Source organism: Prionailurus viverrinus, chromosome A1 (assembly GCF_022837055.1).
Source record: "Prionailurus viverrinus isolate Anna chromosome A1, UM_Priviv_1.0, whole genome shotgun sequence".
NCBI lineage: Eukaryota > Metazoa > Chordata > Mammalia > Carnivora > Felidae > Prionailurus > Prionailurus viverrinus.
Window position 1 is genome coordinate 225,490,754 of NC_062561.1, and position 72,089 is coordinate 225,562,842.

At 35.7% G+C, this 72,089-nt stretch overlaps 1 long non-coding RNA gene across 1 annotated transcript; it reads left to right on the forward strand.

The window, feature by feature from the left end:
* The first annotated feature begins 29,851 nt into the window (after positions 1-29,851).
* Positions 29,852-49,253, forward strand: LOC125148974 (uncharacterized). The gene is made up of 3 exons (XR_007145819.1): positions 29,852-29,925; positions 38,453-38,798; positions 49,027-49,253. It is a non-coding gene; the product is annotated as an uncharacterized LOC125148974 (long non-coding RNA).
* Positions 49,254-72,089: the final 22,836 nt, after the last annotated feature.

Below are 72,089 nucleotides of genomic sequence, written 5' to 3' on the forward strand. Positions count from 1 at the left end.
AATCGTTATTTGCAGCAAATGAGGAGATCATGGGGAAATGTTTTCCAAAGCCATGGCTCCTGAGCAGGGAGGAGCAGGTCCTTTTGATTAGAGTTTAGGATGAGTATTTGGAAAGGGGAACTTTGTCATCACATATAAAGGTGGGCATAAGGCTATGTAGAACTTATTTAGAAAACATGCATATAGGAGCTTCCTATGTTTTGTTAATAACATAAAATAAAGCTTCTGTTCCTCCTAGAGGGAGACTTTCACATCATAATGAAGCAGAGGTGACTGTCAGAGACTTCTTCACTCAAATGTGCAGGCTTGGTGCCAGGGCTCAAGCTGGTTTAGGCTGGTTTCGGCTGGTTTCAGCTGGTTTAGGCTGGCAAGCTCTTGGTCTGCCAGTAGGTAGTCTAGGGCTACTCTGTGGTCTAAGGCCCTTTGGATCAAACAATGTAGGACCTTGCTTGTTCATAGGCTAGAGCCATATCAGTTGACCTTCGCTCCAGACTGGGGTACACACAGCTTGTGTATCTGTTACTGGAACCTGAAAAGAAACAAGAGCTGATTAGGGAGAAGCAGTTGTCGAAGAACGACCTTCACGTTTTTTGTAGTTTTACCTTCATTAACTGCATCAAGCATGGTTTCAGTACCTCAACTCTAACAGTATCTTTGTTTGTGTTTTATTGTTACTAATAAAATAGAAATTTGCTGGTACAAAGGAGCCATAGTGATATAGTCAATAGATTATTTTTCCAATGGCTAAAGAGCTTGTAAAGTGAGCTCCGTAAAAATATTAGGTAAAAGGTAAATTCCTGTATTGGCTGCTGTCTTATACTGTGAAGTTAAATGCTGATTTAAAATATGGAGACGTAGAATGGTGTTTTCCCTCCTCTGTGTCTCTGACAGCTATTAAGGTAAAATTAATATAAAATGCAGGTAGAATAACATAGATATTTCAATTAACTGATGTGCAATATGGAAGGAGGATGATATGATTTAATATTTTTCTATCCCAATCTGCATGGAACATACTATATATATATTTAAGACAAGAAAAGGGAAGGGGATAATCACCAAGAAGAAAATGTAACAAAAATCTTCAGTTTTGAGAAACTAAAAATGTTAAGGCAAATAGTTCTTTATCATTTTTCCAAGTTGTAGAATCCTTCAAAAACGTGCAAAAGTTTATTTAATGTCCTGTCTGTTGCATTCTTCTGAATTATCTCTGCTTTTGACTGTCTTTATGCTTTTTTAGAAATATGAATAGAAAACTGAGTAATAAAAATGATTCTAGTCCGAAATGCAAATCATGGCTAATGGTATACAATGGACAATTGTCCTGTGAATACTGACACATTTTGTATTAATTTGTAAATTTATTTTAATGCCAGTAATGACGTGTGTGTGTGTGTGTGTGTGTGTGTGTGTGTGTTGAAATTGCCTTTGAACCAGTTGTAATATCTTCCTGGTTCCTTCATTAATTAGTAAGTTAAATAAAATATTTGACATTTATCCAACTTGTATAAAAATTATTTTACTTTACCTTTAACAAATATCATAGACCACATAGACATTGCAAAATAATCTTTATTATGAGAAAACCACAGAAGGATATGATGAATGAGTTAGAAGAGTATAGAGAATAAATTAAATAATATCAAAAAGCAATAGTGACATAAACTGCATTAGAAGTACACAGAATTGAATCAATAACACTGAAGTCATAGTGACATGGAGGATACCTTAAGAAAATAATGATGCAGAACAGGAGAAAAACCTTAAATACAGTGAGTAAATGAGATATCTGGAGTGGAGAAATTTCTATAAAATAGAGATATTGTTGAACTTTAGAACAGGATTAAATAAATAGGCCAACAATGTTTAAAGAATATTAATAATAAAAAGAAAGTTTTCTGGCCTTCAGAAACAGAAATCACATCTCTTGTATGGGGAAAAAAAATCAGAGACCTGAGTTTTCACTGAAAAAAACAAAAAACAAAAACTTCAAAAGACAGTAGAAGAAAAGTTGAGAGATATAAAATATGAAGAAATTTACAAATTTCAGGAGAAAAGTATAACAGTTTCCCCAATGAAACTAGCGATTTGAGGATACCACATGGATGATAGAGGTGTCAACCCAAAAGAAAGGAAGAAGATAACTAAACACACTAACTCACTGACAGACGACTGAATATACCAGCCAACACCTGAGTGGTATCAGTATCTGTGAAGAAGACAGCAGACCCATGCCAACGGGCCACATATACACGTGTGACTGGGAAACAGGCTGCATATGCACCCCAGGAAAGCTAAGGGGTACCCACAGGCAAGTGGGGGCGATCAATTTAAGAGGAGCAGCTGATAGGGTGAGGGTGTTTGCATACTCCAGTCCCTGGATGTGGGCAAAGGAAAGTGGGGGACTGTAGCAAATCTGTCAGCTCAGTGCACTTTTCAGTGCTGAAAAGACAGAAAATAAAGTTCAACATGAGCAGGACAGGGGCCAGAAAGGTAAAAAACAACAACAACAACAACAACAAACAACAACAACAAAAAAAACCTCTCAGATAAAGGAGAGAAAAAAAAGAGGGGCTTTCATGGTGCATGGAGCTGTACTTTTGAGCATTGCTGAACCCAACAGAAGCAGCTCTGGGATGGTGGAATTGAAAGTCTATCCACTTTCTCCCATCACACACTTACTTTAAAATTTAGGAACATGGGGGTGCTGAGTAGTTCAGTGGGTTAAGCCTCCCACTTCAGCTCAAGTCATGATCTCTGGATCCGTGGGGCTCAGGCTCTGTGCTGACAGCTCAGAGCCTGGAGCTCACTTCAGATTCTGCCTCTCCCTCTCTCTCTGCCCCCCCCCCCCGCTTGCATTCTGTCTCTCTCTCAAAAATAAATAAACATTTTTTTTTAATTTAGGAACGTGAATTCCCTGTAAAATAAACAACAGAAAAGGATGGCAGTTAAACCCCTTCAAGATTTTCTTTTGCTAGAAAAATATAATTAAAACAAAATCTCTGCCCAATCCTGAACCCTCATCAAAGGTAGAAGAAAATGAAAATAATCCCGTTATTGAATAAGCGTTAAGCAGGGATGTGAAGCGCATCTGGGCAATCGGCTAAGAGAAGGACGAGGCAGAAGGAAACCTCACCCTTTCGTATAACCAAACAGCTGCAACCCATTGCATACATGTCCTCAAGTGGGGCAGTAACTAACTCTACAGGAGGAGAACTTGAAAGCGCATGTTGCCACGCATAAGTCCCCTTACATTTAAGGTAATCTGTGTTGACCATCAGCATTAGCTAATTGGTTTTATGCAAGAAAAAATATATAAAGCTTAAGATTCTAAGAATTTTTACATCGCAGCATGTGTATCTGTGTGGGTAGGTGGGTATGTGTGCAGAAATACGACTTCAACACTTTGACCTAAAAACACAGCAATTTGTACACCTCTCTAGAGGAAGATGCCATCACTACAAAGAAAATAATGAAAGCAAGTGTCCTGAAATTTTCAGAATAGGACACATAATTGCTCTTGCAATCCACACTAGAAAAATTATTCCTAAATATAACTTGTTTACTTTGGAAACTGAACAGTGGTTGGGGAATGTAATGTAGGGAAAAATAGTTCGGAAACAGACAAGAGGCGTTAAAAATTAAAATGTTGACAAGTGAGGTTCTCAGTATCTTAACGACGTAGTGATTAACACTTCCAAAATTCATCACTGCAAAGTGACATTTCTCATTACTTGTTGGCTTCTGTGTGTGTGTATGTATTTCACGGAATATACTATAATGGTTATCCTATAGGCTACTCTCAAAATCTATTTAGTTTTATATCTGTATTTAGCCAACATTTAATAAAATGTTTTAATTTACACAGCTTATATGAAAATATCACTCCCCTCCAAATAAGAAAAAAGCTATATAAAAAATATGGAAACTATGTTTAATCTTATTATCCAGATACAATCATTGTCAATACTCTGCTGTTTTCCCTTTTGGTCAAGTTTATATGCGGTGCGGGTTGAGAAATGGACTTATGCCAATTTGCATTAGTAAATTTGTGATTATAAAATATCAATCACATCTCTAGGCAAAACATTCAAAATAATGTGAATTCCCCAGAGATTAAATTTTTGTTAAAATGTAATTAATCTTGAGGTCGTCAGGCTCAACCAGTTGCAAAAATTTTTAGATGTTTCCACATGACACCCCCACCTAAATTGAAATAGAGAAACACCTGACTTTATTAGGATAAACCCTGCATTATGAAAGGTTCAAATTGAGACAAGTATTCAGTCTTACATCTCTCACAAACATGCCACGTTCCTGAGTGTATTTCCTTCTCTTTGTTTACATGTATAGACTAGGAGGTTCCCAGTGGAGCCTCAGTCAAATTTTTTTGAAGATCTCCCTCCTGAGACTTACCACATGTTGATTGATTGATTGATGATTGATTGATTGATTATAATGCATAAGAACGTTTTTTTTTTTAAGAAAAATTGTGGCTATTATCCAAATTACAGTAGGAATGATTACACATATTTTAACAAGGGTAGTAGATATCATGAAGTGTTTAATTCGGTATCTGCAGAAAGTTGCTTTTTTCTAGAAATTCTACTTCCTTGTTATTTACTATTTCTATTGGAGAATACAGAGTGATGTGTCCATTGAACTTGCTTCATGTGATATAATCGAGTTATGATTTTGTATGGCTCTGTGGTTTACTGCTTACATCTCACCGGAGGTAATAAATGGTCTCAAAACACGTTTACCAAAGCCACCTGTTAGTGAGCAAATAGTGTGGCTATTGGTCCCTAGTAAATCTGTTAGGGGAAAAAAAGAAAAATAAAGCAAAAAAATAAAAATAAAAATAAAAAAAGCAGTGCTTTGTTGCACTGAATTCCTGACAGGTGAACAAATCCCATCATTAACTGACGCCTCAAAAAAGTATCATGTCAACATGTCACTTGACATTTTCACAGCAAAGGGGAAAAAAAGATAATATACACACACACCCTTCAGCTGGGCTTGCTTTCTGATATCTGACATCATGATCATGTTATTATGCTTTAAATTAAATTATATACACACATTTATTATGCTTTAAAGGAGTATATTCAAAGTGTATTCCAGCTAAAGGAAGTAAGTCTCATTGAAATTTGACAAGGTTCCAATCTGTTCTATCATCTCCTTTTTTCACTTTACGTTATGTGTTGAACGTTTTCTTGTGTCATCAGGTTGTCTGTGACAACCTGATGTTTTATAACGTCGCTACTGCTACTCCCATTACTACCTCTACCACCTGTGACAGTGAGTACTCACTCTTCTGCGTCATTTCAGGACAAAGAGACTGAGGTTTAGGGGGATATACAATGTGTCAAGTTAACATATTTAATAAGTAATGAAGCCCAGATTTCAGTTCTTGGGAGAACTCTCAGTCATAATCACTAACCATGTCTCACCATTAACTCCTAAAATTCTACCAGAAAGGTAGACCATAATTTATTTGAATGAATGTCTAGATAGATTTTCAAATTAAGCTTTTGTAAATAACAATAGAATATATAATTACATAATTATATATTATACTATAATTATATAGTATACATCATATACATAGTGCATAGTCTTTCTTTTCCTTTTTTTTTTAAAAGGAAACAAGTTAATGTAGATTTATATTCCAGGATGGTCAGCTCTATCTCTACTATAATTTTTAGATATTTTCCCTCGAATGTGGTTTCCTTTAAATCAATAAATGCTTATCTCATGCTGAATGCTATTTTTGATGAAATATGCGCAAATGGCTTATTTTATATAATTGTGAAAATAACATTGATTTCAGACGAAGCACTTTCAATGAGATAAGCATGTTACTGTAAAAACAGGAAATGTGGAATCAAAATACTTCACAAAGTAAATGCAAGAAAAGAGCTGCAAATTAAACAAGTAGAAAACTCATACCCTTTTCACACATGTTGGATTTTTGAGCCCACACTAGTTGTATTTTTATATCGTAACAAAACACACCTTTGACGTTGTTTCTTGATGTGTTAAAAATGAATTTATTATTAGGAATACGTTTTCAGCAATGGCTTTATTGTGTCTGAACCCTCATTATTCAAAAGGCGAAATGGTATAAAAATGTGCAAAGGTACAGATGGCTTAATTAGAAATAAATATGTATGACTGTAAGTTTATAGATTTTAGTAATAACTTGTTTATCTGCACACACACACACACACACACACTGCCAGAAATCATTTGTAATCTCTAGACTTACCTCTTGAATATTTTTCATTCACATATTCATTCATTTTGCACATATTTCTATTTCTTGCCTCCATCTTATTGTTTTTCTGCTCCAATTCTTATCTCTTCATTTTATGCACATATTTTTTTTTGTTTAATTTGTATATGAATTTTTGAAGTTTCTTTGAATTCTTTCAGTACAGATGGGGTATATAAGTCAATGTTTAACCCTGATGGGGGTATCGTCAATCACCGTCTCTGTTCTGAATGTCTCCAGAATAATTCTGTTGCATCAATTACAGGTGCAGATGGAGGTATGATTACCCATCACCATTCTATTAGGTTTTCAGGATACAACTCCCTCTTACTTGATAACAAAGGGACCCTGGGGTATTGTGTGAGGAAACATGTATTCCAATGGTGAGGAAAATGGTAGGACAGGAGGCATCATTAACACTATGTATTCAGATAATGAGCTGCTGACGCTTAGAAAGAAAACAATAATGGTAGGCGCAGCTAGCCAAGTCCTTGAATTTTGTCAATGTCCTTTTCTTCTGGGAGTAAGATTTGGGAGATTTATGGGTGCTGACTCAACCATCACTTTACTCCTGGGCTATCAAATACCAGACCCTATGTGATCATTTACCATCCTTTCTTCTTGTGACAATATCTTGCTTCTCCCAATATTTAAACCCTAGAAGTTAGCAAGAAGAAATATGTATACTTAAATTTCTACAGAAGTAAATAATGGGGGGGGGGGGATATATAAGTCACTATAGCAATGCAGTTTGAATGTACTGTATTTTCACAAACCTGTCATTTGTCACCATAAAACAATCATCTTCTAATCCCATCTCACATTAATTTCTCATTGAAACCTCAATATTGGGGGTTGTAAGGGATATATGGATATTTTGTTTGGAGACTTGGAAATTGAGGCATTATTTTATGAATTAAAATGATTTTTTTTTCTTTTTCATGTAGTCTATGAGCTCTGTAAACCTTAGAAAGTTGCCATCTGCCTATGCCTTGCCCAAACACAGTCCTATTTACTTTTTGATAAACAAAACAAATCATAATATTCCACAAATCCTTTAATCATTATTTCCTCTGGGACCTATATAAAGGGTGGATAAATACTTGTGTCTTAAGAGATGTAAACACTAAACAGATAGCATTTTATAAGCTCAGTGGCATTGACTTGAGGATCACAGCAAACCAGAACCTGAAAGAACCTGAAATTTATAATTAAAAAAAAACACCTTTGAAAAAAAAAATACCTTTGCACACTGTATTATTTGTTCACATGGTATGTCATTGGTCACATTATCACCACTTTACCTATCAAATAGGAAGGCAAAGTCACCGGCTCAAAGCCTACCAACAAAAATTTGCATATGAAAACTTTCCAGGATTTGCTATGTGCAAACAACAGATTTCAGCGGACTTCCCACTGAACTGCCTGGTGGAGACCTTGGGTCAGATGTCAGCCCCAAACAGAAAGCGTGCTGTAATAACATGATGACACAGACCTTTAGTTAATGTTGGATGCCAGTCTCCTCCTGTCCCCAGGTTCCCATATAGATCTCTGTGGAGGCAAACTCTCAGTTATATTGATTTAATGAGAAATCGGAGATGACACAGACACTGGATTGATTGTGCCTTTACTTCTCTCTATCACAACTGCAAAAGCAAACTCTATCATTAAACAGAGAAGTTATGAGCTAGCAATGAAAGTAATGAAAAAATAATCAGCTTATAGTTTTACCTAAGACATTATAAAATATATTAAACAGGTATCACCCCTGTTTTTCAAGATTATTAAATTTAAAATGTAAAACCACAACGGAGTTTTAGTTCTTGATATGAAAAATATTAAAATCTCTCTGCCCCAACCCATTTATGGGACATTACACTTGGCAATTTTTTTTTGCCAGAATGTTACATCAGGACAATACTCTAGCTCCCTATAATAACAATTACACAGAACCTGGTTTTGGCATTATGGTCTTTGTTTAACGTAAAGAATCTTGTGACGATTTTCTCTATGCACATCGTGACACGGTATTGTGAAGCCACTGCCAATTTTGTTGTTTCAGGTCCCTGTATGAAAATTTCACTGAGGCTTTATTACTCTATGAAAATGCTGCCTTTCCTTAATGGTTAATGAGGATTATGAGATAGGATAATGAGACTCAGGAAACTCAGCCTGTTTATCTATGTGCCCGTCACTGTCACAGAACCTAGCACAAAGATCTCTGCACATTTCCAGTTACTCCTCTTGGGCTGGGTTCTCTGGAAGAATCATTTCCTCCTCCCCCCATAGCTTTTTTAATAATCGTTGGAATTTTGCCTCAATTGCTGTATGAATTTTGTATTACACACTTCCTCGAACAATTTGATGGTATGCTCCCTCTTTGCTGGTATTATCTCAAACCGCAAAACACTGGTCTGCTACAACTATTGTTATTTATGTATTTTAGAGGAAATTGGTGGTAGCAAAGCTAAATAATCTGTCCAGGAGTGCATGGCAAATGTTGCTTAGGTCTCCGGTTGGATTCAAAAGCTGTGACCCTAGAACTAGTGCTCAAGCTCTATGGGAAGTCAGAAAAATAGGATGGGCTCTAAAGGAGAGACCTGTTCATTTTCTCCCTCCTTCTGCCTCCTTCCTTTTCTTTTTGTCTCTCTTTTTTACCTTTTTTATGCTTTCACGTTTTCCTCCTTTCTTTCACGAAATTTCATTGAGCCAACCTTTGTATTATGTGTCACCATTGTTTTCTGTGCTGGGAAGGAAGAAGACAACAGAGAATGAGCTAAGAGACTGTGTTTCCACGAAAGAGGAAGGCCTAGCTCGTCCTATTCATCCTCATCTTCAAATAGGAAAATTAAAACTTTACACACATCCTCTCTTAAATTCCTTTAATTTTGTATTTCTAAATTATTACAAACAGCATTTCTGTTTTACTATTGCGTGCATGTTGGTATTTATGAAGTGGTTTTAGAAGATGCAGGTGAAGAAATCAAAGATCTAACCTTGCAGTGAAAACATTTCCCATATGGACATGTCTAACTTACAACACAGCAGCCAGTGTTTGCTAGAATTTTTTTTGTTGTCACAAGAACCTTCCCGTTCTTATCTTTTTACCCCTTTCTTTCCAAAAGCATTATTTTTGAAGTTGTTGCTTCAGAATTTCATTCAGCCACTGAAAGCTCATCTGATCACATTCCTTCTTAATAGTGATAATGTGTCTTCCTGGATATTAACAAGAATATTCCATTTAGTTTCACTTCACCATTTAAAAATTAGTGGCCTGCTGCATACCCCTAATCTCTTCATTCAGAACTGACACAAGGTCATTTATTTTTTGGCTCTCTCCAGCCTTTGGTGCGCTAGTCTATATTTTTAACATAGGATTTTTACCCCATTGAAACTGTAAATAACTGACTAAAATGAAATCCAAACGCATTTATGTTTTTACCACATATGATAAAAACTCTGATTGTCTATTTATCTGTGTATCACTAAAGTTGTATATTTTATTGAACTCTGTGTAAGGATGATGTTATCTACAGTAATAACAGATACTTACTGAGCTTTTATAATTTATTACAATGTTTGAAGCGCTTCATGTTATTAATGCTCATGTGAAGCCTGAGGTGTAGGCATTACACCTGCTATGTACATTTTGCTGATTAGAATTGAGTCAGAAAGAGATTAAATAGAGGGCAAGACCCCAGGGTGGGTAAGTTGGAGATCTTGCTAACAGACTCTGCCTCACTGCTACACAGTGTGGGATTCTAATATACTCGGTTATCTGACTCCAAGACCTATGCCTACTTTATACAGTATGTTGCCACACGAAGTGAAATCAGCCACTAGCTTAAACGAACTTTTGAAAATTCCCCGTTGCAAATGATTCAGAGACAGGAAAGAACACCACTATTCTCATTTCACACATAGAAATGTGGAGTGCTCGGTTGCTTCCAGATCTCAGATACATAGGATGGAATGTAAACAAGACTGTAGCTAGAATACTTGCTTAGTTGGATCTTCCTTTGTGTTTCTGTAAGACTTTTCCACTGAATCTTTCTTCCTTTTTTTAATGTTAATGTTTTTTTTTTTAACTCAGGAAAGTCTTGACGAGATTAAAATAGATATATGGCTCTACAGAGGAAGTTTCTATAGTAACGGAAAATACATAAAAGAGAGAAGCACCAAAATGTAACATTCAAATCACACTGGAAGATGTATGTATTCTATTTATAAACCTAATACCATGTTGGGTTCACCATTAATTCCCATCTTTAACATTCTCTAGTTCATTTGTCTTAAAAGCCCATGTACTGTTGGTTCTTGAAAGATAATTGAATACATTTGCATTTTCTATCACGAAAGGGAAATAGGGACAACTGGAAGAAACAATGTGGAGACGTGCATTTACAGCCTCATGTGCCTCTCTTAGCGCTCCTGCTGAGCCAGCCTCTCCACCCCCACATCAACCTCCAAGGAGGTCTCCACTCTGTCCTGGAGCTCTCAGCCTATGAGGACATTTATGCTCATTTACCACAGTTCTGACCAGATATTCAAGACTTTCTTCTCTGCAGAACTCTTACGTAGCCCAGTTTGACCCAACCTAACACTCCTTTCTTTTCTCGAACAAATCCCTCTAATTTCTGGAACTTAGAGTCTGTCATGAGTACAATTCCGATAATGATCTCCATCTGTTTTATAAATTCCCCTTTAACTTGTGCTTTAATTGAAACCTAGTTATGTCCTAAGAACAACAGTTCCCTTTTCTTGAAGTCTTAATTGTGTGTGTGTGTGTGCGCGCGTACCTGAATATATATATAGATATATATATATAGATATATAGATATATAGATATATAGATATCTATGTGTGTGTGTGTGTGTGTGTGTGTGTGTGTGTGTGTTTCCTTCTCCATGTGGTTGGAGATGGTATAGGTAAATTCCTTACAATGAACTGCTACAATGAACTGCTACTTCTTAGATATGGTTCATCTTCAAAAACCCCACTCTCTTTAAAGCTATATTTCAGACTATATGCATACTCTCATTGTTGCACAAATTAACAGTCTTTCCAAGGAATTCTTTCATTTCATAAATATTTGCTCTCTTGATTTAATGTTTTTCTCTTTATTTCTCCTAAACACTTGGATTACAATTAGACATTCCTACATCACTGGTCCAACATATAATTCTGTATACCTAATACTCTCCTCAAAGTTTATTCTCATGATCTTCTACATCTCATTTAATGACCTTATCATTTACCTACCTAGGTCAAAATCTGGGCGCCTTCCCTGATGCTTCCTGTCCTTACACTTCATCACTTGCTCATCAGAAAGTCCTGCAACAGGTAGACATGTAGACGTCTGTAGCTCATTTTAAGCAGTGTATACTTTATTCTGAATATTATCATAGGCCACTGGAAATTTTTAAATGGGAGAAAGGATTTGACTTGAACATGCCACTGTTGTTAATCCATAAAGAACCAACACTAGTGGAAGAAGGAAGAATTCAAGGAGGTTATTTCTATATGAAAGTGAAATAAAATATTAGTACAGACTTGGGTGATTTCAGGAGAGTAGATGAGAACATCTTCCAGATGTTTATTCCAATCTGCCACCTGGATTTTCATGCTGATCCTAAAACACAAGGAGCCAATTCTTGCCTTAGGGCTTTTTTCTTCATTGTTCTCTTGTATTTGAGATATTCCCTAGTTCTTTTGCAGAGCATCAATGCACTTCATTACAGTCTGTTTAAATATCACCTCAGAGAAACCATCTTAATACACCTTTAAATTCTCCCCATCTATCACAGTCTACTTCACAGCCTAACTTTATTTTATGGCACATATGTAATATAAACATACAAAGTAATCAATCATACACATGTGTATATACACACCATTATACATTATGAATGTTATTATGTAATGTATTTATTTATTTCACACCATTTACAATCAAATGACTGAAAAACTCCGGGCTTTTGATTATCTTTTCAACCACGAATTCTTAGCACCAAAAACAATAAAAAAACGTGATATTTCAAACACCAATTGATTAAATAAATGGAAGTTTTGTCAAGTTTAGAGCTTGGAGAAAAGGGTAGCATATATTCAAGTGGATGTAATTTATAACAGCTTCTCTACTTTTATAGGTAAAAAAGCTTAGACTTGGAGAAAATAAGCAAAATATTTAAGACTATCACCAAATTATTCCATAAGCAGGCCTAAAATAAATCTTCAACTCTAAATCTATACTATTTCATACAATTCATTAAACAGAAAAATATGCATATTTAAATAAAAAGACAAGTGACTGTGAAATGAGATGTATCTGTCTCAAAACTCCATAACCATCTTTTTTCAAACTATGAGATCTGAGGAAGATCATTTAAACATTTTGAGTTTTAGTTCTTCAATCTGTTAAATGACAGTCATACCATTACCCTTGCAAATTTGTGGCAGGATTTATAACTTTCTATGGGAAGTAGCTAATCATTGACACCTGTCACTACAAACTTAAATAAGTGGTAGTTTTATGGTGGTGCTGGTGGGGCTGATGGTGTTGCTCTTGGTTATCACTGCTACTTTGAGTCGAATTTGAAATGGTCAAATATTTTATATACAGTAGCCCTCGCCCCCTTATCCACAGTTTCACCTTCCTTGGTTACCCATAGTCATCTGTAGCCCAGAAGCAGATGATCCTGTTTTTGATGTATCCTCAGAAGGCCAGTAGTAGCCTGACATGGCACCACAATGTCTATGTCATTCACCTCCCTTAATCACATTATGTAAGCATTTTGTCACCTTGAGTCATCACAAATAGAAGAAAGGTGAATAATAAGATATTTTGCAAGAGGAAGAGGGATATCACGTTCACATAGCTTTTATTACAGTGTATTATTATTATTCCATTTTACTATTAGTTATTGTTGTTATTCTCTTACTGTGAATACTTTATGAATTAAACTTTATCATAGGCATATATGTATAGGAAAAAGCATAGCATATGTAGGGTTCACTACTGTGCATGATTTTCAGGCATCCACTAGGGGTCTTAGAACATATCCCTTGTGAATGAGCGGCAGTGGGGGGACTGTGATTAGTTCTCTAATACTGGACCATGTTTCTCAGTGTGGCTGTCTTGTAAAATTGTGCCAGAAATGAATTATATATTACTCCTAGAAAACGCATTCATTTTATCAATAAAATGTGTTTCTATATATCAGAAAACTTGTGTATTTGTTTCTAAGTCAAATGCTCCTTCTTCAGGAAATTAATCAAAACATATTCATCTATTTTCACTTGAATTTTATACTATGGATTTATTCAATTCTTTATTATATACTGTATTATTATCTAATTCTGACTTACTCTTTTCCACGAACAAATAGATTTCTTAAGAGTGTATATATATATATATATATATATTTCACAATTTTGGATGTGGAATTTATTTAAATTAATCCCAGATTATTTCTCCTGGAAGTGTTTTCTGCACAATATATTCAGGGCATTTATTTTAGCCTTTGAAGTACAGAGCTCTCCCCACATGACTCCAGCTGTCAAAAAGCAAGCATCTCATTGTGTGTGGGAGTGTTGTCTGACAGTCTAATGGATAAATGACATATTTAAACAATTTTATTATATTAAAGATTTTTGACTAAAGTGTTTTAGGGTTACTTTATTCCCCATAGTAAATGACATATTTTAGAAACTTGGAGCTGATGTTCCTTGGTTAACCTGTCAATTTTAGTTCCAGAATCTACAGCGTTTAGAAGTCAATGCCACAAGCATAGCTCTTTAAATATTTTGTACATTTTTTTCTTGCATGAATAACTTCCAGGATTTGATCATGCACTTGTGCCTAACTTAAATATATTGATTATTGATATTGGATTTCTCATTAACGATAACCTTAAGGGTAAGTCAGGTTAAATATAGCATATAATTGACATTCCTCATTAGAAACTCCTATTTCTTTTGATTCTCTGGAACAACCTAGCTTTCGTCTCCTTCAAACCTTGCAACTAACTCTTCTTCTGACTGGCTTTCTCTTCCTGTTCCTTAGGATTCAAAGTTCTTTTTTATGTTCTTTAGTATCTGCATTCCCTCCTGCCCTCAGAAATTATATTTGGGCTTGAATGTTAAACAGTCATCTCTCCGTGGATTAAAAATTGTAAAGTAATTGCAAGACTAGGTTTTTCTTCCATCTCAGAATATTTTCCAATGTTCCATACATGAATAACACTTGTTCAGGAGAGAGGAAGTCCAATGAACACTTCCTGTAGCAAATGCAACTACCATCGCAGCGTAAGAAACCTGACCTTAATCATTTCAGTCCACTGGTGGTAAATTTGGGGAGCAGATGCTTTTTGTCATCTGTTATCAATGTGTGCATATTCCTTCACTCTCTCTTACAAGGACACACATATATGCATGTATATGTGTATACATACATATATTCTAATGCATGTATTCACTATCAAATACAAATTTATACTCATACTAGATTTCATCAAATTTAGGATGCCACCAATTTTAAGCTGTGCCACTGCACTGTTTTATTTATTATTATAAATATCAATATATAATATTAATAAATAATATTATTGATTATTATTGCATCATATCATTTATTACCATAAATTATAATATAATATTAATTCATAATATGAATGCATAATAATATAAATATACTAGGTTATGCTATATGGTATAAATACATACTATATATACATTATATATAAATACTATACTGTGTATGTTAATGTACATAAATAGTACATATATAAACACTGTGTGTCTGTATCTGTCTATGTATCTATCTATCTATCTATCTATCCTCTTTCCACAATTGGGTATTCTACAAGCACTGGAGATTTTTCTGGCTAGAGTTTTGTTGTCGTTTTTGTTGTTGTTGTTTTGTTTTGTTTTTTAATGGGAGAGTGGGGACATGGGATAATGGAATCAGCTAATAGATAAAAGACCTGTGTAGCAGGTCAAAGTATATACTATATCATAGAAGGATTAGATTCTATGCAGTACATTGTGGGGAGGAAGGAGTGAGAAACTGATATATTTCAGCAAGATACCGGAAATATTAAAGAATAGTATAAAGATGTCCTATTGGGTCCTGAAAGCCATAAAAAGTGCCTCATATTAAGGACAAGAGCTGGGTACTCTATCACTATAACCTGATCTGGATGATGTAGTTAGAGGTGGCAGAGATATAAGTTCTAAGTCACTCCGTATAACTTTTCATTTATACTGCTATTATTTTGCGCAGTAAATAGATCTCCTCCCCTGTTGGACACCTTAGACCTATGGAAATTAGGTAGCATAATGCTTTCATGGATTTAAGGAATACAAGAACTACAAGAGAGTAAGATATTAAAGTCAGAAAGAGAGAAATATGTAAAGACGGATCTTGAGCCTTGAAACAATTACTTAGGTAAAGATCAAACTTGACTTTGGATGCATATTATATTCATTTTCTACTGCTGAAGTAGCCAATTCTCACAAATTTAGTGGCTTAACACAACACAAATTAATTATTTTAGTCTTGATGGTCAGAAACGCCAGGTAAATCCAGGTGGACTCAACTAGTTTCTGTGCTCAGGAGCTCTCAAAATTGAAATCAAGAAATTGTCTCACCTAGAGTTTAGCAGCTCTGAAGAAGAATCTACTTTCAAGAAAACTCGGGGTGTTGGCAGAATTGAGTTCCAAGTGGAGGTAAGACTGAGCTCCTGTTCCTTCGCTGGCTGGCCACCGGGAATTATTTGCAGCCATCTGCATTCCCTGGTGCGTGGACTCTTTCATGGTCCTAGTCAACTCTTTCCTGCCTCATCACTGCAGGTCGAAGTTCTCTGCTTTTAAGGATCATGAGATTAGACTGAACCCACCTGGATAATCCAGGGGAATTACCCTTATCTTTTAAGATCCATAAACCTAATTACATCAGCAAAGTATGCCCTACATATTTGGAAGGACCATTCTGGCTACCATGTGCAAATCCATCGTGCCAAAATTTTAGAACCAGAATTTAGAACCAGAGAAATACTAGTCTACTCTAAAGTTAGCACAGTGAATTTGAATGTTTTATTTCCTCTCATAACTCTGTAATTTGAGTCCTCTCCTCATTCCCTAACTGCTAATGTAACTGAAATTATAATTTTCTGTTTTCTGCACTTCATTATCCGTTCAGGAAGGCTAGAGCTAGCATCTCGTAGAATATGAATCATGTTTGCATATATGCCTGAGGGGAAACCATGCACTCAATCCACACTCTATTTACATAACTATTAGAGTTCTGCACTTTGGGGATGCTTGTCATTAAACAACACTAGTGCATACATAGAATAAATCAGCACCTTTGTTTGCATTTTTGTTTGGTAAGTTCTTACACACATAAGAGCTAAATATATATATATTATATATATATATAATATATATATAATAATATATATTATATATAATAATATATATAATAATATATATTATATTGAATAATATATATATTGAATAATATATATGAATATTATATATAATATTGAATATATCAATATATATATATGAATAATATATATTCATTATATAACCATTCATTATATAACCATTATATAACCACCTGGGTGGCTCAGTTGGTTAAGCGTCCTACTCTTGGTATTGGCTCAGCTCATGATCTCATGGTTCAGGAAGATGGAACCTTGAGTCAGGCTCTTCACTGACAGCGCAGAACCTACTTGGGATTCTCTCTTTCTCTCTCTGCCCCTCCGCCTTTCAGACACAAGCTCTCTCTCACTCTCTCTCTCTCAAAATAAATAAATGAACATAAATAAGCAAATTAATTACTTGGTTAATTAATTTGGTAAATGTTTATTCATTTCTGAACAAATATAATATATAGAGAGCATGGTGATTATCTCAAGAGAGAATTTGTGCCAGGCTACATAAGGGTTGTTTGGGGTACTGCAAATGCTCTATTTCTTCATGTGGACAGAGGTTACATAAAGGCGCTTAGCCCACCTTTGGAAATCGTTACTGTGTACTTATTTGTGTGAACAGCTGTGCATATGATTTGTCACTATATGTGTGTTCATGTCTGCCTGTCTACATTCATGCTGTAGTTCAAATTAAATGTACAGATTTGGGGTTTGTCGGAACCAAGTAAGTTTTCAATTCCCAACCACTTATACATTATTATAACATTGGACAAGTCACTTGAACCTCTCGAGCTTGTTTCCTCATGTGTGAAATCAGGGCTATGTTACTGAACTAGAAGATCTGGGAATAGTAAAATTACTCAAGTCTTTACATCTTTTTATGTGCCAGCCCTTGAGCATTATGTGTGGAATCCCATCTAATTCTCATAATGCCGTGAGGAAAGAGCTGATACAGCCTCTACTTTGGGCATGAACACATGCAGGCTTACAAGTAATTAATTACCTTGCTTAAAAGTCCTACAGTTAGTGAGTGAAAAAGCCACGATCTTTTTTTTTTTCTTATACTGTTTATCACATGCCTAAATCTAGTATTAAAGGGCACCATGCTTTTGTATTACCAGAGTGATCAGGAAACTTCAGGTAGCCAGTAATACAATAACAGCTCAAATTGGCACAGGCAAATGGTGGGGATTTTAAATCCTGTCAAGAAATTCGCAAAAGAGTGCATATCTAGGAACTGGCAAGACCTGGAATAAAACAATACCTGCTCATACACATCTCATTGCTCGCTGGTAATCCAGAGAATTTTCAGCACATTGGTTTGGGTGCTAGACCCTCCCCTGTGGCCACTGTGCTGTAATAGGATGACTAGTGGTCCCTGGTGAAACAACGTGACTGGAGACAAGAGAGAAACAGCTCCTTCAAACTTGCATGTTCTCTGAGTTGCACTTGTATATGAAGGATGCTTTCTGGGAAGACAAATCATACTTGCCCACAGAAAGCACTAGCATGGAAATAGTCAAGAAGTGTCAGCTGTTATAATCATTTGTGTCATGTTCAGAGGAAGATATTCTCATCTTCATTTTCTGAGCCTTTTTCATCTTTTAAACGTAAAAATATCTATTTTCTTCCATTGTATTCTTTTCGTCATTTCTCTGCAAATGCAGTAGATACTATTTTTACTTCTAGAGTTCCCAGAATTTAAGGAACTTTTAGACATTTTCTTTGTGGCCAAATGTCTTCAACTGAACACTAGAGAGAGGATAGAGAGGGGAAATTATACTTCTTAGGAGGTAAAATTGTGATTCTCCCCCCCGCCCCACCCAGGCTCCATTTTACCCAAAATGAGAGGGAAAGTAACACTCATCAGGTAGTAAGTACACTAAATAGGGCTCATCCCTGATAACATTTTTACAGAAGATCTATGGCTCCCTCACTCTCTTTGTCATCAGTGTGTTTTAAGCGGCTGGCAGTAGGGTTAAATCGGGATTGGAAGTTAGATTGATCCTATAATTGCTTTTATATAGGCTTCCTCAGCGTGTCTCTGCCTGAATATGAATCTCAAATTCAAAATCCAAAGACAAATAATCTTTTGCTTATTCATTATCAGAGATTAGGCATGTGGGTTTAGAAAATCTACAGCTGACTCTAATGTCTTAGTGGCCTAAGGAAATTAATGACTTCCCAAATAAGTCAGAACAGTAGGGGGATATGTTAAAATAATAGTTCTCATCCTTTGCTGAGCAGTAGAAATACATTGGTCTCTCTTAGTAATATAATGCCAGTCTTCATCAGAGACCAATTAAAACATGATCCTGAGTACATGCCCTGCAAATAGCATTTTCTAAAATGTTCCTTAAGTGGTTGAAAATTTCCCAAAACATTGCCTAAATCTTAAGAGACATGAGGTATCTAGTTATAAACTACTGCATTAATGCGAGGAAGGATTGAACTTAATAAATACTACCTTTTATTCCTGTTTACTTTAACATACTTTGGAAATATTTTTATTTTATAGCATTTGAATTTTTAAGCAGAAAAGAGAAATGGTTTGGATTTCCCTCCCTTTCAGTTCATAACACTAATGAATCTAAGCACAAATGCTGAGTCAAATCTTTGTCTTTTTTTTCGTATGTCTCCGCTGAGTAGGGAGAAAATGTATACCAGTTAGGGAAAGGGAAAAAAAAAAATCTCGAAATGCTGAACTTGCTTTTGCTAAAAGTAGAACCAATTACTTTCCTGGCTTTTCTACACACATAAAAGGTATCTATCTGATGCTCAAGCAAGTTTCAAATTACAAGCACGAGCTGGTCTTAACATGTAATTCTTAATCACCTGTAGCGGTGTCATTTCTAGGTCACAAACATGCTTTGTCAGCGATTACTTATTTTTCCAAAGAGCTGAGACTATCATTTACAATATGCCTAGATATTTGTTCATCAAACTCATAATGCTTTTGTAACGATACAAACATAAATAAATACTGGTCTATTCATCTCAGATGCATCTAATTTTTTCCCAAGTAGCCACAATAGCTGGATCCTTCCTTCTCCATACTCAGTTGGCAACACAGTTTCATTTTCTTAACACTTTTTCCTCTGTTTTTGCTTTGTTCCTCATTTTCTCTATATCTTTATTTGTATATCTAAATGTATACACATGTGTATGTGCATATATATGTGTGTGTATGTATATATATTCATATATAGTCGTATGTAGTTATATATATATACATACATATATATAGTTGTATGTATATATACATATATATATACATATATATATAGTTGTATGTATATATACATATATATATGTATATATATATTTATGTAGTCCTGCATGAAATAGAGGTCAAATATTTCACCATTAACCTTATTTTTATTCATTTAAATGGGATTATACCCAGAGTTATTTTTTTAATTAAATGATGTATAATATGTATATATTTTAAGAGCAAGAAAGTTAAATAAGATTCCAATATTACAATATGTAGGTGCTATTGTTGTTATGTATTACATATATGCATATGGTGATGTTAAATACGCAGGCCTTTCTCAGTAAATTACTACATAATTCACAAATAATAAAAGCAATAAAGACAGTTGAGTTTATAAATCAGTATTTCTGGATTTTCTGGTGTATATAGAACCAGGTGCCAGAAAACAATACATAGTTCTTTTTGTGCTCAGGCTTTCTTTTTTTTTTTTTTTTCAACGTTTATTTACTTTTGGGACAGAGAGAGACAGAGCATGAACGGGGCAGGGGCAGAGAGAGAGGGAGACACAGAATCGGAAACAGCCTCCAGGCCCTGAGCCATCAGCCCAGAGCCTGACGCGGGGCTCGAACTCACGGACCGCGAGATCGTGACCTGGCTGAAGTCGGAGGCTTAACCGACTGCGCCACCCAGGCGCCTCTTAATTTTTTTTTAACGTTTATTTATTTTTGAGACAGAGAGAGACAGAGCATGAACGGGGGAGGGTCACAGAGAGAAGGAGACACAGAATCTGAAACAGGCTCCAGGCTCTGAGCTGTCAGCACAGAGCCGGACGCGGGGCTCGAACTCACGGACCGCGAGATCATGACCTGAGCCGAAGTTGGCCACTTAACCGACTGAGCCACCCAGGCACCCCTGTGCTCAGGCTTTCTAAAAGCAACTTCTGGCGCAAATAAAGTAATTCATTTAAGTTGCCTACTTTAAATACCCATGTGACATATAAACATTCAAATCTTTCCATGAATTCAGCATAACAAATATTTGATCAAAATATAATAAAAATGTGGATTCTAGAGCTAAATGTTTCTTGTTATTTTATTTCACTTGGTAATAAGACCAACAGTAAGACTTCTGTCAGATAAAATTATAAAACTTTATTGAAAGATATTATAATAGATATAACATATGTATCAGATATATGTAGATCTATATATGAATATATAGATAATCATTGTATATTATATCTATAAAATATGTCTATATAGATTATCTATAATATATCTATATATTATATCTATGTGGATATATATTATAGGTATAGATATACCTATAATATAGGTATATCTGAAAGGAAGAATAATTGAAACTGTGGAATTTCTCTAAATCTAAATATAGTTAATGCAGTGTTCAGGTTTCAAAACATACTAATTAATGGAGCTTATTAAGAAAATTTTCGGGGCACTGGGGTGGCTCAGTTGGTTAAACTTCTGACTTCGGCTCAGGTCACGATCTCATGGTCTGTGTGTTCGAACCCTGCGTCGGGTTCTGTGCTGACAGCTCAGATCCTGGACCCTGCTTCAGATTCTGTCTCCCTGTCTCTCTCTGTCCCTCCCCAACTCACACTCTGTCTCTTCAAAAATAAGTAAACCTTAAAAAAAATTAATAAAAAATAAAAATATGAGACACAGTAGGATATTGTTTTCTAATTATAATATATGTGCAACTTATTTTGATTTTTCACTTTAATGCCTCTTTACGGTAATTTAATTTTGAAACACTGGGTATTATCTCTAACAAGGCAAATTTAAATTGATTTAAAAATAAAAATGGATGATATTAATTCTCACCCAGGCTGTGCCTTACACCTTGACTTCAGATACAGGCTAACAACATAGGAGACATCTTTCTGGGTAGCCGTTTGGGCTTTGTGAGCTCTTAACTGGCCTTGGATTATCTTTCACAGATGGCCAGGTTGTTAAGCAGATGGCCGTTTCCTTGACCTTTAAAATATTTGTTTTTCTTTTCATAATTACCTGTGGTTTATAATGGATCAAATTCTCAATTTTATATAATTAGCTTTTGTATTTCCATCATGTGCTCTAAAACATTACTTAAGTAGAAAGAGCTCATATGTTCATATGTAGAAGTTCTCAAAAAATGCATTTTCTACTGGGTGGGTAATTTTGGAGTGGAATAACTTTTCTGAATTAAAAAAAACATACCCATTCTGTAGCATGGTGTGTGGATGCGATGGACGACTTTCCTCTTCCCATTTCCTTAGACTGAAATTTATATCCCACATCGATGTGGTACAGAAGGGTGAGTCAGAGAGGCCATAGTGGGAATCAATACTCCCTTTTCCATAATGAAGACAGAGGACTTTTTGTAAAAGATCTAGGATTTGATCTGGTTATAGAGGATTGTTTTGAACCATTATGTAGGCAGGGTGTCCCGCAGAGCTGATACTTCAGGGAGCACCTGCCTTTGCTCAGAGGCTCAGGCACTGTGCCATGTTCAGCGACCATGTCAACTGAAGCCTGAGAAATATACATTGGTATTTCATGTTAATTAAGTATTCCTTGTCTGCATGTTAACGAAAGTGCCTGAAATTTATCTCTAGTAGATTGACTTTTGCAGATTCTTGGGTGATATCGAAGCCAAGCAAAACGTGACGGCAACTATGACATTTGAAGGATTGGGGGGATTTTCCATCATTACGAATCTAAATTAGTAAAATGTCTCAGTAACAGTCTGCCAGTCCCAGGTTCACCATTTCATATGACGCCGTGTAAGCAGTCCATTTCACAGTGGGACACTGTGACAACTATAAGGTCTACATGAGTCATCTGGAAGCTTGAAAGGACATTGTGGACAGGATCTATTTCACTAAAGACCCTGGGGAATGCAGGGGAATGACGCAAAGTAAATCAGTTAGAACACTGGAAATACACCTGGCAGAGTGCACCTAGGTCTAATTTTTACACCCTTTGACTCTTCTTTGTACAATTCCAGGGCAGACTTAGTCTTTATGCATCTTTACTCTTTTTACCTTGCCATCTCCTCACGCTAGTGCCCACTGCTCCTGGTCTGTGCTGTGGTGGAGATGGGTCTCCGACCCAAATTTTGATTCCCAAATCAAAACTCCCTTCTGCTTTGAATCCTGGCTCATGACCCAATATTGGTGTTCTTTCCTTTCAGGTAACATCCACAGTATGACAGCCATTGACTATTTGTCAACTAACATGACATAATTTTTCTCAAAATTCGATAAGCCAAAAATAGTTGATATTAAGATTTTTACATGTTACAAGATATCAAATTATCCTTTTCAACCTTAGTTGCCTTATATTTTACACAACACATATAAGTATTTATCACAGTTTATTTAACTGAATGCTTCAATATAACATTTTTTTCAAAAAATTAAATTATCATATCCATAATCATAGTATATCAGTGTGTGATAATTGGCAAAGCATTTCCTCTGGACAATTATAAGCATTATTTGTTAGCCTTGATCTAAATGAGGCTTAATCTTTTATATAGCATATATATTAATACACATACAGGATACTTTTTAAAAGCTATATGTTAAATATGCATTCTTGGAATTTGCAGAGAAAAGAGATAAAAAATATTGTAATTATATTCATTCTCAATATATGCTTTTTAACTCACTGTGTAGTTGTTTACTCACCATTAAATTATAATTACCTCATCCAAAACTGTGTGTTCTACTCTAATGCTTATTAGAGGTTATAATATAGACCTCTAACTTTTAATTATGTAATGTGATCTCTCTCATCTCGTTGCATGGTTTTAACAGTATATACGTGGTAATGATCCTTAAATCAAGAAAAAAATATATATGTATATTTTGTCTATCACATACTCTTCTCTGGCTTGTATGTCCTAATGCCTACACAATATGTCTACTTGGATGTATCAGAGCCTCAGCCAAAAATTTTCATTCCACCCCAAAACCTGTTCTCCTCATATTACTTATCATTTGAATACCAGCACCATCTTTTTAGCTCAGGTCAAAGTCACAGATTTTTTTTTCCTTCTCCCTTTTCATATACAAATGATCAGAAATCTCTTTTCTCAAAGTCTGGCGGTATCTGACCCCATCTCAATACCCCCATTGCTGTTATGTTGGCTCAAGCCGCTATGTCAGAATGGGGCCATGACAGTAGCCTTCTACCAGGCCTGACTGCTCCCTTGTTACCCATCTCCAGTTTCAAGTCTTCTACAGAGCAGCCACATCTACTTACTGAAATTGGGAGTTCCTTGCACCAAGCTTGCCAAGGTTTAAAATTAGAATGAATTTGAAATGCCTTCCCATAACCTGCCTATGTAATCACATAGGGTGTAGTCTCTCCTTCCTCAATAGCCTTGCCATCCACCACTCCCCCTCATTCATGACACCCATCCATACTAGTCATCCTTCAGTACTTAACGTGACAAGGTTTGCACCTCTAAGTCATAGACATTCCTCATTTCTCTAGCACGCAACACATTGCCCCTAGGTCTCCTCATGGTTACTTCTCATCACATACTCTCTTACATTGCTCCCTTTCCTAAACTCAGTTTTATTTATGTCCCAGCATTTCTCACAGGGTGAAGTTAACTTATTTATCTCTTTGTTTACTTGGGTGTTCTATATCTTCTGCTAGAGAAGGTGAGTTCACTGAGGTCAACGACTATCTTTGTCTCAACCTTAGCACCTTATCTCCAGCATCCAAATCAGTGTCTCACAGAAAGTAAGCACTCAAGAAATATTTATTTTAATAAATAAGCAACTAGTCATTCATTTCATTATATTTATAAGCTATTACTCTATTTCCTTTTCCGGGTAACCGTTCTAAGAGCACTTTGAATTTCTGGTTGATTTTGGTCATTTTCTAAATTATTGTGTTCACATTGGATCAAAATTCTGTCAGTCTAATATGATGGTTGTACTAATATTATGATATATATATATATGTATATATATATATTTATAAGAAATAAGTGTGATTCTTATCTCATCATTCAAACATTTTTAATAATGCCATTATAAAGAATCAATACTTAGGTGATAATTGTTTTCCAAATATGATCATTGTGTATATGGAGAAGAATATTCCAAACACCTAATACACATCTAGATTTTTTGTGTTGTACACAATCATTCTTTTTTTTAGATGAATTTTATTATATGCAGTAAAGTCAGAAAAGTGAAATCTTTCCCAATATTTATACTAAATATTTCTCATTCACTTAGCTTTTTGATTTTAGGTATAATAATGATATAATGAAACTACAAATTTTATTATACTCCCTAAAAAGTAAAAGTTGCTTTTCGGTATATTTAAAGACAAAACACCATTTATTAGTTTTGTTTGCCCTTTCACTGAAGGCTTCCACAAAAGGAAGAGTATGGAAAAAAAATACTAGTTGTAACATTATTTTGCATGTTTATGAAAGTCATCATTAAACACTGGGGATTAAATGGTTTAGACAAATGTCATCAAATAGCTACATACACATCAGGACAATGCTTTATTTGGATCTGAAAGATTAGGATCCATTTCTGTATCTACCAGCTTCTGTGTTGAGCTCAGGCAAATCTACTTAGATTTTCTTTGGTTAATTATAACAACACACCTTGTTTAGTTCTAGGGAGGATGTTTCATAGGCATAATACACGTGACACTGTGTCTATACCAGGTATTTAGTAAAGTTTCGATTCGTTTCATTTATTATCATTAGTTTACTTTTGCTGTTGGAATTGTCAGCCATTAGAGGTATCCTGTTAGATTCTCATATGCAAATGATCAGAAACCTCTCAAAGTCCAACAGCATTAACCCCATCTCACTACCTCTCTACTGCTGTTATGCTGGCTGGAGCCACTATCTCATACTGGGACCACTGAAAATGTTACCTTACATAAAGCTCGGGTTAAGGGAAGCCATATGAAACCAATGGTAATCATCACTATACAGAACATATGGCACATGGACATAAAAAACACTGCTAGGTGTGATAGCAATGAACAACTAAAATCAATCAATCAATCAATCAATCAATAATAGCAACCCAAAGTGGTTCAATTCTCAACTGAAGTCAGAACCTGAAACCTTGCAACAATCCTGCTTTTGAGAATTGTTGGGTGTTATCTCTTGACTGAAGCAAGCTAACACAGTTTCCTGATACTTGATGTGCAATTTGAGAACACAGGAAGCAATTAAACGTAGGTCACAGTACTCCTTTGCCCTGTGACTTCAATTGCTATCACTCTCCATGTTTTACTAAAGAGAGATATCGATGGTCTTATCAGAACATCACACAATCCACTTTATAAATGAAATTGTGCTTATAGGACCTGATAGACAAAAAATGAGGTATTCCCGCTACCTTCCTTGGGTATATGCATGATAGAAAATGGAAATATACCTCTCTTCAAAAAAAAAAAAAAAAAAAAAAAAAAAAAAAAAAAAAAGAATGGGCCTGCTACCAAGTTAGAGACTGCTTTGTCAAGCCAACCTGAAAAATCGTGTGCTACCCTTTGTGCTGACTCTCCTACCATAAAGAAAGAAGAATGACAATTTGAGGGCCTCACTGATTTTTAAGGGATGTTTGCAATGTTTGGTTGTGCAGCTCTGACCTATTTAAGGCTCTGAATAGGTCCCAGAGCAAGATAAATTTATTTAAGTGGCCCAGGGTGCAATTCAAAGAAATGTTTCACTTGGCCCTTATGACCAATTTGATCCAGTTCTACTCAAATTGTAGGTGGCAAAATGCCATGCGGTATGCAGTGGAGAGTCTGTGGTGAGCTATGATAGAATATGCACAGCTCAAGTGCCTGTGTTTTTGGAGAAAAGCCATACCTTCTTGGGTAAAAACAACAACACCCTATTCTTATAAGAAACTGCTTCTGGTTTGCCCTTTGGCTCTGATAGATAATAAGCAACTGACCATCCGAAGACAAAAATTCGTGCAACCTTAGCTGCCTATCGGGAACTGGGTTTTAGCTAACACACAAAGCCATGTATTAAGTACATCTAACCGAATTCCAACATTTTGTTGTTGTTAGTCAGCCTGTGTCTCCAACCATCTCAATGTTAGCTGAGGGGACTTAAGGACAAGTGGCCATGGTACCAGGGACAGAGGTGTACCAGTGCTTCTCTGGACATATCCTAAGGTGTTGACTGGTCTTTTAATATACCAGTCAGTGTCCAGTAAGGAAAACACAAACTACTCCAGGTATTTTAAGCAACATGGGTTAAATACAGGTGTCGTGAGTCAAAATACTCAGTTGATTTCTATGGTTTGCAAATGGAAACTTGAGTGGTGAAATGTAATTTTAGGTATATTAAGTTTACACTAGATACAGGTACTATGGACATCCATTTTGTTTCATCTTTTATGCATTTTTAAATTTATGATTCAGTATATATGTCTGAATATGTACAGAGTATATTTCAGGATCTGTGTTGAATTGTATAAATTCACAAATGACCGTGACATAGATCCTGATTTAATGGAATTTTACTGTATGACTTCGTGTCAGTTGTATTAATAGTAGGGGTACTAGCAATTGCTTTTGTTGTCATAAATTCAGAGTAGGTTTGAGGAAGTAGCTAGTATTTCAGTTGCAGGCATGGTGAAAATGCAGAATTTTTGGACATCAAAATGTGGAATCCTGAGGCTCTTATTATGGAGCCCAGCCGTTCAAGTTGGACAGAAAACACAGAGTTGAGGTTAGAGACTTCTAACTCCTATTTGATGGGTTAATTTGGGATCAGAGCAACCAGGGAGCATATAGAATGACCTCCTGTCACTGAATGAAAGCAGCGGGCAGACTGAGTCTTACAGAAGACTAAATGGTACAGGAAGGAATTGTGGAAAATTCAGGACATAAGCAGGGAAAGGGGTGTCTAACTCCTAGTTCAAAAAGCATATTAAAATTTTAACCTCCTGAGAAGCATTTCTGATCCAACGTATATCAAAAAGTTAATTTGACTCCGTCTGTCCTGGCATATAAATATCTCTGATGTGGAGAGAGTATATCATAATGATTAGAACATGGGTTCTGGAACTAGATTGCTAGCCTCTCCATTAACTCTGTGATCTTAAGCAAGACATTTTGCTCTTCACCCCAGTGTCTTCATCTGTGACATGGGAATGTTAGAATGCCTACATAGCAACTTCATTATAACGGTTATGTAATATGCAAAACATGCCAAAGGCCATTTTGACTCACAGTAGAATCTCAACATGTGTTAGTCATTAATTTTGCACTTCTACCTAGAGGCATTGGTTATAAATATCTACCTTTATATTCTTCTTCTCTAGTGTGGTGACTTATTTATGGTACTTGTTCAATAAATCCTTATGGAATTAGGTGATTTATAATTTTGAAGTTTATTTCACCATGTCATTTAAGATTCATGGAACCAACATTTGGAAGAAGTCATCATGTAAAACTACCACTAGCTAAATTACCAGGAAAGTTGATTTACAATATATCATTATGAATCCAAAATAAAGCAGAATGCTATATCCCAAGTCATGACCTCTAACTATAGATTTGATTTCCATATCAAACAGCCACAACCTTCTGTTGATTCCTGAGGTGCTAACTGACCATAGATAGAATTTCCTAAGAATGTTTTACCTTTATTCTTGCTAAGCACCATAATGTGCTTTGAGCATACAAGTTTTCAATCCAACCAACAGAATTTATATCTGTTACATTTCATCTTGTCAGATTGATCTTGTTCCTTATAGCTATGAAGACCATGGGGTATACTAATTCTGTCAGAATATCTTTGGCATAAAATAATATCATAACAGGGACACCTGGGTGGCTCCATTGGTTAAGTGTCAGACTCCTGATTTTGGCTCAGATCATGATCTCATGGTTTGAGAGTTTGAGCCTTGCATTGGATTCTGTGCTGACAGCTCAGAGCCTGCTTGGGATTCTCTCTCTCCCCCTCTCTCTGCCCTTCTCCCATGCATGTGCATGATCTCTCTCTCTCTCTCTCTCTCTCTCTCTGTCTTTCTCTCTTTCTCCTCTCTCTCTCAAAATAAATAAATAAACTTTTTTTTTAAATCTCGTAAGAATTAACTTTGTTTATCATGTTTAATTTCTTGACTGATATGCTCAGAAATGTTTCTGAAATTGTAGTTCATTTTCAAAACCCCAATATATATGGTAATACAATTGTCACTGATAGGAAGACTGAAGTCATAATCCCTTTATTTTTTAATTTTTATTTATTCATTTTTTTTTGAGAGAGAGTGCCCACAAGTCAGGGAGAGGCAGAGAGAGGGAGACAGAATCCCAAGCAGTCTCCACACTGCCAGCACAGAGAGAGCCCAGTGCAGGGCTTGAATTCATGAGCCTTAAGATCTTGACCTGAGCCAAAGAGTCAGACACTCAACCAAGGAAGCCATCCAGGGACCCCATAATCTCTTTAAAAAGAAGCTAGTATTCTCCATGTACAATTTTGAATCAATATTGTGTTATATAATTATTTAATCTTTATTTCCTCTTCCATGTCCTCTGTCTACTCTTGTCCATTCTGATCAATGACCAATGTCCTGTAGACTGACTTCTAAAGACTACATTACCTAGATACCTGTCTCTAGCTTCCAACTGGATTTGGCCAAAGGAAGTCAATGGCAGGTGGTTGGAGGGAGGGAGAGAAAGTGAGGAACACACAGAGAGAGAGAGAGAGAGAGAGAGAGAGAGAGAATGGGGTATTAGGTATTAAGGGAGAAAACAGGGTATCAATCTCCCATGCCTCCTCCCGTGAGGCCATTATATTCAGAGTGACTGTGTCTGTCCATCTCCACCTATGGCAGGAGATTCCAGAACTCCAGGTCCTTCCAGATTCTGATAAACTCTTGCATCCTTTGTTTCTTTAGACCTGGCTGTACTAATGGTTTCCTAGTGTCTGTATCCAAGGGTATCTCACTATCCCCCTTGCTGGCCCATAATTCTGTAAGTGGTCCCTTTAGAAACTGTCTTAAGTTACCATTTTAGGTGTGTTTCTTTTTTCCCTGCCATTAATCTGATTGATACAACCATCAATTTATGTTTGTGTATATATATGTATGAAGATATTTCTGTTGAGAAGCTTATTCTTTGGTATCTTGAATTTAAGCAATATATTAAGTCTTCTGTGAAAATGTCTTTATATAGAATTATATTGGTGGAAAGGGAAAAAAAATAACTATTATGTAAATTATATTTTACATAATATCCTATTTTTAGACAGTGTACTAGGAACAAGTTTGTTGTATTTTTTTTTTAATTTTGCTTTATATTTATTCGTTTTTGAAAGACAGAGAGAGACAGAGCACAAGAAGGGGTGGGGCAGAGAGAGAGGGGAACATGGAATCTGAAGCATGCTCCAGGCTCTGAGCTGTCAGCACATAGCCTGATGTGGGGCTCAAACTCTTGAACCGTGAGATCATGACCTGAGCCGAAGTCGGTCGCTCAACCAACTGAGCCACCCAGGCGCCCCAAGTTTGTTATTGTATTACACATAAGGTCTCATACTGTGTGGTTACATACTCTGATTATCACATCTTTTTTTGTTTTTGTTTTTGAATCTCTAATCTGTATACTTTAGAATCTATGGTAAAGAAATTTCCTAGAAGAGAATATAGTCTATATGGATGCAGTAAGTTAGGAAAGGACAGTTAATATTTTCACAAAACTCATGGGAAACAGGAAAAATAGAAATGGATGAAGATAATAAAAGAAAAAAAAAATCCTACACCAAGAAAAAAGATAGTTGAGTTGCTTTAGAATGACATCATATTTCACAGCTGCGACATTGGCAAGGGGATAGATCAGTCATGACTACCCATTACTCGTTCAAATTCATATGACTTAAAACTAGGCTCATGCTTCTAATTGGTGTGGGATCAAGTTCTCTGCACAACTGCTAATTTATTTTTACTCTAAGAATTACTCTTGGGTTTTTCTACTTTTGTGCTTTTAATAGAAATAAGGAAAATGAAATTCATAGAACTTGTTTTATTAACCAAAAGTGGCATATTCCACTTACTGGGAAATGAAATGATCTTTTTCACAGTTGCACACAATTTTTTTTTCCCCTCAATGCTACCATTAATTAATTGTATCCTTTTCAAGAATATGAAGTAGTGATTAGATATAAGTCATAAAAATATACACATTTATTGACGTAAATATATAAATGGCTTTCAGTATTCCCCTTTCATTTTTAAAATATGAGAGAGATGGCGAGGATAGAAAGAGGAAGGGAGGGAGAGAGAAAAACTTGAGACATATTTTACTGAACAAACTTTAGCCTCTAAAATAGATTTCAATAGATTCAATTATTGTTAAAATCAGTAGCATGACATTGTATTCCATGTAAACTGTGGGTCCTCCCTACTATCGCCATGAGGACCTTTCAAATGGGATTTTCTCAAAAATTTAAAAAGCGAGGGATACATAAATTTCATCTTTCATTAATTTCCTTGAAATTTTAGGCATAGATACATAATTTTCCAGTTGATGCTTCTTTAAATAGATAGGAATAACCCTTTTAGTACAACATAGAAGGAGGGAGACAGTTGACCAAAACTTAACACAGCATATCTGAAAATATTTACCTTACAATTATATCTTGACACAAATGCATGAGGGAAAAAGTGCCTAATTTTGTTCTGCTGCAGATATTACAGTAATGCTCTAGCAACAGGGTTTGGGGTTTCAGAAACCCTAAATTAAGTTTGAATGCGTGTAGAATTGGGTTTAAGAACACAGAGATTGGCTGTAGAATAGCATCCTATACTTTGCAGTGATGTTTGAACTTAAAAAATTTGACCCAGTTCATTTAGCTCTATATATCATGCAAACATCGAGTAGATTTTTTTTGGAGAATTTTAATATTTGTTTTATTTTTTTATGAAGAGGGCACAAATGGATCTATATCATACAGTGCCGGACAAACCCTGGGGCGGCGATGACAGATTACTCCAGACTCCTGAATCAGAGAAAGGAAAGGTTGAGGGGGCCACACACTCTGGTGGCAATGCCCCCCAGCAAAGCTCTTCTCCAGTTTTTATTGAGAATCTTATTGGTATATTTCAAGGGAGGCATGGAAGGGAATGTGTAGTTTCAAAAGCATGAACAAAGCACACTCATAAATTGTCGGGGTAACAGTACAGAGTAGTGACCTGCGGCATACCAGGGGAAAGTGACCGAGGCAATGTATAGGGCAGTGTTATGTCATAGGAAGGGGCTTGTTTCTCTATTTTACATTAAGCCTTTACAGAGAGAAAAAACGTGTTGATCCCCAAGGTATGTCTGGCTTTTGTCAGCCTTGACATTTCAAAGGAGACCCGGTTTTCCTGGTCTGCTTTGCTGTTTCTCAACCAGCCCATTCCCACTGTAAACATTCCTTACTTAAATTGTAGCTAGCCAGGTTCTTTGAGCTCCCACAATACAGGATGGCTAATGTTGTTATGCAAGGAAATCGCGATTTATTTATTGTTAGGGCCAGATGAAATGATTGCTTTCAAAGTGATTTAATATTAGAAGGTAGAACATAGCAAAACAAAACAAAATGCTGCGATAAAAAATAGACTAAGAAAAATTCCCACAACAAAAATTTCCGGTAACATTTATTTGCATCAAAATATATTCACTTGTTATGAAAACCATATTATTATATTAAAATGTTTTTACTTTTATTAACAATTTTTTTTTAATGTTTATTTATTTTGAGGGAGACGGAGACGAGAGAGCATAGCAGGAAGGGACAGAGAGACAGAGAGACAGGGAGACAATCCCCTGCGGGTTCTGCACTGTCCTCACTGAGCTTATCCGACTGAGCCACCCAGGCGCCCCCATTTTTTAACAATTTTAATTGTAAACAATATGTTTTACAATTTTTGAGCTGCACAGGATGTAATATTTATTGAAGCCGTTGTATATTCTACAATTTATGGATGGGCAAGATTTTGGCATGAGAAAGCTTACTTTCTAGAAAAGTATCTGGGTGTTTAGAAGGACCATCCGTTGTGTTTTTAAGCTTTCCTCGTTTGCAAATAACTTCAAAATAGAAAGATTTCTAGCAATTAACTTTCGTGTACTCTAGAAACAAGCAATCTAGGAGTTAATTCATTCTAAATGACATGCTAGGCTTGTTCACTGGAAATTACTACTGATATAATTTGCCATCTGTAATTATTTTATTAACATGGAATAATGAGGAAAGGCAGTGGCAAGCATTCTTTAAAAAACAATTTAAACAATACAGGCATCCGTATTTATTCTTGGTATTGAAAGAAGTACCCTTTTCAAATACTTTAAAATCCCACCAGGGAAGAGACAGACACAGTGACAGAGACAGAGACAGAGGCAGAGGCACAGAGATTTCCACAAGGAAGAATTCCAATTTTGACCCACTGCAGACGAGCTCAAAATAATACATCAAGCCAAGAACAACATGAACTCAGCATAAAATATTATGAAGTGTCATGTATTGGCTCCTGCATTTTTTTCTTTTATTTTCTTTCCAAGTTTTATTTAAATACGAGTTCGTTAACATACAGTGTAAATGTAGTTTCGTGTGTAGAATTAGGTGATTCGACACTTCCATGCAACGCCCAATCTTGGCTCTTTTAAATATCTAGTGATCATAGCAAATCCTCAAGTCCACCTTCTCCCTTACCTGTTACGTTTTGATCTTCTTTCCAGAATTCTGGAGGGTTGAGCTTTCATCCTGTGAATCTCTCCCTCCGCATATTATATTTTGTGACTTCATCTTGAGGATGCACTCTTTCAGTACCTTTCAATCAATAAGTATTTGTATTACTATTTAAATCCCATCCACTGGACCCTCTCATTTCTCTTTTCGTCTTTTTTTAAATATTCGGTTGTTTTCATTTTCATTTTGGTTGGTTATCTGGGACTGAGAATAAATATTTGTGTTCAGTCTTCCCTTTTTAACTCAAAGGCTGGCGGCAGACAATAAAATATGTAAATTAAAATCTAGTAAATAAAACTTAATTCAAATAATTGACAAGGTATTTTAATAGTGAGTTATTACTTGCTATTCAAAACCTTACCTCTTCAATTTTCCCCCAGATTTCAACCTGAGTTTAGTGAAGTGAAAGTAACAGAATCATACAATTTTTCTTTACAAGCTCTCCGAATTGCAGCACCTAGCTTTCTGAGGAAGTTAAGACACCGGTCAATAAAAAGACCCTAAAATGAAATCATTGGTCTAAAATGATTGCCATCTGAATGACTCTAGAATTAAACACCTCAGATCTCTCTTATCATAGACTTAAATCTAATAAAAGAAATTGACACCTTAAATATAACCATAACCTGCACATATTTTTCCAGGCTTTGTACCAAACCCTATATATATCATATATGACTTTAAACAGGAAAAAAAAAACAAAAAACAGCCTTTTCCAATATTTCACTTCTAGAAATCAATTTCTATTCCTAATAAATGTAAAAAAAAATAGTTCAAAGTGGACTTACCTTATATATTAGATAAAACCATTAAACTGCAATAACAATAATTTAAAAGCCAAGTATTAGCTAAAGTATTTTCCTTATGTTAGAATAAATATATAAGATTAATTTCTAGATCATGCATACATCAGATAAATCCTAGAGGTTGAATTTTAATATCTCCAGTAGCTTAGAACTATAGCACTTTTTACGTTGAAATTACAAAATGTAGGGAGAAGAAATCTCTATTAATCAGGAGTAAATCAAATATAAATTGGTTAAAGCAGAAGGACTTTGAAAATTCTCTTTGCTTTGAACAATTTTATCCTTTGAGTGAGACCTTTGGCCCAATCCACCCTAGTTGGTTCTCTTTTCTGTTCCTCTGATCAAACTATCCTATCATAAAATTCAAATGTGCGTTTATGTCCCTAATTATTAACCTTAACTGTCTTAAATAGAATTTTTCCATTTGCCTACTGGAGATCTATTTGTAAGTATATGATACTACTTTGGTTAGAATAATAATGTATTAATAAAATTTTCCAACTATCTAGGATTCTAATTTCCAAAGCATTTTGGGTAAACTTGTATTCTTTTATTAAAAAGGTCACATCTTATATTAGTCAATCAATAATCAGTTGATTATTTAGATACAATTTACTGAATCCACGTTCAGATATGGGAAAAATGTTTTCTATTCTTTATAATTGATCTAATTTCCTGTATAGTCACCACCACCAGGATCAAAAAAAAAAAAAAACAACAAAAAGCATGAATTAGTACAAATCACTAATAGTAGCTTTGAAAAGTATTTGCTTAGTTAACTTATTTCCTCTTTATTCATATTATGCTATGCACGGTGATGTGTACACATATGAGGTAGAATGTAGCTTATGTGATCTTGTGACCAGAAGATAGGGTCTTCAGAAGCAAATGTATCTTCTTGCTCATTCTGGTCTCACATGATGGATAGGTAATTATTCAAGGCTTAGAGCTGTGCCTGGCAATCATGATTGTCCCCTCATAGATCTTTGGATTCGTTAGACTTCCATCACTGTCGTTCTGTGACTTTAGCACTTTACCTCTTATCTTGAAGTCCTTGCTCAGAAAATCCTCTTCCTTCTGACCCTGAATCCTCTTGCTAGATACTGAAACTTTCAGCAATTGAACATCTCTTTGTGGTCATCGATCAGAACATTTGTTTCTCTTCACACTGAACTGAAACCATAGGCCAGTCATAACAATACACAGCCAATTGCTATTTATAGCTATTAAACTACAATAATAATCATTTATTATTGGTCACAGGGAGTTTTGCTAAAGCCTCCCAGCCTCCTTCCAGAGACTCCATGAAAACACACCCTTAACCATGATGTAATCATTCCATCCCATTTATATCTTATGATTCTAAAGTGTCCTCTGATCCTACGACTACCTTCTGCTGAACAGAAGGAACAAGGAGCTTGGCATCTGATATATTTAATTGTCTCTTTATTTTTCTCTTTATAATCCACCAAGAATGGTGGATTTTATTTCATACCCAGTAGAAAATTCTCAGATACAACAATGCATAAAATATCAGGTTTGGGGGGTTTTTCCTATGGTGGCGGAAATGATCATTAAAAAGAAGAAACCAACATTCTGGTTTTTTTTGTTTGTTTGTTTTTGACAACAATGTCTGATTATTATGTCTTCTTTATCGCTAAGGAGGTCAAGAGTGCAAGCTTCTTTCTGGGCTGTGGAGGGAAGGGACAGGGCAGGAAAGCTTCAAGAAAACCTGGCTTAAGTAGAATATTAATATGCAAACACTTAATATTTGCAAAACTTCAGTCTCATTGCATTTCTTTCCTTAGTATAATTACCAGTTCTTTTATTTACTCACCAGCTATTTTGTAGAGAGTTGTGCTATTGTCAAAACATCCCTCTGGGCTTTGTGGAAGAAGCAATGTTGAATAAGACCAGTGTTCACGTTTTCAAAAAGCTTACATTTTAGGATAAATATACAGTCTAAAAAAATGCATACTTTTTTTTTTCTCAGAACAAAACTAAATACAAAATTTTGTTGTTCATTAACTATATATGGTCATATGTTCTCTGCATTTCTTTTTAGATTCTAATGATAATCAGAATTATCACTTCCATAACTCCTCAATGATAAAAGTGATATGCTAATAAACTTCTTTTTGCGCATATTTTTCCAAAAGGAGAAATTTAACTTTAGAGCAGTTAATTAACTTTAGAGCAGTGTGGGGGGAGGGTGTGGAAAGAGAGAGAAAGAGAGAGAAAGAGTGGGAGAAAGAGAGTTGTCTTATTTTGTTTTGTTTTGTTTTCCCAAACGTGTCAGTGAACTTCAAACACCCTCTTAGGTGTCAATCACTATTTGGCAATATTTACCCATGTTTCTAATGTTACTTGACTCAGTTTTGCTTAGTTCCATTCAAATGAGGGCCAGTAAAGAGCCCCATGGGCAGAAATACTATGAAATGTTGTAAAGACTTTTTTTTTTTTTTTACACAATGCAGTGAAAGCTTAAATTAATGTAGGATAGTGTTGATAAATTAAACTTGCTTATGTTTTGTCTGCAAACCCATGTTCATTCAATTTTTCATATGCCTGAAGAAATAACATAGTCAATATGACATTTTAAATATCCCAGTACCCTAATTGAAAGGAATTAACTAAGTAGGTTTATTTTATTTTTTTTTACTGTTTATTGCTTTTTATTTTTACTGATTTTTTTAGTATATGAAATTTATTGTCAAATTGGTTTCCATACAACACCCAGTGCTCATCCCAAAAAAATGCCCTCTTCAATGCCATTCACCTACCCTCCCCTCCCTCTTAAGTATGTTTAATATGTATGTGTTTCTAATCACTTTTAAAAGCTGATATGGATTAAGCATATGTCATATGGTTATGTCATATGACATTTTTTTCAGAATGCTTTAGAAGCTTCAAGAACTTATCTAATTTGATGACAGATGAAGATAGTATACTCAATAGAAACTATAGTATTTCTAAGACAAGTCTTGTATATTTTCTTCAGTAAAAACCTAGTGGAGGGGGCTAAGATGGTTAAGTAGGAAGGTAGTGACCTCACCTCCTCCCTCTTTAATGTTGGATTCTGTAATGTTCTTAAGCTTCTTAATGACTATCTTCTACCACTTCCTTATGACACCAACACAGTCTTTACTCAGAAGCAATGATATATGTAGAAGGAGAAAAGGTTTAGAAAATAGAATTGATTTAATGTAAGCCACCATTACAAATACACATGCTGAAGGACTTGCTTTCAGATTCAATGTCAGCTGAATACCTTGAGGAGGAAATAAGGGTTTGCTTTAAGCATGAGAGGACATAGTTAAACTGGGAGCTTGCCACCTTTCTCTACCATGGACATGAATACTAGGTTCCTGCTTCTTACCCACTTTTAGGAAAGGGCCAGCTTATTTTAGACTAAGTTGAGAAATGGTACCCTGTTGTGAAGGGGTGAGTTGGCATGTATTTTCCTTTCAAAGGGTAGTCTTCTTACTACTATCCACAGTGGCATGAGTTGGAGAGAAAAAGAGAAAAATAAACACTATTTGTATTAGCAGTAGTCAAGCGGAAATGGGAAAAGCCTTCAGAGTAAATTTAAATATGAATACTATTGACTATGATTACTTACCAACTTCTGTTTGCAAAAAGTAATATATACCTGTACAAATTATGCTACAGGTTGGAAAAAGGAACATTTTTCCTTTTTTCTGTACAACAGAGAGGTAACGATAAAGCTTCCATTTTGAGCCCTTATAGTATCGCATTAATAAATGCTGTTTGAGTTATATATGAATGCACATATATGCATGAGCTATATATAGGTCAAAAGATATTTAAGTGTTTTAAATTAAGTTATGTAAGATCAAAATTATATCATTTGTGACAAAATACTCACCGATGCCAACATACTTTACCCTTAAAAAGAATTGTATATATGTTTGACATATACTGAAATACAATTTCCCCCTCTCTTCCCCAGGATATTACACAAAAGAAACAAGGAAAATAGAAAGAAAAAAAAGAATTTTAAGAACACCTAGATTCACACATGTATGATGGCTTCTAAGATCAATTGAGATTCGTCAGAAACAAAACAGAGATGAATACTCTTTGGGAAACATAGTCTTATGTCTACATGTATTTTAAAGGATGTAACTAGAAAATATACACAGATCTACATGGACGTCTAACATTGGTCCAGAAGCTTTTTATATTCCAGGGTATTGACTCCTTGTATACTCTCTATGGGATAGGTGGTGTCTTGAAAATAAGGAAATTGAAGCATAGAAGCAATGAGGAACTGGATCAAACCACATAGTTCAATGGTAAGAAAAAAAAAACAAAACAGCAGGATTCAAGTTCTAACAGCTGGAGGCCACACTTGCAACCACTGAACAAACTGTCTTACCTAAGGTTGATGTCAGAGGTTATCCAAATACTAAATTTTATGATTTTAGTACCAAAAATTACCAAAAGCATCAATGTTACTCCTAGGAAATTTGGTTTAATCAGTCATGCCACATCAATTCATGGAAAACTGTTAAATAGAATGAGGTAGATCGATAGGTCTGTTGAAGACTACACACACACACACACACACACACACACACACACACATATAGTTTTAGATAATTAAATAGAAAATCAAAGTTAAATATATATATTTAAATATATATATTTAAATAAATACATATAGTTAAATAGAAATAAATAGAATTCTGCACATGATCAAGTATTACCTACAGTTTTTTTGGTTTTAATTAACAGATATTATTTTCAGAGTAGGTTCAGGTACATGGAAACAAGACTCCACATTAGAGAACAAATAGATTTCAATTCTTACAAAAGAAAGCCCAAATGTATGTGATGAATTCTACCAAATATCGTAATAAGAACTAATACCAGTTCATCACAAATTGCTTCAAAAAATATATGTGAGGGACTTCCCAAATCATTCTATGAGACCAGTATTATTAAGATATCAAAACAATGCACAATCTTGTAAATATGCAAAAATCACTGAATTTAACACTTTAAAAGAGTGAATTTTATGATATGCAAATTCTATATTAATGTTTAAAACTAGGATCTATTACAAGCAACCATAATATGGGAAGTAACAAAAAAATTAAATCTTCATGCTCAAATATGGTTTCTAACAAAAAATATATTTGGTAAATAGCCCCAATATTGATAGATAAATCTTTTGATTAAAAAGTACCACAGCCTATTGATAAATATTTAAATACATTTTTTTAAGAAATGTATAAAGAAAGGATGGAAAACCACATCCGTAAAACAGAAGTTGTTTAAGCAATAACATTCGGTAGTTATGAATCAATAAGTACTAGAGATGAAAAGAAAACCCAAAAACTTCCCGCAGAGGAAAGTCTAGGCCCAGACAGCTTTAATGATAAATTCTGCCATGTATCTAAAGAAGAATCAATACCAATTCTTCACAAACTGTTCCAAAATATAGAAGATGAAGAAACATCTCCCAACTCATTCTGTGTGACCAGTATTATCTTGATACCCAAACCAGACAAATATATTAAGAAACCTAGAGATTAATGCCCCTTATAGATACAGGCATAAAAAGTTCTTAACCAATAGCTAACTAACTCCAGCCACATTACCATGACTGAGTAGGATTTATTCCTTGAGTGAAAGGCCCTTTCGACATTTGAAAAATCAATGCAATCCCCTATTATATCAGTTGATGCAGGAAAAAAATTGGGGGGACAAAATTGAACACCCATTGACCATAAAAAAATTTCAACCTGTTAGAAAAAGAGCAGGATTACTTCAAGTTAGTGGAGAGCATCTACGCCAAAATTGTAGCTAACATCATATTTAATGTCAGAAGACCAAATACTCCCCCCCCCCCCAACTAAGATTGGAAACAAGACGTGTATGTCCACTCTCACCATTTATTTCCAAAATAGTCCTAGAAACATTTAGCCTGTGGCAGTAAGAACCCCCTCCCCCCAAAAACGAAAGAACATACAGGCTGGAAAGGCAGAAATTAACTTGTTGGTAAGTAACATGATCATCTATGCCTAAAAAAAATAAGAGTTCTCCAAATAATAAATAAATTCAGAAGAGATAGTTTTTTCAAGTGGCCAACATATGTCTACCCATCCTTGAGCATCTATACTTGGGTATTTTACTTTCCCTATTGATACTCTGGAAACTGTGTCTCCTCTTCTCCAGGACCAGCCTATTCCTTGCACACCATCTCATGCCCTCTGCACTTATGAAGAGCATCGCCAACGTGTGATGTATTTTGTTATAAGTATATTCCTTTCTACTGACGCATTCACATCAGCCAAAAAGGACATTTTGGTCCTACCTTAAAAATAGCCTCTCTTTTCTGTACTACCTCTACAACCACCACTCCAGTTTTTGGCTTCCTTTAACATGCAGACTCCTCAAAAAATTATTCATATTTACTGTTTCCAACTCCTCTCCTATTTTCTCTAAAAATCTCTTACTTGCAATATTTTGCCTCTACTCTGCTAACAAATACAATGCTCACCAATGCCCATTTGGGAAATCCCCTAACCAGGAGGTCTCAACCTTCTTGTCTACCCAGCAGCCTTCGTCTAAGTTGATGATTTCACGTGTCTTAAAGAGTTTTCTACATTTGACTTCTTGGGTATTACAATGTCATGATTTTTTTAATCACTGGCCACTGTTCTCTCTCTTTTGCTGGTTCCTCCTCATCTTTCCAGGCACTCAATTTCAGAGTCCTCAAAATTCAGACATTGAGTTGTTTCTTTTTTTGTTGTTGTTGTCTACATTTGTTGCTTAGTGATTTTATCTAGTCTCCCAGTGTTAAACACTCTACACACACTGGGCTCTGCCTTTATTAGCATTGGTTCCCCAAAAAGAGATCTTGAGATGAGGATTCAAGTACAAGTGGTTTATTTGAGAAAAAATCCTGTGGGTTGGGGAGACATTAGAAAAATAGGGAAGTTAGTCAGGAAACTAATGGAGGCAAAAAACAAAACAAAACCAAAAAACTTGTTATTAAGCAAGTTATCGATACAAGTCAGCTTAAAAATCCCATTGGGGAACCATGAGAATCAGAGAAGCATATATGCCTAAGTGGTCCCACCTGAGGGGTAAGAAAACACAGGAATATTTATCCACTCTGATCAGTCACTGATTGAGGGCTCCTCCAAGAGGATAATTCCTCCACGGTTTTGACCAGTTTGGGCTACTGACCCCAGGATTAAAGAACCTAAGGCAAAAAAATCATAGCCTGAACTTGTGTAAGTTTGCAAGTATATGAAAAACGTTATCTCTACTAAGATTTCTAGGGCATCTCAACAGTGTGTTCATCGTGGATTTCCTGGTCTCACACGTGCTCCGCATTTATTTCTTCTGCAATTCCCTCATTTCACGAAATGGTAATTCCAGATTTTCAACTGCTCAGACCGAAAGGATTGGAGTCACTTCTCAATCTCCTGGTTGTCTCACACTACCCTTCCTACCGCCCCCCCATCCAATCTGTCTACACACCCTGAGGGCTTCTCTGTCTCTCTCTCCACCACCCCCCCCCCCAACCCATTCCTTGGCTACCACCAATCTGAGGGAGAATATGGTGGCAATCTTCTAACTCATTTATTTCATTCTGCTGTGTCTTCCTTTATATCATCCAGAATGATTCTGACCGAACACTAAAACCCATCATGTAATTCCTCTGCTCAACCTTCTAGTGGCATTCCATATCACTCAGTAAAAACCAGTGTCTGAAAAATACCTACAAGAAACTTGAAAGATGTGCCCCCAGGATTAACTCTCTAAACTCATCTACCACTTTCCTATTTGCTGGGTCCAATCCAGTGAGGCTGGTCTCTACGCTTTACCTTGGACGTGAGAGAATGATTCCTTTTAGTGCCTTTGCATGGGGTGGTCTCTCCTCGAAATATTCTCACCCCATATCCACTAGTTCAATCACCTTCTACCTATTGGTTATAATACTTTCCCTGAAAAACCTATTTAAAATTTCCAGTTCTCCCCCAGTTACCATCTCCTGTTCCTGTATTTTGTTCTTATGACATTTACCACTGAACGGAATAGTAGATAGTATTTAAATTAAATACTTTATGTCCTTCTTCCATCTTGGAATAAATGTTGCAAGCAAATAGTTCTTTCTTCTGTTTTAATCATATATTTTTCCCCAAGCCTAGAAGAATTTCTAATGCTAGTGGGTCCTCAAATATATATTCATTGTAGGAATGAATTTACTGAATTGTATATTTACTTGAGGATTAACTGCAAGACACTTGAAAAACAAATACTTTTATTTCATCCACAAGAAAATGCTTTATATTCAAAGGTGTTTATAGAACACAAAATAATCTTAACACCAAAAAGCATATGAAAACAAAAACACCTCTGCAATTCATTTCAAATTCAAAACATTTTTACATTTTCTTATAACTCTTTTATATTAGTGTGTCTGGTTTCCTTACACCTTCAATTACTATTATTGTTACAGCTTTGTAAGCAGAGAGTTATACATAGAGTGGATTCAAAAACAAATAAAAAAATAGTATGTGAGGAGCATCTGGGTGCTCAGTTGGTTAAACGTCTGACTTCGGCTCACGTCAGGATCTCACTGTGAGTTCAAGCCCCACATTGAGCTCTGTGCTGACAGCTCAGAGCCTGGACCCTGCTTCGGATTATGTGTCTCCCTCTCCTTCTGTCCTTCCCCCACCCGTACTGTCTCTCTCTGTCTCTCAAAAAATTAATAGATGTTTTAAAAAATTAAAAAAAATAGAATGTAGTAAATGAGACCAAATGAGGGAAATTTCATTCAATGCCATCATGTGATACTGACAAGGAAACAATTATAAGTTATGTTCAAGTGACAGTGGACAAGATATTTAATATCGCTGCTGAATAGAAATATTAATCATTATATTAACATTTCTTTAAAAATTTCCCTAAGAGGTAAATGTGCTTCCCCCCCACCCCATGCCCCCCCCCCCCCCCGCTGCCTCCATTTTTGTCTGGATTGTGTTGGAAAGCAAAACAATCAAAATGCATATGTTGATAGATCTCTTTGGATGAATATCTTTTGAAAGTAACATGCCTATAGAAGAGCAAAACTATATTCACACCAGTAGCATGTTTATCGTATAATAAAAACTAATTTATTCACTAATAAGTGTTGGTAACCAGGACTACAGTGTCTGACCCATGGTAAACTTGATAAATATGTAAATGGATAACTGAACAAGAATTGCTAGATGTTACAGACACTGGCAAGGAGGGAGGAAAATGAATTGCCTATTCTATCAAACAAAGATTCACTTAGTTTAACAACAACAACAAAAAAATGAGCTTGGGTGAATTAATTTAATCAAATAACCTGATTCATTTATTTCTGTTCATAAGCTCCTGACCTCTCCATTAGAAACGTCAAAATAGAGGCGCCTGGGTGGCTCCGTCGGTTAAGCCTCCGACTTCGGCTCAGGTCATGATCTCGCGGCCCGTGAGTTGGAGCCCTGCATTGGGCTCTGTGCTGACAGCTCAGAGCCGGGAGCCTATTTCGATTCTGTGTCTCCCTCTCTCTCTGCCCCTCCCCTGTTCATGCTCTCTCTGTCTCAAAAATAAATAAACGTTAAAAAATTAAAAAAAAAGAAACATCAAAATAGCAAATAAGCAAGAATATTTATTTAATTACTGATCTATTTCTCGGTCCGTAGACTATATGATTTTTTTAACTTCTGTTTTTGCCCTGGCGACAGGCAGAATATTTAGCACGTGGGAGTAGATACCCAAAACAGCCCTGTACAATTATAACATAAACAAGACATATAAATTTGTAGAAATGCGAGTTTTGATAAAAGGAGTGGCACGGCTACAAATAAATCTGGGATGGTACCAGAGGTGAAATTTTCAGTTTATATAAAGGAGACTGCAGACAACAGCAACAAACCCTGGGGGCGAGGGAACGTAAAACTGGGGGCAAAACGGGAATCTCCGGTCGTAAGGAATAAAGAACAAAATGGTGGAAGAAAAAAAAAATACCTGGAAAGAACTTTGCAAATTGGCGCATGGCTACATTGTCAGCAATCATTAGGAACACTTCTGACAGCTGTTTACAATGCTACTCGGAGAATTCTTCAGCAAAGTCACAGGGTGACTATCATGGGGTGGTCTGGAAGCTCCACTTGGCCTTGGTCCTCCCAAATTTTAAGACCCTATTTTGTTACTATGCTTGTATTATTTCTGGAAGTATGTAAAGCCATTGAAGATTAGTGGAGATGAGTTTCTCTATCCCCAAATCATATTGTAGTTCTTGTACTAACTGGGCAGATTAATAAAACAAAGTGAATTGTGTCTTTACTAGTCTTAGTAATAATAAAAGTAAAACTAAAAGTAATAACAATAAAGAAGTAATAATAAAAGTAATAAAAAATTAAAAAAACAAAGTGAATTGTGTCTTTACTAGTCTTACTAATAATAAAAGTAATAAAAATAATAAAAGCAATAAAAGCAATAAAATAATAAAAATAATAAAGTAATAATAAATAAATAAAAATAATAAAATAAATAATAAATAATAATAAAAGCAATTTTTTTCTGCAAATTAATACCATAAAACTGAAAATTCCTTGAAACACAAAGCCTTTTTATTAAATGTTTTCTGGATTAATGTCAGACACAATTTATGAAAGCCATCACGAGGCTCTTGGAAAAAAAAACAGTAAATAGCTTCTTAAACTACATTTTCCTTTTTTTCTTTCATGTGGTCTCATTATCTTTAAAAAAAATGTGTTTAGGGAGATGTGATAACGCTGAGTTTGTACACAGGATCATCGCACAGAGCACCTCGTTGGTTAATAGAAACGTTGCTAAAAGTTACAGCAGCGCGGGGTTTTCCCTTAGGCTATAAATAATAGATTACTTTTGTGTTTCATCCAATGCTGACAAGAAGAGGAATGAGTTGGCATCCATATGGTGAATATTAACTACATTTCTAGCTATTGTTGCACTTAAATATTTAAGGCCTTATTTATAGATTGCAATAAAATGCAATAAGGAATTAATATATTGAATATAAAATTGTAAACAAGATCGCGAGCTGTAAAAGCATTATAAAACATTTCTTCTCTATAAAATCTGCCTTGTCTGTCTAATAGATAACCTGCAAAAGTGTAGATTAATGACTGAGGAGCTGAATTTATCTCTTTGCAAACAATTGGGATCCTGATGTCAGCATTGTTTAGGTGAGACTGCATGGCATAGTGTCCTAGTGTCAAAAAATTGTTCTGGTGTTTTCAGTTTTCCCGTTACCTGTGTTATATTTGGAACCTCTTTTGCAAAAGCCTGGGTTTTGTGATATGTGCAATAGGGAAAAATATATATATTCTACATTGATAGTACTCATAACAATTAAAATGAATATTTTTTAGAAGAATATATACGTTGTAAAACATTTTAATGGTAATTTTTTTCGCTCACTTATTTTCTATGAATTGTAATTCCTTAGAGAGCAAGCTTTAATTCTTTCCATCTTTATCTAGCTTCCTAGTGCCTTATATATAAGAAATTCTTATTCAATATTTATTAAATGAATAAATTCAAGAATGAATAAATAAATAAATGAATGCATAATATTGATCAACGTGTTACGTTTTCCAATGTCTACAGTGGAAAAATTCACTATGGCTGCCTATTGGCCATTTTAGTCTCCATAATTCCAATCATAGAATTAATTCTGATTTCCAATAGAAGCAAAGTTATCTCTGTACTTTCTATGGTGTTTTTGAAATTGGTTTAATGATATCCTGCTCTATGTGTACTTCATGCTTTTGGGGGCATTGTGATGTGAGAGAGGCTGAAAATAGTTACAGCTTCACACAAATTCTCATAGATTCTCATATTTCATCTCAATTTTCTGGATACGTAAATCTATGTAGTGTAGTTCACTAGAAGATGTACTTTATGTGGATCCATATGAACTTGGTGTTACGCCTGAACGTGCCACATACTAGCTGTGAGATGTAGGCAACTCATTTTTTATTCATTAATATCTCCTACCTTACTCACCTAGAGAGTTGTAAGTACCAGTTGGGCCAATGTATATAAAGGGACATTGCAAACAACAAACCTATGTAGAGATAAAACCAATGACTAGTTTGGGATTTTTTTTTTTTTTTAGCACACTCTTTTTGTTTTTAGCTTATTTCAAATAGTATACTCTTTATGCAATGCCCAATATGAAGCTATACATGAAGCAGTGGTCAATATTAGTAGTTTACTATATGAATGATTAAAAATATTCTTTTTTTAAATTTTTTGAATGTTTATTTATTTTTGAGAGAAAGAGAGTGCATGAGCTGGGGAGGGGGCAGAGAGAGAGAGAGGGAGACACAGAATCTGAAGCAGGCTCCAGTCTCCGAGCTGTCAGCATAGCGCCCGATGCGGGACTCGAACCCCTGAACCATGAGATCATGACCTGAGCTGAAATCAGACACTTAACTGACTGAGCCACCCGGGCGCCCCTGAAAATATTCTTGATTCGAACAAAGATTAAACAAAAATGTTATGGAAAGAGCAAGTCATTTTAAGTGTAATTTTTCATTGAAGGATAAAAATGCAACAAATATAAATTTTAAAAATACTATAATGCCATGCATTCTATCATAAAACTAGTCACTATCTTGTTTGTGACCTAGAATGAAACTTCTAGGGATGGATAGTTTTAATTATTTTTCTTAAATTTTCTGATTATGTCCTAAAAAGTCACTTGAGTAGTTTTTCAATTAATGTTCTATTAAAATTAAGGTAATTTTTAAATTAAAAGTAGGAAGTTCACAATGACTCTATCATCTTCTAAATGAAACTCAATATGTTGGAAAAGTTTCAGATTTGTACATTATTATTGTCATTATAAACAATAAAGTATAAAAGTATAAAAATGTCACTGCTGTTAGTATTTGATTTTTATTGATGTTTCCACTGCACATAAAAGATTCTATTAATTTCTGTTATTTATTCTACTTAAAGAAAATTATTTAAAATCTAAAAAAAACCACAATCCAAAAATTTCCCCCATTTTTGGTTTTTATTTTAAGATTATATTCCTAGATGAAGCTGGTTGGCTGGAAGGATGGGCTATAATGAGCAGTATTTAGAGTTCCAGAATCATCATCATTATGAAATATTTGATTTGTGATGACCTAGGCAGCAATGATCATGAGGAATAAGGCATATACTTACATCATGATGTTTTTAGACACTGTTTCTTTTCAATAAAGAATATCAGAAATAGATTTTGTTCATTATCAATGGCATGATAAAGGGGGACAAAACAGGGCTACTACCCCCAATGGTCTGAAAATACCTCCTGAGCACTTTCCCATTAGACTCAATAACGCACCTCTCTTTCTATGTATTACTCTGCAAGGCAATACTCATTGGGTGGATTTGTCAGAGCATAATGGCAGACAAATATTCTCATCCTGACAAGGTCCATATATTTCAATGTAGAAACAGAAATTGGTTCATAATCTTAAAGATTTCCCTCATACATGACACTAGCCGACTGGATTGGTCACCCTGCAGAATCAGGGACTCCATCACCACAAAATCTAGTTCAGATACTGAGACTCAGGATGCCACAGCTGCATTAAGAGTGTATGGAAAGATTTAGTACTCACATAATGAGGCTTTATGAAGAGAGCAGGGCAGGTCCCCAAACAGTCCAAAAATTGCTTCACAGAACAGGGAGATAGGACTGGCTTAGGGTTTCATGTTTTTTAGGGGGTGGGACTAGAGTATGAGTTCCCTTACATGGATCACGGCTTCTGTGGTTGGAGCTTCCCACCAGCACCAAAAGAAGCACCCAGGCTTTCTTATCTGCTTGCTCAGATGTGGGGCAGAAGGGGGGCAGGAGTGTTGGGGCTTAGAAACTTTAAATAGTCAGACATCAATAGTAGAGTTGGACAATTTATTAAAACGAACCCCCGATATTTAACAGAAAACTGAAATGTGTCATGTTTCATTTAATTGAATTTGAACTTGGCTTAATTAAGCCATTATGGTGCATGACGAGGCCTGTAGCCTGAGGCTGGCAAGAGAGATGAAAGTTCTATTAAATGGCTTATTTAAGAGCCCAGCGCTGTGTCATTTGAGAAATCAAATGAGTGACTTCATAGCTATCGGTAATGCCTAGAACCCTCAAAGCCACAAGTAACATCTTGAAGAGGACATATACTGTTGTGTCAGAATGTATAGAGACTTGCGTGACCTGGGTTCCTATCTTGAGTAGCTAGAAGCGAGAACTTTGCAGAGTTTTGTACCCACGAGTGGCAACCTTGAATAAGGAATGATTGGTGTCATGAGACCACTTAGCCAGACCATTGGCAATGGTTGTGGGATATGTGAAAATTTGCAAATGGATTAATTTGCAAACGGATTTGTTTTGTTTTGGTTGATTTGGGTTGGGTTTTGCCTGGGCATTGGGGCTAAGATGACTTCCTGAAATCTGGAGAACTGTGCTCACCATTGGTTCTTATTATTTATCAGGGACATCTGATCTGGCCAAGGCATGAAAACCAGCAGCTCTTCAGTAGATTCCACTAGGCTTGACTGTGGTGCTGGTCATTTCGTGGATCCCAAAGGGCTCACGAAGAGGCCAGGAGAGGACTTGCACCCGTCAGCAGCACCATGGCATCTCACAAGGAATGGAAGGCAGGCGGTACCACGCTCTTCTGGAAGTGGCATGGGCAGAGGGCTCAGGTTTGGATCCATCTTGTAGTTGCAATTTTCACATTAGCAAGGAGGACTTGATGGCTGCACAGGTTTGCAGCATGCTGATTTCAAGTCCCACAGCATAAAAGGACGTTAAATATGGAAGGTCAGGGTCTTAAGGCCTTAGGAAGGTCTCTGTTCCAGGAAAGTAAAGTATGAGTGCACCTGTCATTCTCACAGCATGTAGCAGAGGACCAAGGAAGTCAGTGTTTGACTAGAAGTCCTCGGGAAACTTGTAGGCATCATGGATAGTAAAATTTGTAACAATAAATACATTACCTGTGAAACCAAAAAAAAGGGCTAAAATATTTTGGATTAGTTTTATTGTCAGCATGCTGACTGGGTCAATGGTTGTTTCTTGGCAATGCCAGGGATTAAAGCTGCTGAAGAGTTAAGAGGTTTTTGTATCTCTTCGTTTATACCTTAAAGACGACCTAGAAAATAAATACTATTATTCTAATTCTCCAGGTAAGAAATCTGGGTTGTGCCTGCATTCTTTTGACTTTTTCAGGTCCAGCACTCTCTCATAGGCAATAAGGCTCTTTTTGGGACTATGATATCAGCCTCTAAATTATACCACATGGAAAATCTTTGAAGGATACATAAGAAATGATATATTCATAAACTGAGCAATACAATGTTATTTTCAGCAATATTAGTGGACTTAATAAAAATTTATATATTTACTTATCTGAAGTCTACTTACCTTATTAGAGTTATATATAATTTTCATTAATATATATTCCTAAACCCCTATGGTTAGTTGCCCTCTTGACACATATAGTTTTTGGGGTTTGTTTTTGTTTTTTTGAGACAGAGCTGGTGAGAGAGAGAACCCCAAGCAGACTGTCATCTCAATGCCTGACAAACCGATCATGACCTGAGCCGAAATCAGGAGTCTGACATTTAACCAACTAAGCCACCCAGGTGCCCCAACATATAGATATTTTTTTAAATTTTTTGTTACATTTTATTTATTTTTGATAGAGACAGACAGACAGAGCACAAGTGGGGGAGGGGCAGAGAGAGAAGGAGACACAGAATCCTTAGCAGGCTCCAGGCTCCGAGCCGGCAGCACAGAGCCCGACGCGGGCCTCGAACTCACAAACCGTGAGATCATGACCTGAGCCGAAGTCGGACGCTTAACTGACTGAGCCACCCCGGCGCCCCTAGATATTTTTAAAGATCAATATAATACGCTTTTGTTTCAAGTAGCTTGGGGTAATCTATAAATCTTATTTCTCTCTATCTTTCTCATTCCACATCTAATTTCATCAGGAAATCCTATTGGAATTACTTATTTTTTTCTATTAGCACTACTTGCTAAAAATTTTTTGTTTATTTTTGAAAGACAGAAACAGAGTGCAAGTGGGGGGAGGGCAGAGAGAGAGAGAAAGAGGGAGAGAGAGAGAGAGAGAGACAGAATCTGAAACAGGCTCCAGGCTCTGAGCTGTCAGCACAGAGCCTGATGTGGGGCTTGAACTCGGGAATGGCGAGATCATGACCTAGGCTGAAGTCGGATGCTCAACTGACTGAGTCACCCAGGTGCCCGTCTATTAGCACTACTTTTAAAATATGTTCAGTGGGCTTTAAATAAATAACTGCTAAAGCTAAAGACAAATAAGGTATTATGTAAATTCATTGAGGAATTAAAAGTTGAAACTGACTTTGCTTGTCATGCAAGGAAACACACATTAATAAATTCACTGAGTGATGACTAAGGGAGAAAAGCCAAGGATTTTATGAGCAGGAAGATGTTAACCAGCGTGGAGAAGTTGGTCATCTGAATCAGGTGGAAAATGTGCCAGTTTATACTTGGTTGGTTCAAACAAGTCTTGTGGTTCCTTGGCCAGGGAAGGCTATTTGCCTGGGTCCGTGGGGCATCTATCTGGTGAATGGGCTAAAATACCGATCAACCTCATCTGGTAGGTTGCTCAAAGTTCATCATTGTTTAACAGTTTGAATGCATTAGAACATTCAGTTAGTTACCTTCTAGGCAAGTGCTGCTGCACATGGACATCAATCGTATTATAAATCTGAATTTCTCACTAAGTACTCGGCTGCTGCCCTAGATAAGACATCATCATCATCACCTGGATAATTACAATAGCCTCCTACCTGGTTTCCCAGCGTTCATCCTTGTTTCCTTACAAAAGTGATCACTGAGAAACGTAAGTCAGATCATGTCACTTTTATTTCTTAATTTGTTTAAAAGTTCGTTTACTTATTTTGAGAAAGAGATAGCATGAGTGGGGGAGGGGCTGAGAAAGGGAGAGAGAGAGAATCCCAAGCAGGCTCCGTGGTGTCTATGTAGAGCCTGATGAGGGGTTTGAACTCATGAAACCATGAGATCATGACCTGAGCAAAAACCAAGAGTCAAATGCTTAACCAATTGAGCCACCCAGGTGCCCCAGATCATGTCACTTTCCTATTAAAAAACCCAGATTTAACTACTCATTTCACTTGGAGTAAAAGCTGAATTTCTTAAAATGGCTTCTAATACTTCAAACTCTCTATGCTCTCACCCCGTATATCTGAATTACATTCTAATATCCAACATCACTTACTTTCTCCCCATGCACATCTTTTTTCCCCCGTAATACTGCCACTCTCAAGCCATTGAACTAGCTGCTCGCCCTGCCTGGAAATTATCCCCTAGATATTGACCTGGTTTCCTCCTTAACCTTGTCAAGTCCTTCTGTATGGGGGCTAAATTGGCCACCCCACATACATCTACAAATTATTCGTTGTGTAGGAAATTTCCTTCTTAAGAAATTCATAATATTTATCACCTCCTAACATACTATATAATCTACTTATTCATACATCTACTTACTATGTTTTATACATTTCTTATCTGTCCACAAAGGAATTTAAACAAGTAGACACATGCTTTCTGTTAGATTCACAAATATTTCTCAAGCATATAATAAGAAACTAGCATGGTTCAGCAAGGTCTGATAATTTAGCAAAACAGCATATGTAAGGCCATAATGTAAATCCCCAAGTTTAAATAATTTAAATTCTATTCTCTGATGATAAGCAATAAAACTGAAAATAAAAACAAAATATCAAAGTGAACTTTCCCAGATGCAAATTTATTAAACAAAACAAATCTTAATAAGAAAAATAAGTTAGTAATATAAACTTAATACGTATATTAACCTCTTTTTCCCTTTGAGATACTTTTGTTCTGTTTTTGGTTGTTGTTGTTCTGTATTTATAATTAAAATATGTGTTTGAAATAGGAAACTGGTGATTATTCTTTTGTGAGTAAACCTTAGCTATATTCAATTATGTTTTTGATTTTTTTCCAGATATGCTGCTATTTTTTTAAGTTTATTTATTTATTTTGAGAGAGAGACAGAGAGAGAAAAGAGGATAGGGGCACAGAGAGAGAGGGAGAGAGACAGAGAATTCCAACCAGGCTCCATGCTGTCAGCACAGAGCCAGACACGGAGTTTGAACTAATGAACTGCAAGATCATGACCCAAGTTGAAACCAAGAGTCTGACACATGACCGACTGAGCCATCCAGTCTCCCTCATATTCTGCTATTTTTGATTTGCTTCTAACTGGACCCAAGCATTGCTTAACAAATTTTTAGAACTGTTTTGTTTGTTTGTTTGTTTGTTTGTTTTTGCCAGAATATGTTGTTTTTAATATTTCAGCTATTGATTCCTACAAATAGTGTACCATATTAACTAATCTCTGTTTTTTCTAAATATTACCTCTTTTGTGGCTTGATAACTAGCTATTTTTGAAATCAATATTTTAATGGTCACTTGAGAAATAGTGATTTCCGCACAATAGAATTGTGGAGTGGGTTTATAAGGGAGATCACAGGTGCTAGCTGTATTTACATCTTATTTGGTGTATTTTTAAAAATGTCCTGAGAAACTTAACAGAAGACCATGGGGGGAGGGGAAGAAAAAAAAAAAAGGTTGCAGAGGGAGGGAGCCAAAACATAAGAGACTCTTAAAAACTGAGAACAAGGGGCGCCTGGGTGGCACAGTCGGTTGAGCGTCCGACTTCAGCCAGGTCACGATCTCGCGGTCAGTGAGTTCGAGCCCCGCATCGGGCTCTGGGCTGATGGCTCAGAGCCTGGAGCCTGTTTCCGATTCTGTGTCTCCCTCTCTCACTACCCCTCCCCCGTTCATGCTCTGTCCCTCTCTGTCCCAAAAATAAATAAATAAATAAAAATGCATTAAAAAAAAAACAAAAAAAAAAACTGAGAACAAACTGAGGGTTGATGGGGGGTAGGAGGGAGGGGAGGGTGGGTGATGGGCATTGAGGAGGGCACCTTTTGGGATGAGCACTGGGTGTTGTATGGAAACCAATTTGACAATAAATTTCATATTAAAAAATAAAAAAATTAAAATGCCATTTGGTAACCAAATGCCTTTTTATTATATATTTTAAATTGAAATCCAAATTAAATTAGATTGTGTTTAAAATTATCCATATTGATTATAAAATCTAAGCCATTTGTAGGAAAAGAGGGACAAGTTTGTTGAGTATTTTAAAAACTAATACCTGTGATTTGTGGAAATATAAACAAAAGGTATTAAACTTAGCCTTGGAAACCTTGTGCATCTATGCACATCAAAGAAGAGGAATCATAATCTCTTCACCTCATTTTTATTTATACAAATATGTTCAATAAGGTTAACTAAAAGTTTATATAGTTTTAAAGTAATATAATACTTTTTTTTCTTTAGCTATTCTTGTTTTGTTCTCCAACTGTAGTAAATTAAAAAATTCACACATAAAAATAATATATAGAGTTAACAATAAAGAGTATGAGCAACAAAGTCTCTATAAATAAAATTCAGGCTTAGTTCTTTGATATAAACTAACATTAATTTATATATATATATACATATATATATATAATTATGTCTTAAATAGTGTGTCTGTGCGTGTAGTCATATATTGCATTGTATACATTTTCAGAAACATGAACAATTGACAACTATTATTTGTTTCATTGTTTCTTAAATTTAAATTATCACCATATATTACATAGTGATTTGCAAAGGCACCATTGAAAAATATTTTGTTAGAATAACTATATTTTCCTCAAAATTAGCCCACAGATGGATTAGGTCTATATTACTTGCATCTTTCTAGAGCTATAATACACTCTCTTTTTCCCCTAAATGTGCAGTGGAATATGTTTCTGCATTGTTACTTTTGCTATCTTCACAAGAAGCATAAGAAATAGTTATTATCCACTCAGGAGATAAACAAAATTCTTGCCAGAAAAATATTGACTTACTTAACTGAATGAGACGTATGTAAAATCTAGACGTGAGCACTAAGGGGTCAGCACTGGAAAATTGATTAAATAATCATGTACAAATGAAATAATTTATATAAAAATAAAAATGGCATTTACTAGGCATTTTCCACACATTTTGCTAAAAACTTATGTGCAATATTTTATAATTGATGGGTGGATTTGAATTATATTCTGTCTGAAACTTGGTCTATGTGACTAAACTATTACCTTCTATTTGTATAGGAGCCCAAATTATCAAGTAGTTCACTTTTCAAATAAAGACTGCCCTGCATTTCAGTTTTCATTTATGATATGAATGATCATTAAGTGCAACTAGATTGAGTGAATAAGAGAATTCAGTAAAAAGAGGATTCCATCTTATATGAGCTTTTTGTTCAGAATTCAATTCATGAAGAAAGTAGAAATTCTCAAAAAAAAAAAAAATAGAAATTCTCATTGAATATGAGCAGGACATATTAAAATAAGTCAAAAAGTCTAATCCTTCTACCTTGTCTCTAGTGTTTAAATAGATTTTTGTATGGGGGTGCCTGGGAGGCTCAGTCGGTTGGGTGGCCGACTTTCAGCTCAGGTCATGATCTCCCGGTCTATGTGTTCAAGCCCTGCGTCAGGCTCTATACTGGCCGCTCAGAGCCTGGAGCCTGCTTCTGATTCTGTCTCCCTCTCTCTCTGCCCCTCCCCTGCTTGCTCTCTCTCTCTCTCTCTCTCTGTCTCTCAAATAATAAACATTTTTTTAAAAAGTAAAAACTAACAGATTGTTGTGTGTGAGTGTGTCTATTTTTGCTTGACAAATAGATGAAGTCATTCTTTTGTTTTGAGTAGCCATATTGGATTGTAGAAACAGTATCTAAGGCAATAGAATCAACTTTCATGCAGTGTTTTTTCTGGTTAAATATCCCCAGGGCTAAGATCAGCTGAGGAGACTACTGACTCCAGAGTCTGAGGTCATGTTTATTTTTATACAACTCTCATTATAATCTCATACAAACTCTCCTTAAAGGGTGCAGGGAGTGGAATTATTTGCATATTATTTTATTTCAGAGTTATGTGTGGCCTTTTTTCCTCCATAGTTCCGGGACGACATTTTTGTCAAGTAAGACTATGTTAAGAAATACTATCAGGATTTACTAAAACAATGTAGTCTGTTAACATTTGGCCTTCAAGCATATGTGATACCACTGTTACTATAATATACTCCTAAGTGTATAAAGGCTTAATGTATGTAGTAGAAATAAGTCTGTGATTTGGGAGGGTGGGAAAACAAAGGGGAGGATTAATTCATCGGTGACAGATCTGAAGGGAAATGACACCAAGGGACACAGTAATTAGTGCTGTTATTTTGTTAGAGCATCCCAGTACCATAATGCCACAGATGGGGAAAAAAATCTGAATTTGGTGAGTTTTCATGGGAGAATTTTAGAGGGGACAAATAGATTGGAATATTTACTTATTAACAGCATTATTAGAAATGATGGCAGATGGGGAAAATTAAAATAAAATCCTAGTTGGTTGGTTTCAAGATTTCCGAGAATTTCCCAGATAATAATCATCCATTTAGTTATGGAAACATATGCAAACAAATATTTCTTGAGATACTCCACAAGGGTCATGCAATATTCAATGGAGTCACTAACTTCGGCCATGATTCAATAGAATGCAAATTAGTCTCCATCTGTCATTAAGGGTGATTAGCTAAGATTTTGCTCAGAATGTCATGCTGTAGTTGTTTGCTTAGGTGCTTCTGGTCATAGAGCCAGATGAACTCTGCATTATAGACATTTTTTTAATAAATTTAAGTCTTTTTTTTTTTTATTTATTGAGAGAGAGAGAGAGAGAGAGCACAGAGGAGAAGAGAGAGAGAATCCCAAGCAGGCTCCACACTGTTAACACAGAGCCCTGTGTAGGGCTTGATCCCAAAACAATGAGATTATGACCTGAGTTGAAATCAAGAGTTGAACACTCAACTGACTAAACCACCCAGGTGCCCTTGCATTCTTGACATATTAACCAATGGGCCAGACATGGGGATAAGATCACTTTGGCCCTTCAGACCCGTACAACCACTAAGAGGATAAATTAGGGAGCAAGGAGACTTGTAAGTAAAATGACATTCTCTTTTAGTCTTCATCTTTGAAAATGGGCTCTTTGGATGAGTACTTTGCTCTGGACAGGATCTATACTCATCCCTCTTCACTAAAAATCAAGTCTTTAGAAGGGATATTATAAACTAGATGTCACCTTTCCAATATCCTTTATTGATGACAAATGTAGGCCAAACACGCAAAAAGAAAGGATAGCAACCTTGACGATATACTCTGTACAATAAACTGTCACATATGTCAATAACCATTCTCTCTGACTTATCCCTGCACTTATATATCTGTCAAAACACACATTCCCTTGTAAAGGAACATCTTCTATATAAAGTGGGAATCACATTTCACAAGAAGTTTTACACATTTTCTTACTAAGATGTGATCCCATTATTCATAACAGTTGGCACTTTGCCTTGTCTCCTCACAAATTTATCATAGAACATTTTCAGTTAATAAACATAAGCTGCCTTGTTTTATCCCATTGGCTTCTTAAGATTCAATTGTGTGGATATTATATGATTTATGAAATTATTCCTCTTCTGAATAACACATAAGCTTTTTTACAGATTCACTATTATAAAAATGCTGCATTGATTACATTTATACATATATATCATGTCATTTATAAAATGACATCTCATTTAGAAAATAAATATTTCTGAGGAAAATTGCTGGGCACTAAGAAATTCATAGTTAACATTCAAGGAATAATAGTCAATTATTTTTCAAAGTTATAAAAAATTTACACTCTCCTCAGCAATGATACTTCTAATTTCAGTGATGTCTTTCCAAAAGTACATCCTCACTACTTTTTTGAATTTGCCAGTATTTCACTTAAAAGCTTTCTCTATGTATTAATTTACATTTTAATGTTTAAGATAGTTAAGAATAATTTCAAATATTTATTGCTATATGTATATCTTCCTTGACAAATTGTCTCCTGTTTTATTTTTGCTTGTTCTTGATAGTTCAAGCACAATATGCAAGGGATTGTACTTAGAAACTACTTTGCTTCTGAATAAAGGACAAGAATATAGAAATGGGTGGATTGATTTGGACGCTCAGTGGAGATACTGACTAACTCTAGGTCCAGAATTGACATTAAAATTTTGGTCTCTCATGGTCTCATGGTACAGTACACTCAACCAAATGTGGGGAATTTTGCAAAGAATAAAAGGCTAGAGAACTAAGCAGGGGTCAAACCAAGTTCTACTTTGTAAAGCACATTAAATCCTACTAAGAACTTCTGTTATATTGTGTGGAATATCAAAATATATTCAGACGAGATGTATCATGAGTAGATGACTAATTTTAAAAGTTCATATTTAAAACAATAATAATTTTAATTAAGATATTAAAATTAAAAAATAAAAGTTTATATCTAAAAAAAAATAAAGAATACATTGTACGTGATTAGGAAGGGAAATGAACATGTCAATGAGAAGATTTTACCTGTGCAGATAAATTAGGCGGGTGACTTGGAATATGCCAGAGACAATGGAGACTGAGGAAATTGGACCAGGTTTGGACAAACTTTGAGAAAAATTGGTCGGCAGAATTTGATTGGATATGGGGTGTCAGGAAGAAAAAGAATTAAGAATGGTATCTTACTTCATGGTTCCATAAGGATATTATTTACTAAACAAAGGAAAGTTCAGAAGAGTGTATAAATATCTTAAATGGATAGACATTTGAATATATTAATGTGAGATATATCTAAACCCTTGTTTAGCATTCTGTAGGAAAATGATTAAATCTGCCAATACAGATTATTTCTTTAAAAAAAATAATGTTTATTTATTTTTGAGAGAGACAGAGACAGAATGCAAGTGGGTTAGGGGCAGAGAGAGAGAGGGAGTCACAGAATCCAAAGCAGGCTCCAGGCTCTGAGCTGGAGCTCAAACCCACGAGCTGTGAGATCATGACCTGAGCAGAAGTCGGACACTCGACCGATTTAGCCACCCAGGCACCCCCAGATTATTTCTAAATTTACAGAGTTACTGATGGTGAATCCCTTATTAATCATAAGACATAAGACAATCTAATTAAGTGTAGTAATAGATTAAGTTACATTGTTGAAGCTGACTTTATTGTTATTTATTTATTTAATTTGAGAGAGAGAGAGAAAGAGAGAGAGGGAGGGAGAAAGTTTGCATGCAAGAGAGCTGCGGAAGGGCAAAGAAGGAGGAAGAGAGAGAATCTTAATCAGGCTCTACACCCAGCTGGAGCCTGACATAGGGCTCCATGAGCAGTTAGATCTCATGACTATGAGATCATGACCTAACCAAAAGTCAAGAGTTAGTGCTTAACCAACTCAGGCACTCAGGCACCCCTCTGAAGCTAACACTAAACAATAAGCATTTTTCATTAAACACATGATATTACATATATTCATAAAGGCATTGTCCAATTTACTTTATTACATGGTTTAATAAGGAGGACACAAAGAGTGAAAGCCTACAGAATTCCAAGTAAATTATTATTTTTACAAAAGTTTTGCAGTTTTTCTGATGTCTTTCAGTCTCTGAATATTATTTTTCAATTCAAATGACTATATTTACTTTGGTAAAACAATTATCTTTCCACAGTGGTGTTGTGGATATAATCAAGGTGATTTTCCTCTGCAATTTTACTGAGTGTAAAAAATTTACGTTACCAGTTGGGCACCAAAAGCTGTTGTAACAGGAAATGGAGCAAGTAACATGTCTACCTACCTGGAAGAATAATGGCAAGACTTTCTAAAATATTTAAAAGGTAAAGAAGTAAAAATAAGAGGAAGAAGAGAAGGAAAGGACAGGAGAAGGAAAAGAAAGAGATGTATATATAGAAAGAGAGCAAGCACAATAGTTCTTTGATATTTCTTTAACAGAACTGTGCTTCCTTCTGACTCCTCTTGAACATCAACCTTATATCCCAGGGTGCAGTTAAATATTTTAAAAGAGGAATAGAAAAAAGATCAAAAAGGTTCTTTCTGAAATTAAAATGGAAAAGATCAATGAAAAGGATTTTTTCTTGCAAATACCTGGCCTTATAGTTTATCATTCATTTTGCTGTAAAATTACAAGTAGCCTTTGAGAATTTGGTGCCATTTATGCCTAGTGGCTCATTTACCCTTGACTTTTAAATTCCATTAATCCTCTTTTATGCTATATGCTACGCTACACTTATTTTTTTCTCAGTAAACTTTCTCGGAGTAAAATTATGAATTTTTTTGGTTGCCAAAATCTTCCCATTTCCTTTTGTTTCACATGTGCTGATAAGTTTTGGTTCATATTTATTTAAATAATGAATACCTTCAGTGCTGAAATCACTTATTGAGACATTAAAGGATCAGTGTACTTATAATTACTTATGTTCTGTTTGTACTGACTCACTTTTGGAAAATCTTGGGCTGATTAAATGAGTCACAAGATTTTATTCTTAATGGATTGGTATGTAACTATGCTGACATTTTAGTCCATATCTTCTTTATATGTCGTGGTCTAACTCACTATTTAGTGTGACATGACAAGTAGGGCTGCCCTAATATGACCATGGACATTTATCTGGGCTGCCTGGACCATGAGCTACCTGGAAGCACTTCAATTCCCCCAGCCCAAAAGGCCACCCCTAAGCTCCCATATGGCCTCGTGACTTGTTCCCATTGTGTGCACCTAAATCCAACTCCCAACAGGCTTCTGGGTCCACAGAAGCAGGGTAGCTGTCACCTAAATCAAGGCTTTAGTTGCTTCATTGGCACATTTGTCCATCCTGACAAACTCATATTCTTTTGAACTAAAGAAGGGAGAGGAACCAGAAGCTGGATTTCTTTTTCTGGAATGCAAATTCATGATTTGGTCCATCATTGCACCTTGACCATGGCTTATGTCTTTCTGATTATACTGAGACCTAACCTAAATCATTTCTATTTTGTGACCCCTGATTTGTAAATTTCTTCAATAAAGCCTTTTATCTTAGTGTATGCTATGTAAAATGTGGAATTGGTTAAGAATCCCCATTGTTTATCAGGTATTAATCGCAAAGAGACCTACCTTGCTTATTTGGCTTAATTTAGTGTCACTTTTTAATTTTTTTTTCAACATTTATTTATTTTTGGGACAGAGAGAGACAGAGCATGAACGGGGGAGGGGCAGAGAGAGAGGGGGAGACACAGAATCGGAAACAGGCTCCAGGCTCTGAGCCATCAGCCCAGAGCCTGACGCGGGGCTCGAACTCACGGACCACGAGATCGTGACCTGGCTGAAGTCGGACGCTTAACCGACTACGCCACCCAGGCGCCCCCACTTTTTAAAATTAAAAAGTGATTCACTTACTTGGTGCTCATTTCATTGTAATGCTCTGGAAAAATCTCAGTCCTCCATAAGTTTGCCGTCAGTTTACCGCTAAACTGATTTGTCTTGTGAAAAATATACAACCATCGTAAGTGGTGTCACTTGAATGATAATTTATCTAAAGCAAGTCATCGCTCATTCTGTCAATCTATTACCTTACCTCCAAACATCAACACTTAATTTCCATGCTCAGACCTAGGTAATTCTCTTTCTTTTTATTTTATTGAGTAAACTTAAGCATCAGAAAAGACCAAAACCTTCCATCATCTCATCCACTAAATGAGCTACACCTGTGCCTCTGAACTTTGCCTTCATTTCTATTGTGAAAACTTTCAATAACTTGCATCTCTGCATAGCAAAATTCCTATGAGGTTTCAATGGCCCGTGTAGCCTATGGGATCTGGCTCCTATTTATTATCTCTTAGATCTATTCCCCGCCAGTCTCTACCTGGCTCACCTGTCACAGGATAGATAGCTACTTTTGTCGTGCCATTGGCTTGGAATGCTTTTCATCAGATGTCCACACGGTGCACTTTCTCATATCCTTCAATCCTTACTCACATGTCGCCTTATCAGTGACATGTCTGACCCCTATTGAAAATTACAAGCTTCAACCTTCCTCTCTCCACATCCCTTCCTTTCAGTTTCTGCATAGCCCTTACAGCCATCCACAAATATATACGTTTCCTCTCTCTGCCTCTTTCTCTGTCTCTGTCTCTCTCTCTCTGCCCAGTTTTCTGTGTAACTCCAAAAGGATCTGTAATTATCAATGTATCCTTGGTCCTTTCAGAGAACACTTTCTAGTACATAAAAAAAAAAAGATTCTCAATACATACTTTTGATTTTAATTTTTCAAAAGAATAATTCAGCATTATATTTAGTGCCCGATACAAAATAGCAGCAAGCAGAAAGCCTCACTCTGAATTTTATAATTTCTATTGTATGTCACGTATGAAATTTCACATATTGTCCAAGTTTTTAAAAACAATATTAGAACACATGAAAATATATTATTAAAAAAAGTACGTTTTGCAAATGCACAATAAATGTATTTAACAATAATAATTTTGTACTCCCCCAAAATAAAATCCTCAAACACACATTTAGAACTTAATGACTGTTCATGTGCATAAGCTAATAAGAACCAAGAGACCAGCAAAATGCTGTGAAGATATAGTTACTGAGTAATATATATTTGCTGATACCGATGTTGTGGGATTTTTCCGTTAATGCAGAGTAAAAATTTAATTCTTAAAAAAAACATTCAACTATTTAAAATAATTGATCATTTCACTTATTAATTCAGTTAGATTTTCTTTAACACATCCATATGGTAAAAAACGGTGGTAAAAAACGGACTAAGATGTAGGCACTTTCCTCTGAAATCTTACAGTCGTCTGCTATTTGAAAGACACATTTTTCAAGGAGGAGCTATTGCCTCATATAAGTGGCCAAGAAGATTGGCAAGATGACTTTAAATTTACTCAATTTGACATAGTATGAAGTTAAACTCCTACGTCGAAAGTTGAGTAAATGTTTGCTTGCTTTTAAGTACCCTCAAGTTGATTGGATTTGAGAGTCTGACTCACACCAAACATCTATAAGAGATGTCATATAGAGTCCAGAACTCACACTTATTGTATTGAAGTATGTCAGTCTGATGGTTGGAAATTTGCCGTGGCTTGAACGACATAACATCTTCCTGAAAGAAAGTTATCTGGTAAAGCAAAAAAGTCTTTTTTTAATTTTTTTAAAGTAATCTCTATGCCCAATGCAGGGCTCAATCTCACAACCCTAAGATCAAGAGTCACATGCTCTACTGACTGAGCCAGCCAGGTGCCCCCAAAAGTATTTAACTTTCCATCTGGAAAATCCTTTTAATGACAGCAAAAAGTTGAACACCCAACCTGTCAAATCCACTTTATATTGCAAGGAAATAGGATGGAAATGAAAGGAAATAATTATAATTATCTTTAATGTAAAGAAACAAGGTTTTCAATGTGAAAGCAAGAATTTAGCTTTACATTGAATTCTACAGCAATGATTTGAATTATTTCACCTAAAAAGGTGAAAGAAAATAAATGGGAGGATTTTGTGTTTGTAATAGTTTTCTACTGCTGCACATTGTTAACACATTTTCAGCAACGTAGTGGGTTCAAAAAACACCCATTTATTATCTCACAAGTTTGATAGGTCAGAAGCCTGACCACAGCTTCAGTGGAGTTCTCTGTTTAGATCTCCTAAGACTGACATCAAAGTATCAGGTTGGTTGTTAATTCTTACCTGAGGCTACAGGCCTTTTTCTAAGATCATTCAGGGTATTGACAGAACTCAGTTATTGCATTTGTAGAACTGGGGTACTTGTTTTCTTACTATCTATAAGAGGGCTGGGGATGCTATCAGTGCCTAGAGGGCCACCCAGAGTTTTTTGTTTGTTTGTTTTGTTTTTTGTTTTTTCCCCTTCATGGCTTGTAATGTGGAAGTTAGTAACCTTCTTCAAGGCCAGTCTTATATAACAGTTGTGAACAGTCTCCCTTACCATTTTTAACAAGTATCAGAATATTTTTTTTCCTTTACAAGATGAAATGTCTCATAATCAAATTAAAAGACTCTAAATTGTTATAAGTCTGTGAAAGGAAATGAACATTAAATATAATGTGAAACTAACACAGAAGTTGGTCGGGCAAACGTTGGATACGAGAGTGAAGGTGTGTTTCTCTATGTAGGTCAGGATCTCAGGTGAGATCTGATAGATGGAAAGAAGCCATATACTTGAAGATTCTCAAGGAAAACATTCTAGGGAAGAGAAGAGTAAATTCAAACTACCAGAGACAGAAAATGTTTGAGGCCTTAGGGGTGGTGTGGGGATAGGGAATGAGAGAACTGTGTAGCTCAGTCAGGTTCCTGAGGGAGAACTCATGGAGACTGACATTGAGATTGGAAATGAGACTGATATTATCATATCAGTTAGAGGTAAGGTTTTTTTTTCCTTTTATGTTAGTAATAAGCTGAGGGAATATTTGGGCATCATGAATGTATGGGTTTTAATCAGGGAAGCAGTTTTATGGAATGATAAATTTCTTGTAAAAATCATGCATTGCCTATTTTGAGGCGTTGCTGGAGAAGGAAGGTCCAGAAAAGAAAGTTGGAAGATCCAGGAAACTCATGAACCAGTTTATCAGAAGTACCAGAATATATGGGACAAAACCTTCCTACTGACATTTAGAGCACAGTCAGCATTTGCTTCAAGGGTTGTAGAGAGGTGTCATTTTAAATTTACTCATATGATTTTAAAAATAATGCCCTTCTTTATTCAACTGTAGGATTCATATGGGCAGAAAACAGAATCCTTTTTTCCTAATGAACACCTGAGTTTTAGCACAATATATAGAACTTATACGTGGAACAAATTAAACTATTTAAAATTTCCAGTCTTCATTTTATGCAAATGTAAAATAAAAAGTGATTAAGTCTAACTTTTAAGTGTTGATATAAGAATTAAATACAATAAGGATTAAATAACAACATTGCCTGGCACATAACAAGTGCTGAACATTGTTAAGTCAGTTAAAACCTCTTGTTTACTTTTTAAGACAGACATTCAGTCAGCATGTATTTAATGAATACGATGTCACTGAATTGTGCTAAACACTGAAAAATGAAGTCTTTTAAGACATCCGAAGCACATTCTGTTATTAACATGTGGTGTTGTGAAAATGACATGGGATTGGATTTAGAGACGGGGTTTTAAATTTTCCCTCCCTGACTTAAGAGGACTCTGAACTGGTAAGTTACTTCTCCTGTCTGAACTTCAGTGCTTGTGTAAATATTTTTAACTGGTGACCCTAATATGTATTTACAAGAGCTGTTGTGTGGATTAAATGACTTAATATTTATAAAGCCCTTGGTCTAAGGAAGATACGCAAAAGTATTGTTTTCATATACTATTGAGGATAAGATGATTCTGCAATGAAAACAGACAATGGCATTCAGCGAATTTCAAATTTTATGTTTTCTAATTGTCATTGGTTACAAGAGAATTCAAATTTAATGTCTCTACTACCCACACATCGTTTTCTAAAGTGCCCCCCCAAAAAGCCTATTTCTCAAAAGCTATGCCCCTAGACCAAAGCTGACTTTGTAGTTTGAAACTAAAATAAAAATAAATCAAAGAACAGTCTTTATATATAGATTGATCTGTTTTCTCAACTAAGAGGTGAGTAAAAACTACAACACATCAAATACTACCACGCCAGGAAGTGGGGTCTGGATATCCCAATTAATTTTAATGGAAAAGTTGAATACTTGAAAGATTGCACAAAACTTTGTGTGCAAATGATGACATTTCACAACTCATTCATAAATACTTCTCGAAGAAGAGTCCATGTATCATTTGAAAGTATATGTCAGTGCAATCTCATCTAAACCAAATGGCATTTTCAAAAACTTTTATATCTTTATTTAATGGTTTCTTCCAGCACTGTAAGTATTAATAGATTATCAAATTGAAAGATGTTTGTTCTGACCTTCACATAGCTCCATTTCTTGGTGGTTTAATGTCTCTTATGAAGTACCAGAAGTGCATTAGTAATTTCTCATTTCTCTATGACTCCATGATGCCTATGTCACAAGACAAATGCTGAAGCAATTGATGGGTAAAAATCCAAATAAAAACACATAATAAAATATTTCCTATTTTTCTCTGGCACCTAAATTCAAAATCCTACAACAGAAAAGCATCTAGATATTTCAAATTACACTGTTGTCTTGGGAAATTTTGTTTAGTTAATTGTTAGACATTTGGTAGAGAAGAATAAGGTACATATTTGCATACTTTTAATTTTTAGGAAATGAAAACAAGAAATTGAAAAAATAAAAGATCAGGGAACAGAGGTTTGGCACACAAGAAAAGACACACGAGGTATCTTTGAAATATATTCCACAAAGGTATATTTTTAAAGCAACCCATAGCTCAAAATCTTAGAGGAATTTTTAATTTGAGAGAGCATGGACAGCGTGTTCCCACAAAATGAGGAAACTATAAAAGAAGAAGTAGACATGTTAAGAGGATAAAATTCAGCCCAACAGAGTAGTCATGGGAAGTACTATGAAGTTAAATTTGCACTCAACCAGGGAGTCAAGAGTTCAGATAAAATCAGAAAGGGGTAGAGCTATGGGAACTCTACAAGGGAAAAAAAGATCTTGTTAAGAAGATCTTTAAATAAACCTATTAGAACATAATGTGAGAATTAATACAGGAGTAGGCATACATAAAATTAACAAATTGGAAAATAGAAGGCAAGTGTTAACTTCAGCAGAATAAAGAAGAAGAAGAAAAGTTAAAAATAGAGTAAAACTCAGCAGAGGACAAATGTTTTCATACATGTGGTATGTCACAGCACATGTGACACAAATTGTGGAACTAGACTGCTTGTGGTTGAAACTCAAATCTGCAACTTACAAGCTGTGTGACCTTGTACATATTCTTTGTGCCTCGACTTCCATATATGTACATTAATAATACTTTTATCATTAACTGAGTTCATAGATATATTTAGAACAGGGCTTGACACTATTTGCTTTTTGTGATGATACCTATTGGATTAACTAACCTTATACGATAACTCATTTATAAAATAACTCATAACTTATTTATAAAATAACTGTCATGAAATAAGAGGCCTACCTACCTATACAAAATAAGTTTCAGAAATTAAATATTTCATCACACCAACAACCAGCCAATGGTTTATTTCTTAAAATTTTTGAATTGACAATTATCGATAAATTTTAAGATATAAGGGAATGTATTGATATTAGAAAGCTTGCCACATGACTTTAAAGCTTTTGATAAGCAGCAGGCCTAGGAGATACAAAGGATTGATTTTTACTAGAGATCTGTAACTTATCTGATAATTATTAACCTATGTCCATGAGTTATATTTATAAACAATTAAGATATGCTCTTTAAAATATATTTTGAATTATTACTTGTAAAGAATTTTTTATGTCAGCTTGATTCCCAAACACATAATGACTGAGACAAAAGGGGGGGAAATAGATGAGGAGAAATACTGTATATTTATTGTTGGGAGATATTTTTCCATGATATTTCTACACATCATATAAGAACATTTGTTTCAGACTATCTTTTCAAGGATACTTTTATAACAAACAGCCTTGGAAAATAGAAGTAGGGTGTCCTTCTAGGGTAGAGGAAGATTCATTTTCTGACTAAGATAACAAAGATAGCACATCCCTTTAAGGGTAAGAGTTGGGCAGGTTTGCTAGTTACCCTCTTACAAAATTAGGGTGTTTTGTTTTTTTGAGTTTGGGATTCCTTGGCTTGTGATACAAACCTATTGTACAAAATCCAGTTAAGCTTCTCTGTGGGGAAAAGTCCTATGGGAATTGGGAACAGGACAAAGGGATGCAGACATGAATGGCATGCTACCAGCTGTGTCGGGAGTAATAAACTATATTGTTTCTGACCCAGCGATCTCATGTCTCCTGACAGTATCTACAAAACTGTGTCAGGCTTACCTGTCAGCTTACTCACAGTGTAAACTTTCATTTGCTTCACAGTTCTTGTTTTTATTTTTGTTTGTTTTTGTTTTTGTTTTTTTAAGAGGAAAGATTGATTAAAAGATTAGCAGTATAAGCAATGAAATGAACCAGTCACTTTGCTTGAATGACAACAAATTGAATTCATTGGACTTGATTGTTGAAGTGCTTTGAAGCCATCCTGAGTTAGGTAAAAACTTATTTTAATTCTGATACAGTCTATTCTGTTTGTGATAGGGTGCATGAGATTTAGAGTAGCTTCTAGACAGCACAGGGAAATTTGGATAGTGCTATGAAAATAAAGAGAAAAGGAGAAAAAGAGTATTTTTAAGATTAGTTTTCTTTAGTTTTCTAATTGAATTGTCACACTTATAGATAATAGTACATTCAATAATGATGCATAAAAATAATTATAAAAAAAGTAACTGCATTGCAACCACACAGACCATTTCTAACATTCCAGAAGTTCCTAGTTTCCTTCACAATTACTCCCTTTACTCTTTAAACCAAAGGTCAACACTATCATGACTTCATACATCAAAGAGTTATTTCAATATAAAAGAGATTTTTGACTGTTCTGGATATTTTAATCAGACCTATATTCCATTTCATGTAATCACTCTTCAATAGGAGTTAATCAATTATTAAACATATTTATTATGTTCTTAATTAGATCATTGTGTTTTTAAATTCTAGAATGTAATTTTGCTTATTATTATTTCTGTAGATTTTCTTTCTTTCTTTCTTTCTTTCTTTCTTTCTTTCTTTCTTTCTTTCGAGACAGAGAGAGACAAAGAGAGACAGAGAGTACGTGGGGGAGGAGCAGAGAGAGAGGAAGACACAGAATCCAAAGCAGGCTCCAGGCTCTGAGCCATAAGCACAGTGCCTGAGGGTGAAGTGGAGCTCAGGGGAGCTGGAAGGCAAGAACTGTGAGATCATGACCTGAGCCAAAGTGGGACTAATCAACTAAGTCACCCAAGTGTCCCTCTGCAAATTTTCTTAATCCCCTTTTCTCCATAACACATAAGTTATAATTTTTTTTAAGTTTCTCAGATAACTTCATTATCAAAATTTACTTTGAGTTCAATTCTAGTCTTTATTCTTTCTTTGTTTTCCTCTTATGTTTATCTTGTATTCTCATATATGTGATTATTTTTGACTGATTAATAACTATAGAAAAATGGGGAAAAAATTAACCAAGGAACATGCTTTCTCCAGAGAACATTTATGATTGTTTTAGGCAGGAGACAAGGGAATTTACCAATCCCTAATCACTTCAATCTAACTGTAGCGATTGAGATATTTTGAATCTTGGCTCTAGTTCCCCAGAAGGATTTACTATTTCTAATTATCCTTAGCTTAGTATCATTGGAGTCAAATTTGAATACATATGGTGTTTACTAGGAATCCATTCCACTTAGTAATATCTAAACTCCAATTTTTATGTCTCTATATATGACAAACTCAGAAGTTCTATTCATTGATTTAATCTCTTAGCTACTTCTTGCTCTAGTTCACTCATGTTCCCTGGGACAAGCTAACCAAAATGTTGAAATAATTTTTTGTATTTCCTTCTCTCAAGATATGTTGGTCCCATAATTCATCCTTTCTTTTCAAGTTGATCTCAGAAGATTTATTCTTCTATATTTCCTAATCCAACATCACTAGAAGTAAAAATTTGAGGTAATTTTCAATCAAGGACAAGGTATGAAAGACAAACAGAATGAAACTTTCTTTGTTACTATATTGGTTTTCTATGACTGCTGTAATAATTTCAATAAACCCCGTGGTTTAAAATAGCAGAGGGATGCCTGGGTGGTTCAGTTGGTTAAGCGTCCAACTCTTGATTTTGGCTCAGGTCATGATCTCAAGATTCATTAAATTGAGCCTTATGTCAGGCTCTGTTTTGACAACGTGGAGCCTGCTTGGGATTCTCTCTCCCCCCTCACTCTCTGACCCTCCCCCACTCTCCCTTTCAAAATAAATAAAGATTAAAAAAAACTCTAAAATAACAGAAAAGTTCTCCTCATAATTCTGGAGGCCAGTAACTTGATATCAATTAGCAGGACATTGTTTCCTCCAAAAGCTCTAAGGGAGAATTTTTTCTTGCCCCTTATAGGCTCTGGTGGTTCCAGAAGTTCCTTGGCTTGTGGCTGCATAACTCCAATTTCTGCCTCCACCTTCACATGGTCTTTTTCCATGTGTCTGGGTCTTTCCATCTTCCCGTCTGTTACGATGTTACGAGAATGCTTTTCATTGCATATAGCACCCCCGAGGATAATGCAGGATATATTCATCTCAAGGTCTTTAATTATATCTACAAAAAGCCTTTATCCAAATAAGGTCATAGTCATTGTCTCCAGGATGAATATGTCTTTTAGGCGGCCACCATTCAACCCACTACAAATATGTTGAGACTTTAATCCAAAACAATCCCAGGGTATAAAATGTCTTGAGGAATCTGGGGTTTTAGGATGTGAAGTCAAGACATGAAACTTAACCACAGTATTAAACAACAAAAAAATTAATTAAATATGAGTTTTTCTAATAAACTGAAATGGAAAAAACAATAAATATAGCCAGTTTTCTTATTTCATTTGGATATCAATGAGTAGTCACTTTTCTCTCTACATTAAAAAATTCATAAACATAAGCACATTGTAAATTAGATGAGTGGCAAAAAGCTATAAAATGCATAATTTGCATGGGCTTTGGGTCTGGGTTTGGGAGGGATGGTCTAGTACTGGGAAGGGCTAGAGCCTGGATTTCCAGGAGATGGCATAGAGACTGGGGCCACAGGGACTGCCTGGCACTGAACTGATCTTATCACGTGGGGCTACGGCAGTTGGCCTGTAACCCAGAGCCTCAGAGGTCAGCCTGAAGTTATGGATCTGGCAGTGGGGTGGGTAGGGAGCCTTGGACTGAAGGAAACAGCCTGTAGGTTGGGGCTCTCGAGGCTGCCCAGGCGTTCGAGTACCAGGAGCCAGGGACTACCATAGTCAGCTTGAGGCTGGGTTGGATCACGAGCCTAGTTTAGCTATAGTGAGACTGGTACCGGGCCTGGCTGGGACCTTGGGTTTGCAGCAATCTGCCAGGAGCCTGGGGCCACAGGAGACACGTAAGCCATGAGAACTGGCCTGTGCCGGGGTGAGCCAGGAGTCTGGTGCCACCAGAGTTGACTTCTTTAGAATACCAGGAGCCTGGCATCCCAGGAGCTGCCTGGGGCTGCGGGAGTCAGTAGACACCTGGGCACCTGGTTTCATGGGAGCCCTACAAGAGCTACTTAAGTTGAAGTGGCCCTCATCCTGGGGTCAATGGTGATGTCAGAGTCCCATTTTACTGTCTTCCTCCCTGAGGTCTAGTGTCTCTCTTTCTCTCTGTCCTAGGCTGCCTTAGTTTGGACACAGGGTGACAGGGTAATGTGAGTATTGTCTACCCTCCTTAATGCATCTTTTCTTCTTTCTGTGCTTCACTCAGGTACTACAATCCTTCATCTGGAATTCTTAGATCCTGTGAAGGTATTTTCACGTGCAGATGATTGTTCAAATTAACGTTTCTGGAAGAGGACAGGCACTAGAAATCCCTGTACTGCCATCTTGCTCTATCTTTCTGTTTGAAAATCTCAAAAGCAAAGTAGCATTGCCCTACAATGGACAGACAATGTTCTATCCTAAAATACAGTCTCATATGTTTTACTTTTGAAGGCAGAGTCTTTTATGAAAAGCCAGCATCCCACTGCCTCACTCCAGGCTTGCTGTTTACCAGTGTTTGACACATGTTAAAAATGAGAACTTAATAGGTTATAATTATGCTCTAGCTGTGTCTGTGAGCAGGAGAGTGGCATATACAAAGTCATACCATTGGCAATTCTTAAGCATATGTGAAAACAATTTTGTAAAATGAAATTTGCAAACAAGATTCAGTAAGGGAAATTCACTAATGCACATCAGTGAGCTTAGGAAAAAATACTGAATGGCCAGCTTAATTCAGGGCCATTTCTCATAAATTTACATTGCCAAACTTTATAGACGTATTCAAGATGAACATATATTGTTTTGGGGAAAACTCCATTTCAGAAAATGGTATCATGTGTGAATGAATAAAGATGTGAGACATCATAAAATAAAAGGAAAGCTGTATATTTTTCTCCTTAAATATTAACATTCTGTAAATAATGAACTAATTTTTAAAACATTTCAGGTCGGTGTTTGCTTTACAGATGTAATCAGAGCATTCCATTCTTGGACATTTTTCTTGTCTTTTTAATTTTTTTTTCTTTTTCTTACCCTAACTTAATGCCCCTTGAAATTCTTATGTACTTCCAAAGTTTCATGACCATGTTTGCTAGTTCAGATCTCTTTCCTGGGTTCTTTAAACTACATATTCCATATGATTTTCAGATAGTTAGCTACACTTTAACTCATCCTCCTTTCCTAGACTTTCTTCTTCCAGAATTTTTTTTCTCTGATGAATTATATCCTCTTCCACGAAGTAACTAAAAAGAATTTGGAATCTAACTTAGGCTCCTTCCTTTGTCTTGCCACTG